The following is a 63,477-nucleotide window of genomic DNA, read 5'->3' as shown; positions in this document are numbered from 1 at the left end:
GAAAGATAATGACTCCAAAGCAATAAAGGAATCACAAGATTATCCTCATATAGTTGAGGTGGGTGCTCATGAATGTGAGACCAAAAGTAATGACCGTAGGAGGTCAAATACGGAAAAGGACACAAGTCCTTGAAATGGTAGCTGGAGCTACCTCTAATAAATGCTAGAACAACCCAAGGAGGTGGGGGTGTACTTAGAGGATGAGTTGGTATTCTCGTCACATGGACAAGTGGTCCTAAGGGGCAAAAGGTTGCCCCAAGAGAACAAATCAAGTGTCGGAGTAAGACTTGCAAAGATGGTACTTGTGAGTAGGACCTGAATACAAGAAGTTGTATTCCAGTGAGCTAGCACCTCAAAAATAGAACTTTATGGGCCGTTGGATTAACAAAGTCCAAAATGCTAGATGACTCAAGTGGAGTCAGGGAATGGTCTTAAGGGATTGGTTGAGGCATTTGGACTGAGGTGTATGGTGCCCCATGAGGTATGGGGAGGATCATAAGATCCAAGTATGAGAACAATAGGTATCTCATTGATGGCAGAATGTGCCATACTAAAGTTGTGGGGAAGATATTCCTAGAAGAAAGCAACTTTGGCCTAGATTTGGGTGCAAACTCTATGGTGTGGTGCTAACGGATAGTTAGCATGAGGAACAACTATATTGGTCTTGGCAAAGACTTAGACACAAAGAAGAAGTGTCATAGAGGTAGGCTCGTGGAGCTGATGGTGTGGAGACACCAAATGTGCCAAGGTGTGATATCTTGAGGTTATGATGGTGGGTTCATAAGAACCCCTTGCCAAGGGAATCCCAACGGAAGCGGGAAAGGCATGGCCTAAGCTGGAAGGCATGCGGTTGGAGTGTGGTGACCCAGATAATGATGGAGGTGTGGAAGCACCAAGCAATGAGTTGTAGGACTTAACAGCTATGGGGCAACTAAGCAAGAGGTGCAAGATAATTGGTTAAACGGGTAGAAGGTAGCTACCCAAGACTTCTTAATGGTATAAAGAAGTTAGATATACCCTTACGGGGGATAAATTGCTTATGATGCGATATAGTAAGTCAATGTCATAAACAGCAATGCTCATTGTCCAGAGGCCATCATTGGGACACCCAAACACTCTAGAACACCAGGAGGTGGTGTTTTGTGTCGCAAGGGCAATAGATAAGGCCCAAGGGTCTAAGTCCCTAACGAATGATGGATAGAAGGTGCTATCCAAATGTCCAATATTGTGGAGACAAGAGAAGACTGTTTACCCGAATTGGACAAAGCCAAAAATGGAATTTTGGCAAGGCTAGTGATGGGCATGTAAAGGCCCATAAGCAGCAACGTTAACCCCGGTATGTGGGATTACAAGGTGAGCATGCCCAAGATTAAGGAACCACTCCCTAGGCTATTGGGTAGGTTTATAACTAAGCACACTTGCTAAGGCATAGTAAAATGTGCAAAGCTATCCTCCTAGTTTGGAGAAGAATAACCAAAGGAAACATATGGGGCCAAAAGGTAAATAGTATTGGGATGGAACTAAACCATAGAAATTGAAGGGCATATCCAACAGTGGTTATGCAAGTTGGGAGTGGAGAATCAAGAGGGTGCTCGAGGATGTTGTTGCTAGCAACCGTGAGGCCATGGAGAGACTAAAATATGGAATTGTCCATGTTAGATTATATGGCAACTATAAAGCTTGAGAAGAGGGAGGCCTTAGCAAGCTAAGGGATAGAGTTCCTTCGAGGTTCCCAAAGATGATTCTAGGTAACTTAGTACCTAGAAAGGCCAAGTGTAAATGGTTCATGGAATGCGCGAAATCAGAGTGGCGCAGCAGAAGTGTGGTCTTGAAGCTTGCCATGAGGCAATGCTATCAAGGTTAGGGAAGTAGTTCCCGAGTGTTCAAAGAGAGGGCTTTGAACGAAAGTCGATGGTCAAGGACTTTCACGCTTATGCAGGAACCATGTTACAGCGGTCGGAGGACTTGCCAAACGAGATTGGCAAGTCAGGGGAACGAATACCCTAGTTGAAGGTGATTACTTCAAAAAGGGTGGGCCATGGGGCCAAGCATGGAGGAGTCCATGCATGATCATGGATTTGTCAAGTGAGAGGACTTGGTAGTGTGGAGGAACTAGGTTCCTAAGCTGTGATCTGTAGCGCACTTTAAGTATAAGTTGGTGTACCGGTGTGGGGAGTCACGCCAGGCATCTAGGGTGATACCGTCCGTAGATGCATATACAGAGGTTGGGTTCGAGTCCCGACCCTCTAGTGCTTGGGTTCGAGTCCCAAATCACTAGGGCGTGGTGATGGTTTGGAATATGAGGACACTCATATTTCGGTGGCCATGGACTCTCAGTGTGGAGACTGGTTTGGGCACACCGCCAAGCGAGGGATGCCTCGGAGTCGTGATGCACGGTTAGATTGCTTAGTGTGGCTCAGCATATCTAACTTGAACACTTTGGTGCCAGTGGCACCAAAGACGTGGTGAATGAGATGGGGACACCCAGTCTAAGTTGCTATCGACCCTTGGCTGGAAGGGCTGGCTTGGGCGCACGCCAAGTGTGGGGGATGCCCCCGGGGTCGTAGTTAACAAGTTAAAGGTCTGGAAGACCTAGTACCTATTGGCAAACCTGTTAAGGTGCCGAAGTGAGATCACTAGGTGATCTTGTGGCTAAATAAGGACAAGGTCCTTGTTTGGGCTAAGGAATAAGGTTCCTAGTTCAAAGTGTTGATTTGAACTATTGATGATGGTGTGGCTTGGTCAAGGTGACCAAGTGGGAAAAGCACATTAGGGAAATGAGCTATGTCATTGTGATGGCATAGTGTGTCCAAGGAAAGTAGTGTCTAAAGAGACCTATGGGAGGGTCACAAAGTTGAGTCGTGGATAGAGCCCACAGCAGAAGATGCTAAAGAGACTTACTAGGGGTGAACACCCTAGTCTTGGCAAAGCAGAGCCTTTGCTATGGAATTAAAAGAATACCTCAAGGAGGGAGGCAGAGATTCCGTGTTGCTTAGTGCAACAATCAACAGATAGGAGCAAAAGATGAGTGTCCAAGATAGGGCCGTGGAATCCCTTGGAAGGAATCCAAGTGACAAAGTTAGGCGAGAAACAATAATGTGTTGGACGCTAACAAATTGCGGGAAAGGAAGTGTGTTTCCAAGGATGGATTCCGAATTGCTCCGATTTGGCGAAAGTGGAAGCTCCATGGGAGGGAGCAGTAAGGTAGCCAAATGATAGGGCCATGGACAGCCCTAGCACAAAGTATGATAAATGGAACTTAGTGCCCAAGGTCGCACGAAATAGAAGAGAGGATGATGGTGCCCTCAACTAAAGAACTTCCTAGGATGGGAAGTGGAATTGCACAATATGTGCAATGCAAGGTGTTGGAGACACCTAGGAAAATTGACTTCAAGAAGTCAAAAGTAAACGTTCCAAAGTGCAAAGGTTATATCGATGAAAATTGAGACTACTCAAGATGGAGTAGTGGGATTGAGATAGAGACGGTGTCTCTAACAAGTTTAGCGAGAACTAAACCAATAAATGGAAAGAACCACCACAAGTGGTCCAATCAGTCTCTAAGTTAGAGAGACTATCCTCTTTAGAGGATGGACAAGGCATGGTGAGCCTTCGGGGTCAAACCATAGACACATATTGGCCGGGTGCCAAGGATGGGAATGGTAATATCTGCGGGTGTTACTTTATAAAAGGGTTTACTGTTCGATGAGGACATCGAACTTCGTATATGGGTGGTGGAGTTGTGAGACACAAAATCCCTAGGCCCCAAAGTGGAGCTGGAAAGGGTGCCACGTGGTAGTGGCCAAAGTGAAAGCCAAACGAGCGTAACACGTTTGGACTAAAAGCTCTGACTTGAAAGGTTGAGAGCGGGAGTGGAACTCCCAACAAAGTGCTCGAGGAACAACCACGAAGTGAGCAATAAGCGAGGAGTCCGAGATGGACCCGAGTTGGAGTCCGAGATGGAGTTCGAGGTGGAGTCCGAGGTGGAGCCCGAGATGGAGTCCGAGATGGAGTCCCAATTGGAGTCCGAAGTGGAGTCCGAGATGGACCGAGACGGAGCCTGAGATAGAGTCCGAGATGGAGTCCGAGATGGAGTCCGAGATGGACCGAGATGGAGTCCGAGATGGACCCGAGATGGAGTCCAAGGTTGAGACTGAGACCGGGACCGAGACCGGGACGAGACCTGGACCGAGACCGAGACCGAGGCCGAGGCCGAGGCCGAGGCCGAGACCGAGTCCGAGTCCGAGTCCGAGTCTGAGTTTGAGTCCGAGTCTGAGAGGGTGAAAGCCCAAAGCGTTCGTCTCCCAGACCCTGGGGGGTTTGGTGAGCTCCAAAAGTATAGTGAGGGGGAGGATTGCAGTGGAGCCAGTTTCGCCAAGAAAGGCCAGTTTGGCCCAGGAAGGCCAGACCCAGTGTTGGGTGATGAACTGACCACTGGGAAGTCCAAGACTAGAGTGAATACAGACCGACAAGTGGGGTAGCTTGGTGAAGTGTTCAAGAGCCAGCTCTAGTTCCCCCGGGAGATCGACTGGCCGATGCTCCCAATCCAAGTGTGGGTGGCACTACCTACTTGGATACCTGGCGTGGCTCAACGGAACCTCGCTCTAAGCCTATGACTAGAGCACCTAAAGGCGGAAGGCGGGGAGAGTACCCACGGGGCTCACGTAAGCCCACGGTGTTCCGAAATGTTGTCCTAGAGTCCCAAATGGGGGAAGGGAGGAAGAGTAGTCCTCTAGCGTAGTGACTATGGATATAATCACATGGTGAAGAAGTCCTAGAGGACCATAGGACTTAGTGGTCGGGCCTGTGGGCTTGGATCGAGTGGCAGTGTTGGCGAACATGGCCATGGGCAGAAAAGGGACTTGGTAGGAACTGACAAAGGGACTTTGGGGAAGGCTTTTCCCTAGGTCTGTGGGCATCCTAAGGATGCTAAGGAGTGGATCTAGGATGACCACTCGTGGATGGATGGCCCAATCTTGGAGAGACGGGATTGTGATGCAAGTGGTATTGGACCACTAGTGCGGCAAAGGTGAATGGGCATGGCCTTAGCGTAACAGGCTGATATGTTAGTGGTACCTTTGGGTGTCAGTCCTGGGACCGGACACGTGGAGCACTTGGACCCAGTGCAACTGTTGAGTGACATGGATGCCATTCTTGGGGATAGCAAGTCCCAAGTCCTAAATTGGACTTATGGAGGTTGTGAATGAGACTCCTCCAAGTGGTCAGAGGTGTGGTTAAGTGACTAAAGTAGAATGGAAAAAATTAATCGCTTACACCAAACTCTGCAGCCACAAAATTATCCGAAGCACCCGTGTCAATAAGGATCTTAATAAAGTTACCTCCAAGCTCCCTCGGAGGGCTAGTAGATGTCGCAAATGACTCTTTACCAAAGTTGCTCATGTAATGAGTAACTTTGAGTTAAGGATTGAATCATGTACCTCAATTTGGATTTCACCCAACTTAATGGCTATATTGGCTCTTGCCTTCTTCAGGTAGGGACATTCCCTTGAAAAGTGTCCCACTTCACCAGAATTGTAGTATATGTTGTTTCCCATGCTGCTAGCAAACTTGACCTTCTTATTTGTGAGTTTGTCTCTTTTTGCTTGACTCTCCCACATACTTACTCGCTAGCCACCAAATCTACCTTTCCAGAACCCTGAGGACTCATTCTTAGAGAAACTCTTCTTAAATTTCCCTTTGCCATATGTTCCCCTTGGTTTGGCCCCTTTACTAAATGTGAACCCTGACCTCGTCATGTTCCCCTTTTGTAAGTTATCATTGAAATGCACCTTGATAGCTGCATCCAATGTTTCCTTGGTTGGGTTCCAATGTTTTACCTCGCCGCGAGCCCAGGTTTGCAAGCCCGATATGAAGGCATGGAATGCATCCATATCACCCATATCCGTGACAAGTATCCTCTTTGCCATAAACCCATTCACATACACTTGAATGGTTCCAGTCTACTTTAGCCTACTCAGCTCATCCCTTAGGTGCAGAGTAGCATTTGGGGGAACATAAGTTGCATGAATCCTCGCCTTCATCATTTCTCAAGTGGCCACTAGTCCTTCGTTGGCCTCTGTCGTTCTCCACCAAGACTTTGCCAAGTATGGTTTTGCACATGGGACCGTCTCCAAGCTCGGTAATTGCAACACTCGGAAATAGTCTTCCACATCGTAAAACCAATTCTCCACCATCTTATAGTCATTCACTCCCTTGAAGACCAGTGGGGGCTTTGGTTTGTACTTGGGAACTTCTTGAGGGGTTGATTCCAGTTCAGTCTATTCGACCTTGTTTGGTTCTGGCTCAATCCCTACCAAAGGGTCCACACCTTCTGCACTGCCAGCATCCACAGTCTTTTGCTTTTTCTCCCGCTTTTCATCACGCTTTAACTTGCGTACAAGAGTCTCTAGCAAGGCATTAGTCTGTACCAATTGTCCTTCTAGAACATCCAATCAAGCTTTGGACGACTGAACCTCACTACCAAACTCTTGTTTGGACGTTTCCTCACTAGAGTCCTCCTCATGCAAGGATTCCTCATTGTTCGACCGGAGGCTCCAGCTCCAGAGGAGGTTTTGTCTCTGCCTTGGTTCGTTTATGCCCTACCTTTGGCATCTCCTAGCAATCTGCCTCTATCCTTCGCTAGAACTGAGGAAAAGGCTCTGATACCAAATTGTAAACCACGAATTTTTCTTTTCCAATTTGCCAACTTCCCTCGTCTATCTAACCAACACCGCTTTGGCCTTTTCTAAGTTCCCTTGCCAAGGTTCCTGCCTATTATACTAGCTCCTACTTGGTCCCACTTAGTTTCAACTACTCACTGCACGAGCAACAGAGCGTTAGCCATCCATCCACAGATTCCTAAATGTCTCCTAATTCCCCTCCCCAAGTTAGACTGGACTTAAGGTTCGTCTACACTCCCTGCAGGCACAAGCAGCTAAGCACACCAAGCCTCCAAGTTCCTAACATCCCTTGGTACAACAAAGCTTGATCATGGGACTCTCTAAATCCCAAGTCTTGGGTGCAACACTTGCTTCAGGACGCCAAGGGAAACACCGTGGCCTAACGGCCCGGTATAGGTACCTCTACCCCACCACTTCCATACTAATGGGAAGGCCCAAGCCCCTAGGAAGGGCGAGGACCAATGAGCCGCAAGGTACTCAAATGGGGCACCACTCCACATGAGTCAAGAGCACCACAATCGATTTCTCTTCCGGGAGTGGGAGCTGCTTTTGAGCACTTCCTTAGGTGGCCCTTTCGGCATCACCCAAGTCCACGCTCACTCCCACCCAAGGCCCCTAAATCCCAGTCTCAACCTCAAGTCAGTTTGGAAGCACCACTAGAGAGTTCCTTCAAGATTGGTTCCTAGACCTCACCATCCCTATTATACTTTTGGAACCCCCTACAGCCCACCCCCCCCGCCCCCCCGCCCCCCTAGGAGACACACACTTTGGGCTTTCACCCCTCGACCTATATTAGTACTTGACTTGGTCTTGGATTTAATCTCAGACCCAACCTCGGACTCGGTCTCGGACTCGATCTTGGACTTGACCTCAGATTTGATCTCAAACTTGACCTCGAATTTGACCTTGGACTCGGTCTTAGACCCAATCCAAGTCCGAGTCTGAATACTAATATATGCTGTTGGGTGAAAGCCCAAAGCGATCGTCCTATAGGGGGGGGAGCTGTAGGGGGTTCCAAAAGTATAATAGGGAGAGTGTAGGGGTTGAACCCCAATGGAGCCAATTTGGCCCAAGAAGGCTGTACCCAAGTGTTGGGTGATAAGATAACCACTAGGAAGTCCAAGGTTAAAGTGAATATAGACCGACAAGTGGAGTGGCTTGGGGAAGTGTTCAAGAGCCAGCTCTAGTTCCCTTGGGAGATGGAATGGTTGATGCTCCTAGTCCAAGTGTGGATGGCACTACCTACTTGGATACCTAGCATGGCTCAACGGAACCTCGCTCTAAGCTCATAGCTAAAGCACCCATAGGCAAAAAGCGGGGAGAGTGCCCACGAGGCTCACGTAGGGCCATAGTGTTTTGAAATGTTGTCCCAGAGTCCCAAATGGTGGAAAGGAAGAGGAGCAGTCCTTTAGTGTAAATGCAATCACATGACAAGGAAGTCCCAAAGAACAAGGGGACTTAGTGGTTGGGCCTATAGGCCTTGATCTAGTGGCAGTGTTGACAAACTCGGCCATGGGTAGAAAGGGACTTAGTGGGGACCAAAAAAGGGATATTGGGGAAGGCTATTCTCCATGTTTACAGGCATCCTAAGGAAGCTAAGGAGTGGATCTGGGATGACCACTTATGGACGGATGACCCAGTCTTTGAGAGATAGGACTGTGATGTAGGTGGTGTTGGATCACCAGTTTAACAAAGGTGAATAGACACGGCCCTAATATAACAAGCTAATATGTCAGTGGTACCTTTGGGTCTTGGTCATGGGACCAAACACGTGGAGCACTTGGATGAAGTGCAAAGGTTGAGTGGTATGGATGCTATTCTCGGGGCTAGCAAACCTCAAATCTTGAATTGGACTTATGGAGGTTATGAATGAGACTCTTCCAAGTGGTTGGAGGTGTGGTTAAGTGATTAAAGTAGAATGGAAAATTTATTTACTTACAACTTAGTGTCTCAACACCATCAGTTTTAGGAGCCTATCCTCACAACACATTCCATTTGTGTTTATATCTTCTACCAAAACCATATTTGTCATTTTTTATGCTAACTATTGGTTAATATTTCACCATCGTGTTCACACCCAACTCTTCTTAAAAGTTGTCTTTAATATAGCACCTCATCCTTAGTGAGATATTAATTATTCTTATACTTGGATCTCATGATCCTCTTAGTGCATGACTGAGCATAACACACTTCACTCCAAATACATTTCATCCAAGCTTTTGGGATGATCTCTTTACTCGACTAACTCGTCTAACTTTTGGACTTTGCAAGTCCAATGACCCATAAAGTCCTAGCCTTATGAATACTTTTGAGATGCCACCACAATTAAATACCTCTCATATGCAATTTCTAATCATTAGGACCGTCTTTGCAAGTGTTATACAAACACTTAATTATCCTTTGTTCCATGTGGGTTACCTTTGCCATTTAAAACTATCCTTCTATATTATGAAAATGATAATTCATCCTCTAAGTACACCCTCAACTCCTCATCCTATAGTCATTAACTCCAATCTTCAATTCTTGAACACCATCCTCACACCAAGCCTTACCTAGGTACAATAAGACTAGATCATAAGACCCTCTAAATCCCAAGTCTTGGATACAGACCCCATAAGAAACACCATGGTCTAACAGCCAAGTATGGATACCTTTACTCCCCCACTGTTAGGGCATGGCCACTTAGAAAGTGTAAGAGTGAAAGAGGGAATATTTTTATTCTTAGAATATTCTTTATCTTCCTTGTATAAACTCTTACCTCATAAAGGCAAAAGCGGGGGGCATTTGTGAACAGCATTAGAGCATTTTTCGTGTTTGAGCAAGCATTTGGGGAAGTGCCCCTCCTTTCCCCAACAAATGGTGAACTCGACGTGAGCTCACGTCCACCAGCATTATGACTAGCACATGTCCTCCACCTCCAATGTGTTGCTGAACAAAGTAAAGGCCAGTCCAGCGAGGAGAAAACTTCAAAGGTAGTGAAGGAGAGAATGTTGCTTTTGAACTCAAGGCATTTGTCCCTTGCTCTTTGATTGTTCCAACACCTAAGAAAGTTAGCAAATCACTCCCCTTCTGCAAAATATGGAGCTGGGGTTGAGCTAAAGGTGGCTGCACCATAGCTCATAAATCTAACTCACTGGAATTTACTGAGGATGAAGAAGACTCGGCTCAAGATGGTGCAATGTTGTACCTAGGCTGCCTCTAAATTCTAGATTCTAAAAGTTCACTCCATATCTTATGGCCTTGAGGTATGGTAAAATAGTGCCAATTTGTCACACATCTAGTCTGTACTAGCATCAAATACCTTGAACACTGCAAATGCCCAGTCAAGGCAACTGGGTTGACAGAAGTAATAAGACTGTAGACTTCTCTAAAGCATAGAAAGAAGAGTTTTTGGCCAAAATAAATGGCTTAGAACCTTTTACCTTGTCCACAAATTGCTTAAAGTTGCCCAAAATACTCATGACAAATATAAACAAGCTTGGAAATGGAAGGAGATATAGGCCAGTTGGTATACATACTTTAGTGCAGCTCCTTCAACATCCCAGAATACACTTTAAAGCACATATAACAACTGACTCTCAAGGTTAGAGTAACCACCAACCTCTTGCGGTAGCAAGTAATTAATAACCAGTAACCAACAACCGGTAACCAATAACCTCTCTACTCTCACTCCTACTCTAGAGCCTAGTCCAGCACCAACTCCTACTCTAGTGCCTACTCTAGCGCCATCTCCTACTCCTTTGAAGATTGCTTCTTTCTTAAGAAACCCTTACCCAAGTTTAGCCCAAAAGAAAAAAATAAGTATTCTAGTCTTGATCCTTCACCATTTTGCTTGTAAATAGGTTCATTGGAAAGAGCTCAGCCTTTTGTACCCTCTATTGCAAGAATTTATGAAGAAAATGCCTCAATATCCCGCAAGATCCAAGAAAAAATAGCCCAATATACTAATATCCTGGAAAAACATTTATATGTCACCAATCTAGATTGATACCAAAGTGCTATTGGTATTCTTGGAAAGCCTAGGACTAGGAGCACCTCCAAAAACAAATAGCATCCAAAACAAAACCCAGAAAAGCATAAACTCCTACTACAAACATGCCCCTATCTAGTAGGAAAAGAAAATTCTTTTGCATGCCACGAATTCACCAAAATATAGCACCAAAAATCACCACTACTTGTATATCTAGGCCAGATTTACAAACCTAAATACACTACTTTGAGAAATTAGGCCAAGAATCTAAGCGAGAAAGTAAAAACCCACATCAAACCGAGCCAAGAAACATTGTATCTCCTCAAATACTACATGGCTTGATGAGTGCTATACCTTGCTGGAAAGAGGAGCTCAAACCTATCTAACACATGTAATATCAAATAAAACGCTGCAAGATGAACAAAAAATCAGTCCTCAAAATTTGCTACCAAAAGAAACAGAAAGAAATTGTGCCATAGAAAGCAATGTGTAGTCACGCCAGGTTTGGTTTCCCTTTTAGGAGTAGGAGCTCGATCTTAGACTTGATCTTAGACTTGACCTCAAACTTGGTCTCAGACTAGCTCTTGGACTTGGTCTTAGACCTGATCTCGGATCTCAAAATTGGTTTAGAACTTAGTGTCCGACTTGATCTCAAACTTAGTCTCGAAATCAATCTCAAACTTGGTCTTATCCGATCTTTCCAATCATGATTTTAGGGATCCTTTAGCCTAGAACACCTTAGGGAGTTAATTCCTTACACATCCCCTAATATCCCTTCTTCGATCCCCACCAAATCCCCCTCCGTCTATGGCAGTGCTCACTAACACCACAATTAATCTAGGGTGTAAAAGCCCATCCCACTAAGTTCTATTAACCTTTGGGACTTCCTCACTATGTAACCATACCTTTGGTCACCAAGCAAAAGGACCACTCTTTTTTTCTATGGTTTAGGATTTTAGGATGACATTTCAAAACACTATAACCCAATACAAACCTCATAGGTACTCCCCCACCTTTTGCCACTAGGATGCCCTACCCATATAGCTAGAGTGAAGTTCTAATGAGCTACATAAGGTATTCAAGTAGATAGTGCCACCACATTTGAATTGGGAACATTAATCATTCAATCTCTCGAGGGAGCTAGAGTTAACTTTTGAACACTTCACACCAAATTACCCCACTTCTCTATCCATATTCACTCTATCCTTGGACTCCTTCATAGTTATATCATTATCCACCACATAGGTGTAACCTTCCTTGGGCACACTAACCTTTCTTAGCTAAATTGGTTCTATTGGAGTCTACCCCCTTATTATCTCATAAGGACTCACCAAATCACCTTGGGAGACAATTGCTTTAAATTTTCATCCTTAGGCTTAGACTCAGACTTGGACTTGGTCTTGGCCCCAATCTTGGTCTTAGACCTAGTCTCAGTCTCAATATCAGACACGGTCTTGGTCTTAGTCTTGGATATGGTCTTGAACTCCATCTTAGACTCTATCTTGGACTTTATCTCAGACTCCATCTCAAATTCTATCTTGACATTTCCATGTGTCATAACACTTGCCATGTGTCAATCCCTTGTGTATCCCTTTCTAAAGACTTGATTGTTAACCATTTTGTGTGCATTCTTCAAGCACTTCGTTGGGATTTTCACTCCCACTCTCAACTTTCTAAATCAAAGCTTTTAGTTCAAATGTGTTATACTTGTTAGACTTCCAATTTGGCCACTACCAAATAATACCCTTTCGGCCCCACTTTGGGGCTTAAGGATTTGTGTGTTACACCTACCTATTATCCCTATTATACATTTTGACCCCCCCCCCCCCCCCCCCGGCCTGTCCCTTCCATTTAAGAATTTTAGGAAAAATTTGAAAATTTATTAAATATGGAATGGTACTAGATGGCAAATTTAAAAGTGGAAATAATATTATTGGGTTAAAAAAATCTATACATTCTATAAATATTCATAACTAATATATCTAAATACTTTCTATAAATAGCTAAATAGAAAAAAATGGGAATAACATATAATGCATGATACAAAAGTGTTTAGGTAATGAATATTGAGGGATTAGGCTCAATGTCATGGGTTCTTAACACTAGGAAATGCAAACTAACAAACGAATTTTTCTAATTAGATCAAGTATGCTTAATTAATACTGCTTAGGAATTCTATCCTTATAGTCTTATAGTCAAGTGCATATATAAAGACTAGTTTCTTAACTAGTTTAGGAAAGACTGATCAAAAGACCCAATAATACTAATATACTAAATAAAATAAAACATTCAAAAGGACTTACTAATAAGTAAATTTCAATACCCATAGTCATATTTACAATAGTCTACTAGACACTCTATAGTCTTATTGACTATTTATGGAAAGTATCTAAATTTATTAGTGAAATATATAAAGATTATTCTGAATATAATAATGCTATTTTTGTGTTTAATCTTCAATCTACTAGCTTTTATATTTAATATTGTTCTGCATCTAACTTGGGTCTACCCCAAGTTCTATGCTATACTAATTGGCAGAATACCCACTTCTTTAGGTATGTTGAAATTGTGTTAAATTTCATCTTACACTATTTGCATATATAGGTTAAATATATAGGAAGTTGGTACTCCTAGGGTCATTAACACAATAGACTTAAAGTTTAGCTCTAAATTCAAATGCATTACATCCAAGGTTGCCATTGCTATCATGGTCCTTGTGGTCTTCCAAAGTGAGGGAGCCACAGTTGTAGCCACATTGTGGCCCAGTCTGGTCTCCCTTGATGTGCCAAGAACAAGTATTGCAGTTGAACCAAGGCCAATGACAATCTCCACTAAGTCAAAATGATCATACTTTTTGGCTTATCTTCAAAGTGATTCTTATTGTGTGCCTCCCATACCACTTGAACACCCAAGGCCCACCATAGGGACTAATGTTCCTCCCCAATCTGACTCCGACCAGGTTCTCCGATTTCAGGCTCTTGACAATCCCAACAGACCAAGTACCTCAACCATTTCAGCCCCAGTACCTGAAGGACCTTAAGAATGAACTTAGGCAAACAAAAACATAGTAAAACTGTAAACTCTCGAAATCTTTAGAAGAACAAGACCTAGATAGTTCTTTATCCACTGGAAACACCATTTCTTACAAAAACTCTGCATAAATAACACAAGAGTAGCACCTGTTTGAGAGCTCGCTTAACTTGTGCTTGCCTCATAGATACTATGCAAAAGCAACAGCAGGAAAGAATAAGAACAGCTAGAATACCCGCGAGACCAGCTAGGCTGCATTCTTTTGGTGAGAGAAGTCCATTTCATCATTCTCACCACACAATGCCGTATTCAATAATACATGGGATATTAGGCTGTCAATTAAGCCAACCGTTGGATAGAAAACTCGAGAGCTCATTAGTCATGCAGAAATTACTCAATTTTCTTTGAGCTGTGACTTTTCAAATAGGAACTTTCGAAAACAAGACTGGATCACAGCCGCTGCCTGGTTCTCTTTCTGGATCTTCAAGACTTGGTATCTCAAGCCAAGCACAACAATCACTGTGACCTTGCCAGACACTGACTTCTTGCTCGGATGCCAAACTCTGAAGCAGCCTGAAAACTTGACAATCCCGTGTCTTGAAGTTCGTTCCGTCCATGAGCCCAAAGAGTATGGGACCTTGAGCATTCCGAGCAAGCCCTCCAGTCCACCCTCTCCCAGCCCCTCATACGCTCGCAAGCTGTCCCATGCTTCCAAGAATATCAGGCATTCCTCGCTTGGGCTCGGTTGCAATACAGCATCCAAAAACTTCTGGCGGTACCTGTTCTTCCGTGACAACCTGATACTCGCGAAAGCAACTCTACAACCTGACTTGACAACCAAGAGCATGGTTTGGGATCTTGCGGATTGCACTCTGGTAAACTCCGCCCCCAAGTTGTGCAAGTTAAGATAAATCCAAGGTTCCTGAGCAAAGCAAAAGGAAATGAGCTCACCCAAACCAGACCTGAGATGGCTGACCTGTTCATCCCCTGCGTGGATGTAGCAACTCGTCTTCTTCGGAGCAGCACCTACGCTTGATTCACCGACGAGCACCATCCCAATGTCGACAGTTGCAATGGCTCTTCCTTCCAAGTCGATGTTGCTCTTGGAACTTCTAAGGCTCGTCACAGGCTCGACGGAACTAGCTTTGGTCTTGTACCGCGTTGGCTTGATTACAGCAGGATGCACATCATCTTTTATGCTTTTGCCAGCAGCTAGTACCAAGCTAGTCTGCAAACCTCCCACTTGTATGGCGTTGTTCAAGGACACATAGCCGTAACACTCTAATGCTTCACCGGATTGCCACCTGAGGTAAAGAGTTGTCTTGACGGGTTGAGCACACCACTCCTGTTGAACTCTCGTGGATGCCAGTTTCCAAAACAGCTGCGACCTGTAGTCAAAGAGTAGCATTCTCTTTTGGACTGTGACCGGGGTGACTGAAATTCGCTGCTCTGGGCAAAGCTTGAGACCCTGGGCGTCAAACACAGCAGGGAAGAAGAGCGTCAGGAGGCACGTACAAGATGATAGCATTGAAATTGTGCTGCCAAAGTGGCACAGGATGCTTGGCTTGATCTTGGTCAGGTCTTCCACTGTCTCGTCCAAGAGCACCACCTTTCCAATTGTCACGAGCAAGCACAGTCCATCGTTTCGGGGATCTATCTCAGTCGTCCCCGTCGTCGACCTTGTTGTTGCTGTCGTTGTTGTTGATTCTCTAGAAAAGAAGAGCTCCTGCAAAAGAGCTGCCTCCTCCTCAGCTTCTTTTTCGTCGTCATTCCCGAGACCGAGTAGTCGAGAATTATCATCGCCCGCACCAGCGCCAGCAAGAATAAGGTCCACCTCCAAGCTTGCATCCTTCTGGGAAGACCTCTCGATCGACTTAACGGACTCGCGATGCCGGCTGGAGGACTCGGCGAGCTTGTCACGGAAAGCTTGAGCCCGAAGGATGAGCTTGGTGAGCGGATCAGCATCGTCCCTGTGAGGATCTTGCGCGGGCATTGGGCTTCTTGCTGTGGCGTCTTCTTGCCCAAATATGTTAGGGCTCGATCAGCCGCAGTGATCTGCAACCAGATAAAATGCCGCGCTCAAACGTTTTAGGGCATGGCGTGGTGGAACCTGAGCAGCGACATTGCTGGGGCAGTCACCAAAATCAGCGAGGGCGTCAAGACCATCGAAAGGAATTTCGACTCGGCACTGGGATTGGAAGGTAGCGCTGGCAGCAACAAAGCAGAGGAGGTGACGCTGCCTGCTCCAGCCCCAGATCCGGAGCTGCCCAGATCGCCACGGACCAATGACGCGCTGGACCCAGGTGAGAGTGAGATCGTCCAGACGCAGGATGCAGCGGCGGCGGTGGCGGCGACGGCGGCGGTGGAGGAGGACGACAAGCAACCCAGCAGTGAGGCCCAGTTAACTCATGAGGAGGAGGTATGCGGACTCGGTGTGTGTGGTGCACCAGTTATACTCGGCTGTGTGTAGGTGCTCGACGAGGCCCACCAGATCTCACGGCTCATTGAGGAGAAGGAGCAGCTCAGGCGCTCCCTGGAGGAGGCCAGCAAGGTGAGAGTATCTCACTGCTTCGTCCTTGCACTCACGCCGCTCCTTTGTCACAGAAACGAAGCAGCCAAGTGGAACTGGAGGCGCTCAAGCAGGAGCTAGGCGCTGCCGAGCGCAAAGTCAGCACACCCTCTCTCTCTCTCTCTCTCGTTTAGATTTAGACGCTCTCTTCACTCATTTGGCAATGCGCGAGCAGGTGTACGCCCTGACCAAGGAACGTGACATGCTGCGTAGAGAAGTGAATCGAAAGTCCGACTCCACGGCCCTGCTCAAGGAGAAGGACGATATCATTAAACAGGTCATGGCCGAAGGTAACCAGTGCCCCCCCTCTCCTCTCCTAACACCCGCTGCTGTTTGTCAGGTGAAGAGCTCTCAAAGAAGCAAGCTTCTCAGGAGGCTGCAATCCGGAAGTTACGGTCCCAGGTGAAACATCAGAGTGTGCTGGTGTGTTAAACGTTTGAGATGGTGATGGCGGGCTTTACAGGTTCGGGAGCTGGAAGAAGAGAAGCAGCGGCTCCATTCCAAGCTACAGGTACGCCTGTTGTTCTCTCTTTTCGTTTCTCACCCTGCTACTGGACAGGTTGAAGAAGCCAAAGTAGAGAGCATGAGGAAAGATAAAGCCGCCACGGAGAAAGCCCTGCAGGAGACGCTTGACAAGGGGCATGCGGATCTCGCAGCCCAGAGGGAATTCTATACCAAGATGGTGAACGAAGCAAGGGAAAGTGAGGCACGCGCGGAATCTCGTGCGAGCAGCCAGGCAAAAGCGGACCTGGACCAGCGGCTGCATCAGGCTGCTCAGAGGGAGAGCGCTCTTGTGCAATCGCTCGAGGAGCTCCGTCAGGGCCTAAGTCGAGCAGAACAAGTGGTGAGGCTCCGGGACATGATGTGCTCCATCTACGTTACAACTTATAGCTGGCTCATTGTATAGGCAGCGTACCGGGAGGATGTGCTGAGGAAAGACATTGAAAGCCTCGAGAGGCGCTGCCAGGTTTGTCTGAAAGCTTTGGCGAGGGAGCACTTGCATACGTGCGTCAGGGGTGTATGTACAGGATGCAGAAACGCGGTATGATGATCTTGTTGCCCGGGTTCCCGAGTCCACGAGGCCTTTGCTCCGTCAAATAGAGGCAATGCAGGTGAGTGAGCCGTCTCTCTCCATATATATAGCCGCTGTCCATGTTCTCAAACTGCCTGCTCTCTGCTCAACAGGAGTCATCGGCTATGAGGGCGGAAGCTTGGAGTGGTGCAGAACGAGCTCTCAACTCTCGCTTGCAGGTGTGGCGCGTGTGTGTGTGCCTGATGATGAAGTTGTTCACTCACAATACATGCAGGAGGCTGACGCAAAGGCAGCAGCTGCAACGGAACGGGAGAGAGCTACAAACGAGCGCTTGTCACAGACGCTGTCACGGCTGGCGGTCATGGAAGCTCAGGTAGTGTTAATCTCCTTTGGTGTAGTTGCGGCAACTCAAGTACCTTGAGGCAACGCAGGTGTCGTGTGTCAAGGCCGAGCTGTCTCAAGTGACGCGCTCGCTTGAAGCGGAGCGGGCAAGAGCATCTGAGACCCGGCAGGAGTTGTTAGCTGCACTGGAGTCGGCTGCATCACACGAAGGGCGAGCCAAAGTTTTGCATGAGGAATTGAGTGATGTCAAGGAGAAGTATGCACAAGTCCTTGGCCAGGAGAGGTCCCGAAGGCTAGCACTGGAGCAGGCACGTAGTTGGCGTATCTCGTCCTTTTGACATCCGCTCTGTGAGTGCAGGAGCTCAGCAGAGAGCGAGAAATGCGCGGAGAGGCGGAGGAGCGGGTGCAGCGGGTTGCCGACGACAAGATAAACAGTCGGGCGGCAGCTTCAGGTACACAACAGTGGCGCTTGCCTAGCTTGACGAGCGTCAATGGCATGGAGGAGGGTCACTTCTTGCAGGCGTCGCTAGACTCTTACAAGGCCATGGTGGTGGAGCCGCCGCCTCCTTCGCCACCTCCTGTGAGCAAAGGCAATGTATCGGCGGAGCAGTTTGAGTCGGTGATGCGGCACAAGGAGGGGGAGTTGTCGTCGTACGCGACTCGCCTGGTAAGCAGCGAGGCATCAATCTGTTTGCTATCTAATGTTACAGGCGGAGCTGGAATCAACTCGAGCTGCGCTGGCCGAAGAGCTTGTGAGAAGCACGAGTGAGGTAGGCACAAGCTCGGTCTTGGCATTTCCCAGTCAACGTTGTGCTCTGACAGTGCGAGAAGCTACGGAGTGAAGCGTCAACTTTGCGTGGTCTGCGTGCCGAGTTGGAGGCGTTACGGCGGAGGCATGCTTCTGCCTTGGAGCTCATGGGGGAAAGGGACGAGCAGGTTGGTGTCCACCGGTTTGATCTCCTCGCTGTCTTGAATATGCCGTGGTCGCAGGTGGAGGAGCTTCGAGCGGATCTTGCGGACGTGAAGCAAATGTACAGAGAACAGATTGATATGCTTGTGAGCCAGGTCAAGGTTTCTTCGTCCGGCTTGTCTGTGTGACTTACTGTAAATGTGTGTGTAGATCGGGCTGTACCCGCGTAGCGAACGAGCGCTTGTCGTGTAAAACGCAAAGGGTTGGCGCCGTGAAAATAATATCTTGGGCATTAATAATACTTGCGGACCCTGAGATATTTTGTGTGCCTACCTAGGTTTATCAATCAAGCGGCCAAACAGTCGAGCATGGCGGCGGCGAGGGGCAAATTGTGTGCATCCATGCCCGGTATGGCCGCGGCCGCCTCTCGGCCCACCTTGGCATGGCTGCGCTCCTCCTCCTTTGTGTCGCCGTCGCACCAGCTGCTGCCCAAGGCGATGAGAGCTTCACCCTCGCCAGCTGCCGTGATGAGCCGGAGCCGCTCTTTTGCAACCCAGGCCGCTGTTGTAAGTCTTAGAATGCCGGCCATGGAGAGCTTGTGTAACGATTTGTGTCTTGGCAGAGCGTGGAGCCGTCGACGCTACAAGCTAAAGTCACCAGGAAGTGCTACTTTGACATGAAGATCGGCAACGAGCCGGTGGGTCGCATCGTGATTGGTTTGTACGGGGACGACGTCCCCAGGACCGTGGAGAACTTCCGAGCCTTGTGCGCAGGTGACAAGAGATCGAGGCGGCTTCTCTTCTGTTCTTGACCGCTCTCTTTGTTTCAGGTGACAAGGGGTATGGCTACAAGGGCTCTGCTTTCCACAGGGTGATTAAGAACTTTATGATCCAAGGCGGAGATTTCGATAGATGTGATGTAAGGAGGAGATCTACGTTGCTGGTTGTTAAGGCAAGAGCTTGTTTGTTTGCAGGGGACTGGTGGACGGAGCATCTATGGTGGGAAGTTTGAAGACGAGAATTTCAAGCGTAAGTACTGAAGCTGTGTACCTCTCGACTCACGCTTGCTCTTTTGCTTACAGTGACACACACTGGGCCAGGAGTTCTGAGCATGGCTAACGCCGGGCCCAATACCAACGGGAGCCAGTTCTTCCTCTGCACTGTCAAGGTGACTATCTGGTGCTCTTGTTCCATCTGTATTTGACTGAAAAGCGAGCTGCGCAGACGGACTGGCTGGACAAGAAGCACGTCGTTTTTGGTCATGTTCTCGAAGGCATGGACGTGGTCAAGATGATCGAAACCCAGCCCACGGACCGCGACGACCGCCCCAAAAAGGCATGCGTCATTGTCGATTGTGGAGAGCTGTGACTCTAGGTGTGCCAAGTTTTGGAATGAGTTAAGTTTTTGTCAACGACAAGGCTTTGCAAGAAACAATGTCTTTTGTTTTCTATGTGGGAACTTTGTCTCTCAACAAAATGGTGATCCTGTTGAATGCAAACAGAGCGCCGAAACAGAGCAAGAGGACTTGATCGAAGGCCAGCAAGCCTCGCCGCCAAACCTTGTCACGGTAGCGCAGCACCTCCTCCGACAGCTCGAGGTCTTTGACCTGTTTCTTAAGATTGGCAATGAAATCTTCACAGCTCCTAAGCTTGGTGGCTGCAGCATGTGGGTGTTGCTCCTGTTCCATTACCAGCATCCCCCCCTTGGCCTCCTCCAGTGTCAACATGGATGCCGTCAACTTGACACATTCATCACTAGCACCACTATTCCAGGTTGACGTTGACATACCGGCATCATCCGGGTCGCTCTGTCTCACACTCGGCACACAAGACACGCCCTTATCGTCCTCACACTCGTCCAGCCTCTTGGCAAAGCGCTCCAGTAACGCCGTCAGCTCCACCACCTTGTGCCCCTGGCAGGCCGACACCTGACACAGCTCATCGTCCCGTTGGTTGGCATTTGCAATCTCCACCTGCGCGTAGCTCAGCAGCGTAGCCAGCTCCCTGTTCCTGGCCTCGGCCTCGCCTCTCTCCCGCCTCTCGTGCGCCAGAGCCTCGGACTTCTCCCCGACCAGCAGCTCCAGCACAAAGACGTGCATGGCCTCAACCGGATCTTCTTCTTGCACCTGGACGCACACGTCCTGGCGCTCGACATCATGCTCGTCGAGTTGTTGCACGAGGTGCTGGATGTGGGTGGCGCTGCGGCTCTCGAGGTCGAACCTCAGGCTGCGCTCGTGCTTGAGATCCTTGGCCTTGTCCTCTGCCTGCCGCTTGTACTCGAGCAGCTGTATCTCTAGCAGCTTGATCCGGGCGAGGCTGCTGCTGCTGTTGTTCCTGCTGCTCTGTTGCTGCGGCTGATTCCACGACCTCTCGTGCTCCAGCTCTTTGCTAGTCTCGTCCGCCACTCGCCTGAGCCGTGACACGTGCTTCTTGAGCACCGCCACCCTCCCCTCCGCCGCTCGCAACTTCTTGCCCTGCAACTCACACACCCGCCCCAGCTGCGCCACCTGCTGCTCCGCCGTCGGGCCTTGCTGCTGCTCCCGCTGCTCCGCTTCGTCACCGCTATCCCTGTCCTGCAATTCGTCCCTCAGCAACCTCGCCAAGTCGCTCACTTTCTTCCTCATTCCAGACACCAACGCTTCGCGCTCGCCAGCGCTCTCGCCGCCGCCATGCTGCTGCTGCTGCTGCTGCTGCTGCTGCTCGTCATCCAGTCCTTTTGCAAGCTTGTCCAGCAAAAAGAGCAGCTTCTCTGACGTCTCAAGCTTGGAATCCTCTCCCATGGTGCCTGGGCCGTCCAGTCGGCTGAAACGTAAGTCGGGCATGTCGTGGTGACTACATGCGTGCCACTTGGCTTGTTCTCTCGGACGCTGTTGAGCCTCGAGCTCCGCCAATAAATCTTTTAGCTCTTCCAGCCTCTCGGCCGTAGTGGAGCACAAGACGTGGAGCCTGTGGCACTGACTGTCCGACGACAGCCTACACCCTTGCTCCTTTCTCCAGAAGTCATGCAGCTGCTCATACTTGTGCCTTGACTTCTTGAGGCTGAGCTGAAGCCGTCGGTTTTGCTTGTGCGAGATGGCATCGTAGCTCTGCTGCCGGCGATGATCCTGTTTAGCGTGATCTTCCATTTGACACCGGATATCCTTTAACTGGCTCTCAACTTTGCACCGCTGCTTTTTTTCAGCCTTCAACTCGGAAGCTCTCTCCATGGCCAGGTTCTTGTGCAACACAACCTACAACGTACACTTGTAAGTGCATTGTGACATTGGGGGAAGGCAACTACCAACCTCGATTTCCAGCCTCGCCACTGCCGCCGCCCTCTCTCCAGCTTCATCGCTTCGCTTACTTTGCTCAGCCTCGAGCTCCCTCGTCTTGTCAGCCAGCTGCTTCTTCAACTGCAGCAGCTGGGCCTGCAATCTGTCCACGTCGCTGCTCCCGCTCTCTCTCCTGTGTCGGCTGTGCTGCTGCTGTTCGTGTTGCAGCTCCCCGGCGAGCTTCTTGAGAGCATTAACTTGCCTCTTGAGGTTCTCAGCCTTGGCCTCGGCAATGCTCTTGAGCTTGAGTGCTTGCCTGAGCTGGGTGCCGTTGATGGCGATCTCCCTTCCGTAGAATCGGCTGCTACACGCGACAGGCCCGCTATTTACCGGGACCTGGCGGTTGACATTATCCGTATCCGTCTGGTCTTGCGTACTAGCAACGGGGACCTCGTCATCCTCTTGGACAGCCTCCACCACTGCATCAGGATCGTCAACGCCCTTGGCATCATCGGGCTGTTCCACCACAACCTCAATGTTGTTATCAGCATCAAGAGCGGCTTTGTGCTGCTCTTGTGCATGTTCCACCTCCACCACCCTTGGCCGCTCTAGCTTAGCTAACAGGTTGGAGATCTTGTTCTCCGCAAGGGCCTGTTCAAACTTGAACTGCCGTGTCCTATCCTCGGCTTCCATGAGAAACGCCCTTACCTCGACAGCATGCCTCTTCTCCAAGTCGTATCTCCAGCGCTGCTCTGCACACAGTTGCTGGTCCCTGTCCTCGACAATTTCCTTGAGCCGCAGAACCTCCCTTTGCAGGCTGTTGATGCAGCCCTGCACGCCAGCCGCCGTGCCATTCAGGATGCTCTTGTTGCTCTTCCTCAGCTGACCCGTGCGAAGGCCACCCTGAGGCCTCGTGGCGGCGGGAATACCAACCTTGAAAGGGAGCTTCACCTCTTGCACCTTCCTGCGCTTGGCCTCGTGCTTGGCAGCCCTGGCCACCCTCGCCCCCATTGCCTTGCGCTTCATCTCCAAGTCATTCCTGCTAATGCTCAGGCACGGGCTCTGATCCCGTCGCTGCTCCCGCTGCTGGACTAGATCCGACAGCTGGATCCTCACCGTTTGGCCGGCAGCCCTGTCCCTGGTAGCCTCCTGGATCACTGTGCGAGCCAACGAGGACAAGCGATTGTCATCGGTGGGATTTTCGGCCTCCTCCCACTGCCGCAACTCCTCAGAAAAGACATCTATCTGCTGGCCTAGCTCTTCAACCTTGACGGACTGGACGGCAAAGAATTTACCCAGGTCTTCCGCGTGCTCCTGGGCAGCCGCTCCCGACGACCGCCGCAAGCTTTCCTGCAGCCAGTTGATCCTCCCTTTCATCTCCTTGACTTGATCCGCGTAGGATGCAATCTGCGTGCCCACGTCCATGCTGCTACGGTGCTGCTGTTGCGTCGCCAACCGGTATCGTGTGGCGATGACTTGCTCGGCTGCATGCACAGGTATTGCAAATTGCAATCATGCCGTGGACAAGATTACCGTGCTCAAACAGTGGCACTGCAGGTATGTGCAGGTGGTAGTGTGCCGCCACGAGCGGGTGGCAGGAAGGGAAGTTAAGCTCGAGCGCGGGTGCCACGTCTCGACTCGGGCTTGGGCTTGATACGAGCGTGTTGCAGTCGTCGCCCATCTCCTCCACCGCTACAAGCACCATTCCTCCCGCCCGGAGTCAATCGACGCATAGCGCGTTTCCCCACATCGCCAGCTTGGCGCGTGGACAAGCAAGCTGCCATGTCATGTCATATTAATCGAAGTCTTATTCCTTCTAAAATCAAGATAAAATTCGTCCTGGGAACAACTACAGACTTATGGTAAATCCCCTCTGCACCCGCGGTGTTGCCTTGCATTCGTTGTCAGGAATTGCGAACTTGTACCAAAAAACGAAAGAAAAGAATCACAGGCCCACGCGAGTCTCTAACTTTTGTATCTGGTTGAGGAATATCCATGTCATCTGCAATGGTCGCCAGTGAATGAGTGAGAGGGAGAATAAATAGCATATGCCTACCATGACATGGGGCGCGATCCTCACGCAATACGTTCCAAAGCCCGTGTAAAACTTGAGAGGCCCGTGCTTTTTGAACGTCTGGACGGCGCAATCCAAAGAGCCCGAGAAGGGGTACTTGCCATCAGGCCCCGGCTGCATCTTTTGTATTTGCGTCTTAACGTAGTCGAAGGGTAGGCTGCATGCAGAAGCAAAGAAACCCGACACTGCACTCGCGCCTGCGGAAGCAAAAGCAGGTGTTAGAAAAAAGGTGGTGGTGGTGGTGGTGGCTGGCTGGAGCACCAACCTATCACTGTGGGAATCTCGGAGAAGTGGAACGCCTTGAACACTTCGACGCTCTGGTCGTAAGATGCCAGCATTCCCATGTTGAGCGCCATGGCCCTCACAACCGTGGGTCCGGCTCCCTTCCACAGCGCCAGCACGCCCTCGTCTTTGCCAATCCGCGTCAGCGCGTGGAACGCGTTCTTGTAGTGGCGCCGCTGCGCTTCCGGCAGGGTGGAGTCCGCCTGCATCCGTATGAGGGCCAAGTCTGCGGGGCTCCCGACGCACGCACCAATGGCGCCCGCCGTCAACCCGCAAAAGGCCTTTTGGTAGAGCGGCAGGGGCTTGCCGTCGTTGGCGGCGGTGGCCTTGTTCGTCAGCACTCTGCGGGATCGATCACGCATGAGACACCAAGTGCAGCAACGAACTGAGCCTCACCTGAAGGATCCCAGCCGCGCCGTCGTGTATGTCGCCTGCCGCAGCAAGCCCGCCGACAGGCCCTGCAAGATAAAAGGCAAAAAGGAAAAGACCATCGTTTGCATTGTTTGCTGCATGGCCAAGACTCCATACCTTGTAAAACGCACCCAGCCCCTCCCGGGCATACAAGCTCTTGGCAACCTGCATCGCACTGCCGTCGCCCAGCTGAATTCTGACCTGCGACAAGGACAAAGACGCGGGTTGATCCATGGATCCATCCAGATCCGGGCTACCTTGATCATGTCAATGGGCTGGATAACGCAAGTGGCACCCATGCCGGCCAGGCCCCCATTCACAAACGGCTTCACGGTCGTCCACACCGCCGACTGGGGCTTCTTCTGCACCGCCATGTCCACCGCCGCTGCCATTGTTCGCCCCTAAACCCTAACACCACGCCCCGATTTTATTTGGCATATGCCCCCCTCCCCCCTTTCTTAGGTAACAGGATGACCTCCTCCGCCTCCTCGTAGAAAGCCATGGGCGACGTCAGGCCGGTGGCTTCCCCGGTGCACAGGGACCCGTACGAGGTGCTGGGCGTCCCCCGCGATGCAACGGCGCAGCAGATCAAGAGTGCGTACCGGAAGCTGGCCCTCAGGTACTCTCCTTTCTGGTCTACTTCTTCGAGATCGAGCGAGATCCCCCCCAACGCAGATACCATCCCGACAAGAATGCCAACAATCCCCAGGCACCCGATTTGTTCAAGGAGGTTGCGTATGCGTATGGAATTCTGGGCGATCCCGAGAAGCGGAGGAGCTACGACATCGGAGGGTTCCAGGTCCGTAACGCGCTACGCTCGTCTGCCGTTTTGATCTCGTCTCCCTCGTAGGCAGTTGATCTCGATGGCCTGGATATGGAGCTGGACCTCTCCAACCTGGGGACAGTCAACACCATGTTCGTTGCATTGTTCAGGTGAGGATAGCAAGCAAGACACCCGTTCCCTCTTTTATGCATCTGGTTTCTTCAGCAAGCTGGGCGTGCCGATCAAGACTACCATCTCCGCTCAAGTTTTAGAGGACGCGTTGAATGGGACCGTGACGATCAGGCCTTTGCCTCTCGGCCGGCCTTTCAACGACAAGGTTTGTCTCGCTGTTCGACCGCCTGTGCCTCATCCCGGGCTTGTACCGTGAAAGCAGGTGGAGAAGCAAGGGGCGCATTTCTACGGCGTAACAATCTCGCCGGACCAAGCAGCCGCTGGGGTCGTGGTGCGGGCTACGTCTGTTGCCCAGAGCAAATTCAAGGCAAGCTTAATTCCATCTCTAGTCTCCACCACCCGGCTCTCGTTCTTGTTCTGGCCAGCTACTCTACTTTGAGCAGGAGGAGAATGGAGGCTTGGGTCTGGCAATCCAGGTGAGCCTGACGGCGTGGCCCTCCAGCATAAGCATTGACTGCAGTTGCGTGCCTGTTCGGTTGTAGGAGGACAGCATCAAAACTGGAAAGGTGACATCCGCAGGGCTTTACTTCCTCCACTTCCAAGTGTATCGCCTTGATCCGGCAGTCAACGCGGTGTGTTAAGCAGGCACGGTTTTGGCATTGCACTAAACTCGTCCCTCTTCCTCCTCGCAGCTAGCTATGGCAAAAGATCCGGATGCTGCGTTCTTTAAAAAGCTCGAGGGACTCCAGCCTTGTGAGATGTCGGAGCTGAAACCTGGAACACACATTTTTGCCGTCTATGGTATGCCTTTAGCTTTGCTCTTGTGGGTGACGGCAATGCTCTCTCGATCTAGGTGACAATTTTTTCAAGGCCGCGTCATATACCATTGAGGCGTGCTGCGTGGACGCCTGCCAAAAGAGTGCCGAGAGGCTGAGAGACGTCGAGGGACAAATACTAGCCAAGCGTGCGGAACTGAAGCAGTTTGAAACCGAGTACCGCGAGGTAATTAATCCGGTTTCTCCTCTCGCTCTCTCACTCTCTCCCCAGGTGCTTGCCCGTTTTGCTGCAGTGACGAAGAAGTATTCCGAGGAGAAAGTGGCTGTAAGTTGGCATATTTTTACTGGGCTGTGTGGGCTTGACTGACGCGGCTGATTGATCAAGGTTGACGAGCTATTGAAGCTGAGGGAGTCGATCCAAGATTCTTTTGGCACAGCCAAGAAGGCAGAGGACGAGGAGCAAGCAGCGGCAGCAGCGGCGGCGGAGGATGGGCACGACAAGTCGAGCAAGAAGAGATGGTTCAACTTCCGAGCAGACACGCGCATGTAAAGATTCTATTATAACTCGCTCTATAACACTTGAAGGGAATATTAAAACCGGTTCACGGTTAGTAGTTTGTGGCAGAGAGAGTGAGTGGAAATGGGACCCAAGAAGAAGGGGGATGGCAAGAAGAAGAAGGGTGGCAAAGGCAAGGGAGGGAAGAAGTCCAAGGATGGCGCTGGGCCGTCGGGGCCAACACCCGAGCAGCTCAAGGCGCAGGTGGCAACGCTTACTGCGGACAAGGCCAAGGAAGAAAATGAGCGCAACCGCATGCAGATTGATCGGGTGAGTGTTCCTGGCCCCGAGCAGCTCATTTGAAACGTTCAACGTGCTCGTGGCCTGGCCGCGCAGGACAAGGTGGCGTCCTTCTGGGACATCAAGAAGAAGGAGCACGAGCATGCTCTGGCACTGGTGCGGAACAAAGACGTCGAGCGGGAGCAGCTCCAGGAGAGGCAGCAGGCGGAGATCAAGGTGAGCATTTGCCTTTAGTCGACTGCAAACTCGTGCGCGTGCATGCAGGTGTACAACCAGCGGATGAAGCACCTCTTATATGAGCAGCAGAACATTGTGGGCAGCGTCAAGGCCGAGAACGAGGTGGCTCTCAAGCTGCAGCGCCAGCAGGCAGCCCAGCGTGAATCTCAACTCTTGTACGTGGCTCTGCTTGGATCATGTCATGATATGTACTGATAAACACCTTGTCCCTCCTGCTGATGCAGCTGTGCGCTGCAGGAATGATCTGCGTACACTCAAGGACAACAAGAAAGAAATGGAGCTCAACTATGAGGACACGATCAAGCAGATGAAGCTCGTATGCCATGTCTGTATCCCTGGCTCATGATATCGTTTCTGGCAGGACCATGCCAAGGAGATAACAAAGATGAGGCAACAGTTTGACCTGGATGCCCAAGATCTGATTGCCAAGACTGACAAGAAGGTTTAGTTGCTCAATGGCTCAAACTTTGCTGCTTTCTCCAATGGCGTGACACGCACAGATCAAACAAACCAGAGACAATGACGAGTTCCAGCGGAAGCAGGAGATACACGAGATTGAGGAGCGTAAAAACATGCACATCACGGACCTCATGAAGAAGCACGAGAAGGCATTCTCGGAGATCAAGTGCTATTACAACGACATCACCCAGAACAATCTCGACCTTATCAAGACGCTCAAGGTGACACAAACAAGTTCCATTGGAGTAGGGCAGCAGACTGACACTGCCGCCAGTGTAACCTTTTTAGGAGGACGTGACTGACATGAAAAAGAGGGAGGCTGCAAACGAGAAGCTCATGTACGAGATTGCGCAGGAGAACAGAAGGCTGACCGAGCCACTGACACGGGCTCTAAAGGAAGTGGAGAACCTGAGGAAACAGATGGCTCAGTATGACAAGGTAACGAATTCCTCTTTCAGAACTGCCTGCTGATCAAAGTAAAACCAATACAGGATAAGCACTCCCTTCAGCAGTTGCGTTTGCAACACGTGGACGCTCTCAAGCACGTCCAGAACCTGGAATGGGAGTACAGGCTGCTCCAGGAGAAGCTCGAAAAGGTATTGCATGCATGCGCATGCATCCCTGGGGACGCGATATCACGTAGTACAAGGCTGTGTGTCTCCAGGTCCAAGCGGAGCGCGATGACTTGTACGCTCGGTTTGAGTCGTGCATTTTTGACGTGCAGCAGAAATGCGGGGTCAAGAGCTTGCTGCTGGAGAAGCGCGTGCAAGTCTTGTTGGAGCAGCTGGAGAAGAAGGTGCGCGTGCGGCGGGGCAGAGTTTTGTGTTTGATTCATCACCTGGTGGTTGCAGGACACTCAGCTGGGCGAGGCCATGGGCGCATCCAAACTCCTGGACGCCACCAGTGGAGCCAAGTTTGGAATTGACAAGGTTATAGACACCAAGAACCAGAAGATCAAGCGGCTTTATTACGAGCTCGGGAGGGTCACCAAAGTAAAGATTCGCAGTTCAGACTGGCGCTCTCTGATCATTTTCGTCGTACATATCTGTGCCTTCAGGCCCACAACAGCGTTGTCAAAGCTTTTCAATCCAAGCTGGCCGAGTTCGGCGTTCCTCTGGAGCAAATGGGACTGCCAGAATACATCGCCAAGCTGCCTGTCTAGTTTCCTCAAACAGCTGAACCTCGTATAGCTTCAAAACACAGCACCTTGCATCTGTGAAAGAAGCTTGCAGCATCACAGCCAAGCGGCCCAACCAGGAAACAAAAGGCACAGGTTCTCTGGATCTTGTGCATCTTGGACCAGCTGCTGGACCTGTAATGGGACAGTTCTTAAAGAAAGAAAAAGAGAGCAATGCCAATCCTTTATTACCTGACCCTCGACTGTACGGTTCTCGCCATCACGATAGCCATCAAGCTTTTGTTTAACGCGCATTAGTGCCCGTGTCGCATCTTTGTTTCCCTCCACTTTATCAGGGTCCTCCACATCCGCATACTCGGCTCCCTGAATGGAAATTAGAGAAGCATTATAAAGATGATGTATACCTCTTGTCTCTGCAGCGCCTTGAGGGGTGACAAGGCCCATCTGTACAAAGGATCGTGTATGAACACCTGCATAGCAACCTTAGCAAACTTTCTTCCGCCTTACTTCGTAGCACTTACCTCGATAATGGTGAGCAACGCTTCCTTGTTCGCTCGCAAGACGGAAAGCGTCGCTTCACAACATCTCCTGAACACTCCCTCCACACCCGTGACACCCATACCATCGATAACGTCCCGTGTGAGTCTAAACGGAATCTGGAGGTATCCCAAGTCAGCTACGGCACAGCAAGCAATCAGCTACCGTTTCTGGTGTCTTAAGCATCAATCCTTGGTCAAACGCCACCCCTAGATCGATATGGACGACATCAGCATTAGCCTGATCAATCAAAATGTTCATCGAATGGCGGTCTCCCAGTCCCACAACGTAGCCAACCTGAAATTAAAGACGTGATCAGCAGAGAACAAGCACAACAAATGAGAAATTTCTCACCATTGAAGAAGCTGCCACACTTCGCGTATAGTTCAGCCGCTTTTCAAACCAGTCTGCAGCTCGAGAGAAGTTCTCTCGGAAGAAGTAGCGGAAAACAGGCCTAGCAGACACAACTTACAACCACCTGGCAGAATAAATCTCATAGTCTCACCTAAAGTTTTTGCACACGGTCTGGAAGGCCGCGCTTTTGTTGGATTCCTAACCAACAAACGGTGAACAATGGATAGCTCGCCGGGCGTCACACATACCTTGACTATATGCTCTCGGCACTCCGCAAACGTCCAATCTGCAACGCTGTAGCGAGTGTGTGCTCCTGGTACTTTAGAACTAAACAATTTTCCTTCTCTGAGCAAACCAGAAGATCTCATACTAATTCTTACCTTCCCAGCAAATACTGTCCGAGTGGAATGGTCCCATTCACCCATTCCAGAGCACCAGCACTCGGAGTGAACGGAACAACCTGAGTTTTCGAAAGTAAGAAACGGGATCATATGAAAACTGCTAGTTGTACCTTGTATGTTCGTATTTGAAGACATCTGATACGAGTTTCTGAATGATCCTTTAAGAGTGTGTTGACAAGACCAAAAAGTTGCTCCATCACCTGAAAATCGATGTTATTATCTCTCCAAGGTCTTAGAGACTACAGACCGCATCTTGACGGAGATCATCACCCCCAGATTTGGCTAACTGGCGATACTTTTGGCCGTCCGATCCGCGGCACAGCACAACTTTTGGAACATTAACGCCTCTCATTACACTGAAATGTTTTGCGCTTTTAGTTAGTATGAAAGCAAGACCAAGTTAATCTTACGTAATGCTTCCCTCGAATCCATCGAAATATGGGAGATTTTTACCAGAGTAGTCACAATTGCGATCTACTGGAATGTTCGCAGTCAAAACGGGGACCTGTATAAATTTCAATTGAAGGAAATATTGAAGGATAACTTCTAGTATTTACCAGATTAAGTCGTCGCACACTACGAATATCCCTTGGATAGGGTACTGGCTTAAGGCAGTCCTGCAAAAAAACAAAGTAAAGAAAAATTAGCTACAAAGTAGGCCAACGCTGCACACGGCAATTACTTGCTGTGAGACCTCCAGCTCGGCCAGTTTGATATACACCTCAACCATATCTCGCACCTAAATAACAAAGGAACCACGTCCTGAATTGTGATGTAATAATTAATTACCTGCATGATCAAATTAGAATGGCGATTAGTTAGCTCCTTCAGTAGCTCCTCTGCTGCACGTTTTTTCTCTAGGTCAATAACGAAAGCGTTTTTCCTCTTCTGGTTTTCCTTGATTCGATCCCCATTGGCCAGCGCCAGTAACTAAAGTTGTAAATCCACATTAGAAGGCACATAGCTTGGTAGAAGCACAGTACCTGGTAGAGTGAGTGGTACGGATGCTCAATCGCCATCTTCTTCACAAGTGAGGCCACAGCAAACTGCGAAACGACAAGTCACAGTCTCAAGATTCAGGACTGAAAAACATACCTGAAAATCGTTTGCCGTTTTTATGGCACCCATTCTGGATGCTATTTGATAAACCAGCGGAAGGAACTTAAACGACGGTACCTGCCAATGTGATGTGTGCCAACTAGAAGTCCCCCTAATTTGCAGCACAACTGAACTTACCTTATGCACAGTCTCGATCATGTCATTTATAACAGTTTTGTTCTCGACGTTCCCAAACCAAAGAGAAACCAACCGAAAGACCTATCGAAGTAGATTAAAACTAGGCCAATATTACGAGTTTAGCTTACCACTCTCATATCATACTTGTCACTTGAGAGTAAGCAACTCCTGTAGGACTTGAGGCAAGTTCTAAGCACACGTGCCATGTCGCCCTGCAGACATCATTGTCAGGCAGGAGCAAGTGTATTGAGCTATAACTCACATGCATCTTGGTCCACTCTACACTTTCCAGTTTAAGCTCCTTCTGAACTTCCAGCGCCTTAAGAGAGTAACCATGCGTATCATCCTTTCAAAAACCAAAAAGTTATTACAGCCAAATAAAAGAGTGCTTACTTTTGATTCTTTGGCTTTTCTCACCAGTGCCTCATACTCCTTCATCTAAAGAACACAGATGATGTGACAAAAAGTCTTTGCAAGTTCATCATACCTTCATATTTCTCAGCTGTAATTCAGTTTGCCACTCGGTAGAGCCAAGTCGATCTTCATAACTTCGATGAAGAGCATTAGCAAAATGGGCCAGGTGGAAATGTGTTTTACTTCTCCGTTTCATGAAATCGCTACTACCAGAACTCGTAGATCTAGTCTCAGCAATGATGACAGCTTTCTCAAGATAAGACTCAAGGATTACATGAGAGCTGCAACGAAAATTTGTTATGGACAAAATAATTTCGGGCACGTTGGTACCTTGCGGATCTTGTTTGTGCAAGCCACTTTCCAGCAAGACAATACAAAGCCATGGAGTCCGTCGAACCAATATACGTTAACAAGTACTTCACAAGACTTACTGCCAATTCACGCTGACCTTGCGCCCATAGGACTTTAGCTTCTTCAATCTGAAAGACCATATACATTAGTATACTTAGTCGACATGAATTAGAGATAAAACAGACCCGTCCGGCTCTTAAAATCTCGCTGCGCTTATTGTCTCCTTGGCAAAGGCCTTTGAGCTCTTGAATTGCACCTGCTGCTTGATTGAGTCTTCCAGCCTAAAAACTTATTGGTAAGCGTCAAATGAGAAAGAGTTTGGAACCTTTCTGGCAAGTGCTGCGTATTCAACAAGATAACAAGGAAGACAGTCCTCCCGCTGAAGAACCCGAAGAAGTACTTTCATAAAGCTCCCAAATGGTTCCAAGAGGTTGTAGTTTCCCGTCGTTTGTTTCGTAATGCCTTTCCACCTCGTAAATAGCATTTGTATCTGCAGAACCGAATGAAAGATTTTTTTTCCAGGGAAAAATTAGAAACATATAAAATATAACACGTAAATCCCTTACATACCTCGCTGTCGGGAGGGGTGCTAGGTCCACTAGATCCCAATGATGGCCAGCGGAGACTCCAAGCGAACGGGAGACAATCAACAATCTGAAGAGAGACAGTATCAGGATCACAAACGTAAAAGGTGTAACGAGCCTGGAGTTTGACGATAGATGGATAAACATTTTGAGTGCTTTCAAGGCTGGTGTGCGCAACATGAGAAACAGTGTCCTGATAAACTTGTTAGACTTGAGAGAAAACGATACATAAGAACCTTACCTCTTTCATCCGTTTGACAGAAGTGTCAAATCTGCTGAAATCTCCTTCAACGAGACATTGAAAGGAGCTGCTAATGAAGATAGCAAAACTTATACTACATAAACAACAATAACATTACCTGAGTAAATTTCCATGAAAGCCCAGCTTAAGAGAATCATCACCGGTGGGGTTCATATCGAAACTCAGGTCCCACTTTCCAGACTTCCAGGCACCTTCGTACTGCACACAAGAAAGATCATGTGATGATCTCAAAGGCTGGATGTACCTGTAATTCTTTGAACTCCTTGTCGTTTAATAGTTCCATCTTGATGTTTCTAAGACCTGTGCTGTAAACGTCCCTCACCTGAGAGCATCCTGAGTGTTGCAGCGCCCGTACAACACCTTTGTAGTAACCCTTTAGGACGTCAGTGTTATTTGAGCTACTTAGCAGCAAATCATATGTTTCCAAAGCCTTTCCCCAGTTGCCTTCATGCTCGTACAGCCTGACTTGTGATATGGGCTGAGAAACATATTCTTGGCATCAGATAGACAACGTTCAAGTAATTGATCTTACATTGTGAGTGTAAATTATGCCATAGATGCTGTCTGGTTCATTCACCTTCGTATACACAGACAGAAGACGTTCCAGATGTTCGGGTAGCTGGCAATCACGTTAAGACACGATTACAGTCAAGAATGATGCAAGATTTTACCTCGTCCTCATCTCCCGAAAGTTCTCGTTCTCCCAGCACAGCCTTTCCGAAATTTTCTTCACACCAATGTTCAACATAGAGAACAGAAGTGAAGTACGCCGCACATTTCTGAACAGTTTCCAAGTTAAATGTCATAGAACCCAAATCAAACACAAAATAAGCCGACCTGTGCTGTCTTGGCCGTAAGAAGGTAATCCACATCCAGCCAATAAACCTGAGGAAGAAGAAACCTGAAAGATTATAATGAAATTCAACTACCTTAGGCCACTTTAGAGGCTCCAGCGTATTTGTTCCTTGCGACAAGCCTTTGGCTGCTGCCTTTACGTGACAAGCTCGTAGACTATTAAAAGCTTCGAGAAAAACTTGCATCGACCTTGTATTTTTGTTGACATCGGAAAAGATATGGTCTTGAACCTACATGTGAAGCTGTAAGCTTTCTGATGAAATAAACAGACCAGCACTTGCATGTGTAACAATAGTAGTGTACAGAGCAGAATGAATTGGGATCACTTTAGCCAACGACCCAAGCGCATAAGGGAGCAGAAACTCAGCTAGTGCAGCCTTAACCTCAACCAGACTCTGACAAAGCCTGCAAGCATTTTCATCCTAAGTCCAAAATATAACAAAGAATAAAGTCACCTTAAAAGAGTATCTTCGGTGTAGCTTATCAAGGCATGAACCAACGAACAAATCCAAGTCTCGTAACTTTTGTCGCTAGTGCTCCAAACTGATGAATCTTCAAGCTTCCCAGATTTTGCTGCATGAAAACGATGAAAAGATGTCTATTTCCAAGCTCACTTACGAGCATTACACCCAAGAACTAGGTTCACCAACATTTTGTTAGGACCATCGGTATGCGTCTGAAAACAGTAGCATGTGTCAATACACATTGCCTGCTTTGCATGTTTTACCTCCAAGTACGCTCGCTCTTGTTCATTGAGTCTATTTAAAACGTCATAACCATTTTTGGTTGCCAACAAGCCCTGCACAAATCCGTGACTTGTTTTACAGATTACCAAAGTAGATTCAGACCTTTGCTGTTTGATACGCCAGATCAATTATAAAAACATCTTTATCTAGTAAATAGCTGCACAGCTGAGTCAGTACTACTTCCAAAATATCCTCAGACGGCCCAGCCACGTCGATAGTTTTTGAACGATATGAGGGACGCAAGAAATTTCTGTTAGCGTCTGGCAAATGGAAAACCACCGCTTCACAATTTCCAATTCCAACCTGCAATGGTAAGTGGATGACACATAGCTTTACAAACAAAACTGTCTTACCGCAGCTAGAAGTTCCGCAGTCAGATTCTTGATGTCATAATCATGATCGTCATTGCATGAGAGAACAAGTTCCCAAACGGCAATCACTAATTCATCAGAAGTGAAGAGACTCCGAGATTCCGGTGCATCTCGCAATTGGTTGCAAAAGCTTCGAAGACTGAAAAAAGAAAGCAAAAAGATTGAAAAAAAGATAGAAATAAGAAGTAAACCTCCATAGTCGTAATTGAGAGGGAAGAGAAGGAGCCTTCTGCACAAACTGAAGGCACTCATGAGTGTTATATGTTGCATACTCCGTTCTTACCTTTACAAACTCTTTTGAAAATGCATCGGCAGAACGCAATTGAGCTTGGAATTCTCTTATCGTGTTGAAGCAAGGAAAGTCCGGAAGTTGGTTAAGTTCCTGAAAAGAACAGGTTCAAACTGAAAAGCTTATCAAGCCAGTATGCAGTACCTTCACATAGGGGGATAAAGATGATTCGCCTTTCAGAGTCACACGATGAAGTAGCTGAAGCACAGATGAGCACAATAGATCACCGTTAAAAGTACATGACACCAGTCCAGAAACAAGAGCCTGTAATACCAAAGATATTTGAGATGCCACCATTAACTTCACAATAACAAATATAACCTGTAGATGCTCTCCCAGAATCCACATAGACGACTGCGGTTTGCGCTCCAGTTTATCAATCATTGCATTTATCAATAAACAGCACTTCGGTTGCAAGTCAACCATTTCAATTGATTGCAAAATTATGTGCATCATGTACCTGCCATGCCATTGTAAGCTGTATGACCTTAGTAGACAAAAAGTTACCGGAATGTGCTCGGAATCACAATTCCGTCCTCGATAACGTTCAAGAATGCGTCCAGTTTTTCCAGAGAGTGCCGTGTGTGGCGCCAGTGAGAAGAACTGGAAGCCTCCTTGTGAATTTCTAGCAAAATCTGTTCTTCACGTCAAGTGAGAATCAACATCCCAGGCGCATGCACTAACCTGGAATACGAGCTCCTTCACTTCTTGGCGTCTACTACTGAGTAAATTCCAGTGTTATCAGTTAGAAATATTTGAATGTACGATACATACTCTTCAAATAACCCCTTCGCAACTGCCCTTACGGCAGCCATGGCCGCATCCTTCGAAACTGATGGCAACACAGCGTCCGCCTTCACTAGCAGAATGATATTTTTTGCAATAGAAAACTGTCGTGCTGTATGTAAGCACTTCAGCCGCACAAGAAAAGAAACTCAGCACCTACCACGTGTTGTTTTATAAGCTTCTCCCGCTGAATTTGAGTTTCAAATAGAGGGCTTTGAAGAACCAACGAGGCTTTATCATATCCACCCCAATCCAGAGCGGCAAGGAAGGCAAAAATAGAGGCAAAGTTCTCCTCGACCAATGAACTGACAGACATTGTTCTCTCCTAAACAAAAGTAAGACTCAAATGGGCAAATACCTGCTATGCATACCTGTGCTATCTGCTGAATTTCGGCATGTTGTCCATGTAGGAACGAAGAAGGTAGTATGAACGGAAGACAATACTCAAGGAACCCGTATGCATTTGAAGGTTGGATAAGTATGTCGCTCACCTGGTTACATATAAACAATCAAATAAAGTTAGAACTTCAAGATTTGCATACCTTCAGGAGTTCACTTATATGAAATGAAGCGGCAACCCAGCAGTCCAATATCGATCTGAGCAGCTGCTTGAAGAACTTCAAAACAAATATACACGAACTAGTAAACAGCGCATATTACAGCTATCACAACCTTAAATCTGTCTGTATAGCCCAGTTGTTTGGCAATTTTATTAAGCACTGCAACGACTAAACTCCTGCAACAATCAAATCTCAATTGTGTTATTAGAAACATGCTAACATTACCTATGCATGGGCTGTAGAGCAGCTTGGGCAAGAATAATGCACACAGCCTGAAAAGGTAAAATGAGCATGACAATGAGAATATAAATAGCAGTGGTCGTACATCAGCTTCCACTTGTTCGCTTGCAGCTGCTACTTCACCGATAGCTATTATTGCCGTTTTATACAGAAGAGCTTCCGTTGTATCACCTAGGTGGGAAGTTGATAGTTTCACTCCAAGACTAGCTCTAGCACATGCACTAACTTGTCAGAGATCTTATCATCATCGCAAAAACAAACTTACTGGACATCCTGTAGAAGTTGGGGATGTCCGCTCCACGTCTCAAACAAGATATGTATTCGGCTAGCATGACCGGCCCTGACACGAAAGTCAGGATCTTGCAGAAGTTCCAAAAACATTAAATCCTACAATCAGAAGCCGTTGTCAAAGGGATTGATTACGTAACAAGCTACGGGATACCTGGGCAAGGGTCGCATCCAGTATCATCAAGTCTGCAACAGCTTCGCCAATTTTCAAACGCGTTGTATATTGTAGAGCATTCACCTTCGAAACGTATTCTATAATCTTTTGAAACCTTGGAAGTACCTGAAAGAAAGCTCAAAGCTATAAACAAGGAAATCTGGGGACGACGGACCTGTGCCAGTTTGGCTTTATCTTTCTCGGCTTTCAACTTTGACAGCAGCAGTTGGGAAGAAGCCAGAGTATTGAAACAGGTAGAGTCACAAACTTGACCTTTTTGTAGGGAATTCATCAATTCTTCGACCTGTCCTTACGCGTCAAAGCACTGGCAAAACTAACGCAGCTTACCAGTTCCTCAAGTCTCGGTAGCATCTCAGGAATCGTAAAAATACTGCACATAGAAAATATGAGCTTTTCACGAACCTGCGAAAACCTTTATGGTCAAATGCCATCCAAACATTCATTAAAGTGAAAACAACTACCTTAAAGTCCTCTGAAGCAAGCAGTAGATCTCGCAAAATATGAAACGCAGCCTCTGGAATTTGCCGGCCGAGGCTGCAAATCATGGATATGCATATGACTTTCCAGTTTTCTCGTTTAGGTGCATCCAGCTCCGCATCGTTCAGTACAGAATTAGAAGTTGTGGATTCACATACTCTGCCGTCCTCTAATAAACTCCGCAAGACTTTCAATAATCCTTCAAAGGAGCACCGGGAAACAAGCTTTGTCTGGCCGGCGCTTTCTGCAGAAACAAGCTCATCTAATGCAAGAAGTGATTTCACAGTGAGTTGTCTAGATGCCTCCCCAGTTTCTCCAACACTTTCCAGTCGCAAAATGCAGCACCCCATAAGAACTGCAGGTGAGGTAAAGATTTCTCCATCGCGACTCCAAAGAAGGACTGTGTGACCTCTGGAAAAAAAAATCTCAGAATCATTTCATTTAGCAATAGGCTTACCTCGTTTTCCTTGAAACCTCGACTCCCACAAAACAGTAGGACACAAGTACGGCCACCCGAAGGAGAGATTCCAGTCGCTGGCATTTTACTTCTTGAATAAGTTGCAAAATACCTTCACCAAGGATTTGAAGTAAATCGTCGCTTTGAGAAAGACTCACTAAACTGTTTCGTTGGAATTCAACCTGAAGAAACCAGCTTCTAAAAGAATATCCACGAATGCAAATGTGCTTACGTTGATTGCGGACAATCCTTCAACTCCACAGTTGGCTAAAACTTCGTCTGCAAGGTCAAGTTCACGCAACTCCGCTTCTAGAACCTTGCCTTGTTCCGTTTGCTGAGAAATTTAGGCGAGTAACTCGGCACGGAGATTTTATCACAAATAGTTAAGAATCTAATTACCTCCGACCAGCTCTGTAAGAAAGTAGCGGCATCCTTTACTTGAAATTCCAGCGCACCAACCGAGAGAGAAAGGAGCGTCCAGCTTATAAGCTTGAGGGGTACCTGACATTCCGAAGATCCGGCCTAAAAGACGAGAAGTTACAACAGAAAAAGAACAAAAGAAAAAGAACGAGAAGGTTGGACACCTGAAACTTCAATGCCTTCAGAGCCCAAACAAGAAGAGATTTTCGAAGAACAAAGTCCTGGAAGAGCAAATCGAATGTCATTCCAGGTATCTGATCAACCTATTAATTACCTGACAGGGAGCAGTCGAAAACAACACAGAAACAAAAAAGAGAGCACTTCTGCGGGTGCGATAACTGTTAGCAAAACCTGCGGAAGAGCTCAAGGAGATGACGATACCTTGTTGGTTGATCTCTGAATACGTGGAGCTCCCAAATTTCGTTCGGAGCAACAAAAGCAGGCGAGTTATTCTGCATCGCAGAAACAACAAAGTCAGAGGTCAAAGTCTCATAATACCCGGAAAAGCTACCATAAGCAATATGTTGCTCAGTAGCTTCAAAGCCTCGTCCACCTGCAAGCATCATGAGAAGACAATGGGGAGGAGTACGACATCACCCATACAAGAACCAGCACAGTGCTCATCAACAATATCCATTTGATTGTCGCCTCCCACACACACTGCCAAAGGCTTGCGTTCTGCAAGACTAGCGGACGTAAATAACAGAAGAGTGCAGAAGAGTGGAAAAATTACAATCTACCACACCTGCCAGGTTCCATGGTCCCCAATATCACAAATCTCGTTGACGCATCTGGATTGTTCTGAATAATGTCAGATATAAGAGCAGTGGAAGACAAACCTTATAAGCCATAAAGGTACTTCAAAGGACATGACGTTGATCGCTTCAATAGGCAACCTTCAAAAAGCACATACATATGTTTATCATACAGCATTGTAGTCGAGACGTACCTCTGCACCAAAGCTTGAAAGACATCAGATAAGAACTGCTGCGGAAGCTTAGAACCATAGTGCCTCAGCAGAAGGCAAATGGCGCCAGCCCTGATTATTGCAGGAATGTGACGATGTCGCACACCAACATGACTCTTACCACAACGGTTTCAAATCACGTATTCTGTCTGTGATGAGCGCAGTGACGCTCTCCTTTTTTCTACGTTTAGAGCTGTTGGTAGCATGACCTCTGTCCCTGCCGAGGAACTGAAAGAGAGAAGTCAGAACGGGAGAGTATAGCAAACGCTGAATGCACCTCAAAAATGACTTGGGCAGCAAGCATTAGAAACGAGTGTGTCGAGCTCGCAAGTGGTACAGCCTTGGTGTCCCTGGGTAAAAAGAATAATGCGCTGTAAGCTTCTTGGCATTACGAAAGGTTCGGCTTACCAACACTTCCCGTCCAGTTCCTTAACCACGAAGTCAAACAACTCCTCGAGGTGATCGGTTTCGTCGTCCCTCACAATGCTGCTTAGTTTCAGTTGCATCCTCAGATACAGAACAAACAAGTCCTGTAACAGTAAAGGAAATGAGCATATAAAGACCGCAGGGTAGCATCTAACCTTGGTAGCAGTGTCGGTAATTGTAGCCCATGACCGGAAAAGGCATTTCTTAGCACCGCAATGAATTTCAAGTAGGTGACTGCCTAGATTTGGTCCATCATGCCTCAACAAGCTGGTGACTGCCTCTAGAGCCTTTTTCAGACCCGCTTTGATATCACTGGTTTAAGAACCCGCGTGTCATGTCCGTAAACTCCCAGAATTACGAACACACCTGATGTGCAGAAAGATGTTGGAGAGCTTGGCCGCGACGTCCGGCCTTAAAGACGGAGGGATACCCCCTGGTGGATTTTTGACGATGGACAGAAAGGCATCGTCGTGCGGCTGCGTCTGAGTTTGCAGAAGGAACTGGACAAGTTCTAGAGCAGGCAACCAAGACTGTGTGAGGTCGTTTATAACGCGAGAGTTACCTGCATATGTTTCCTCCTTCATGCGCAAGCGGTATTCGTGCTCGCTAAGAAGATCGGACACAATAGCGCAGTAATCAGCTTGGAAGCTGGGAACAGTGACGACGGTATCCACCAAATGCTGGTACAGGTGACTGAGCTTGCGCACCAGGACCCCTCTCTTGTCTGCGATCAAAGGATATTCAGTTGACAACACGTCGTGCTTTTGAGCAAGATTGCGCGCAGCTTACCGGAGGCACAAGCCCTCCTCACCAGACTCCTGAGTACCTTGGCATACTCGAAACTGGGCGCCTTCTTCTTGGGCGTTTTCAGGTATGACGAAGTGCCCTCGCACAAGGCATGCACCACACCCGGCCATGTCGATGCTGCAGCACAAAAACAGGACAGGGCGAGATGAGAAAAGAAAGCGAGCGAGCAAAAGCTTTGTTACGCGGAATCTGGCCCTGGCGCTGGAGCCTTTCCGTCTGCTCGTCCAGCAGCCTCGAGAAATCCCGCATGTTGACATACTCCTTGAGCAGCTTGAGGCCGGCCTGGTTTGGGGCATGCCAATCCGACTTGACACATGAAAGAGGCGCGCTTACCTCGCGCTCCCTGTGGCGATCCGACCTCAGCTTGGCGACCATTTCCTCCACAACACGGACATTGACGGCCATAGCTCGCCCTAGGCTATAGCCCTCCTTCCCCCGCGCTGGGATTTTAAAACCCAGGCGGCCCAGGTTTAGGGTTTTCACTTTATATAAACTGTCCCCCAGAGTTAGGTTGCTGCATTTTTGCTGGTTAGTCTAGGCGTAAGCTAGGCTACCGTACTCTAGGCGGAGAGAGGAGGAGCAGGGAGGAGCTTTGTGCTAGTGGTGGACGTGGAAGCGGCGCCGCCCCTGGCAGCGGGTGTGTCGTGGTCGTGCTTGCCTTCGTACGAGGTGATGACTGCCTTTGGATCGTCCGCTGCTCTCTCCACATGCTTCCTCACGGGGCACCCCGGGTTTGTGCACCTGTAGTAGCTCCTGGACACACGGCGAGAGTTTAAACCAATCAAAACCAAGATCTCCTTAGCTAGAAACGAGCTCACCTTGGGTTGGGATTGCCTTTGACAACCTTCTGCCCGTATTTTCTCCAGCGGTAGCCGTCGTCGAGCACGTCCACTTCGCTGTTGGTGTGCACCACAACGGGTGCCTCGCGGCTGCCGCTGCCGCTGCTTCTGCTCGAGGCATTCATCCCGTCCCGTCTCCTGCACAAGCAGCATGGCGACTCAGGTGAGTCAAGTGTCTCAAGCTTGTCTCAAAGGCATTCTTTGTTACCTGCGCTTGGCATCCGGCTCCTCCCCGTCCTCCGCCTCTTGCTCCTCCTCCTCCTCCTCCACGTCGCTGCTGTTGCTGTTGCTGGCATGGCGCTGGGCAGGCGTGGGGGTGGCGCCGCCGGGCACAAGCACCAGAGTCCTCTTGCTGCCGTCGTCCGGTTGCACGCGGGTCACCGCCAGCCTCCGGATCATCTGCGGCTTGGAGTGGCTGTGGTCGCCTTTGTACACAATCTGCGTCGTTTCTCCAGACACGGAGCGCTCCACCAGCTTCTTGGCGGAGCAGTCCGGGTGCGTGCAGCGGTAGTAGCTCCGCGGATTGTCACACCCCTTGACCTGCTTCTGCCCATACTTGCGCCAGTTGTAGCCGTCGTGCTCTGGAGCGGGTGTTGATGCGCTTGCGCTTGCTCTTGTCACCGCAGGAGCAGCAGGCACCAGAGCAACGCTCGTGTCCTCGTCTTGCTGCTCCCCGTGCTCGTCATCCTCCTCCTGCTTGTTGCTGTCCGCTGGCTTCTGCTGCTGCTGCTGCTGCTGCTGCAACACTTGCGCGTGCGACTGGACTTGTGCCAGAAGTTGGCCGTGAGACACCCCTCCCAAAGGAGACTGGAAACAAGCAGGGCATTAGTAGATTTCCCTGGAGAAGAGCAACAGCATACCAGTGGCAGTGGAGACGGCGGAGGATGCCATGCCAAGGGATTGACGACATGGAAACCCGTGGTAGGAGATGGCTCTGCCTGAGGCACCAGGCCGTTAATGCAAGGTTAGACGGCAGCACGAGAAACGAAAACAAAGACAGGCTTACCAGCGCCGAAGAAGAGAGCAGCAGCGGCGAGTCGAGTGGCGACGACTTGAAGCGCGAGAGGATCTTGGGCGATGGCGAGGCGAGCGCCCCTTGCAGGAGGCTGGTGAAGGAAATGGAGCTGGAGTCGGGGTCCTGCTCAGCTAGGAAATTGGCCACCACGCCCATGGGGCTGCGGCTCAAATCGCTGCTCCGCAAGAGCGCTTCCACGGAGGGCCGGGGCGGCAGGACTGCCAGGTGAGGTCTGACCGGCTTTGACACGACGAGACCACCGCGCCCGCTCCCTTCTCCTCGTTCCATCCTGGGCGCTCCCTAGGGTACTGCTATCTCCTCACCTCCTTCCTCTTCCCGGGGGGCCTGAGCTTATTTATTAGTTACCTTCCTCGCGGCCACTTCCCACTGCGGATGAATTGCTCCCTCCCTCCTCTCTCGCTCCCTCTTTCTCTCTCTCTCTCTCTCTCTCTCTCTCTCTTTCCTCTTGCTTCTCGTCAATGGCCTGGGCCGCCCATCGTCAACAAAATGCTGACGTGGTTGAATTGACCAGCGAGCACACGTCGCGGGTTCGAGTCTCGTCCAGAGCACACGTCGGGGGCCATTCCGTCGGGGGCCATTCACAAGAAAGAGTGAGGAGTTGCGGCCAATGGTAACACTTGCTCGATCTCGCTTTTTAACTGTTGTGACACAAGATTTGGTGCGCGCGCAGAACTTCCTTGTGGGAGCCTTCAGCCCGCTGGCCAGCGTCTCCATCGAGCTCGCGGACGAGGACACGCGCAAGCATGTAAGTCGATCCAAAGCTCTCAAGATCGATCCGCCAATCAATCACGTGGACCACGAATTCCCAGGTTACCCTCAAGAAGGAGAATGGGCAAATGGCGTCCGTGCCATTGTTCCGGAGCCAGGACAGCGTCGCCGGCCAGGTTTGGTTGATCGCTTGGAGCCGCATTCGTTGCTAATAGTGCCTGTCACAGGTGAGGATCGACCCCCTCCCGGGGAAGCGGATCGAGCATCAGGGCGTCAAGATCGAGCTCCTGGGTCAGATAGGTGAGGAATTACACTTAACACCCATGGATGTATTATCTTCTTCTTTGGCAGAGCTGTACGTGGACCGTGGCCACTTTTACGATTTCACATCTCTTGGTAACCTGTTCTCTACTACCTACTAGCTTGGCTTCTTACCATCTCATCCGTGAGCACTGGCAAAAGTCAGGGAACTGGACGTGCCAGGAGTGATCCACGACCGCAAGATCTATCCGTTTGAGTTCTCCACCGTGGAGATGCAGTATGAATCCTACAACGGTGTCAATGTTAGGCTCCGGTAAGGAAAGCTGCCCCCGGCCCCCACTGTCCTTGACACCTTGGTTGTTGCCTTGCAGCTATGTGCTCAAGGTCACAGTGAGCAGGAGCTATGTTGCGGCCAACATTGTGGAGCACAAGGAGTTCTGGGTAAGCACATTCGTTTGTGTCTTAGAGAGTGCCATGATGAAAAGCTTTGTTGTTTTGAAGGTCCGCAACTTCAATCCCCATCCAGAGATCAACACCAGCATCAAGGTATGTCTGCCCCTGTCACTCACTCTCTTGGAGCCTGAAGTAAGCTGGTTTGCAACGCACAGATGGAGGTGGGCATCGAGGACTGCTTGCACATTGAGTTTGAGTACACCAAGAGCAAGTACCAGTGTTTCTCTACCTATTGTGTGCTGGGAGTTGACTACGTTGACATCGCTCGCAGGTACCATCTCAAGGACGTGATAATTGGGAAGATTTACTTTTTGCTGGTGCGCATCAAGATCAAGCACATGGAACTGGAGATCCGGCGTAGAGAGTCAACCGGCTCCGGGCCCAACACTCTGAACGAGAGCGAGACGCTGGCCAAGTACGAGATCATGGACGGGGCACCAGTCCGGGGTAACTCCATTCACTCTCACTCGCACGACAAATGACATGCATCCGCTGCGCTGCGCAGGTGAATCCATCCCGGTCCGCCTCTTCCTCAGCCCCTACGATCTGACGCCCACGTACCGCAACATCAACAACAAGTTCAGTGTGAGGTACTACCTCAACCTGGTGCTAGTGGACCAAGAGGAGAGGAGATACTTCAAGCAGCAGGAGATGCTCCTCTTCCGAGCCACGTAAGTACTTGCTTTTCTGCTGCCATATGCTATATAGCTAGGTAATGCATGTTTCATCTGCGGGAGCCATGGCCGGCCTCTTGGCACCTCGCTGCTGCACTTGGCAATGGGCGATGGACGAGGATGTGTGTCCAATGCGGCAGCAGCAGCAGCGATAGCAGCGGCGGAAGCAGCAGGAGCGTGCGGCCCAGCCGCTTGCAATGGCGGGAGACGAGGCAGGACAAGCGGTCGGCCAGGGAGGCCATGACGGTGGCAAACCGGGTCATGGCGTCCGAGGAGGCGAGCTTGCGCAAGAGTATGGCCAGAAAGGCGAGCAAGCTGCTGCCCAGCTCGCTGCTCGACATACTGTCGGACAGGATCCAGCGGGGCCAGTGGGAGGCGGCGCTCAAAGTGTTTGAGCTCCTCCGCTCGCAGCAATGGTACCAGCCATACGCCGGCACCTACATCCGCATGCTGGAGATGCTGGGCAAATGCAAGCGGCCGGACGAGGCCGCCTCCCTCTTCCAGACCATGCTCGCCGACGGCTGCGGCCCCAGCCGGGAGGCATTCACGGCCCTCATGTCCGCCTACACGCGCAGCAACCTGATGAGCACCGCCATGGAAGTGCTCCAAGCCATGAACGCCACCCCGCACTGCTCGCCTGACGTCTTCACCTACAGCCTCCTCATCAAGTCGTGCTGCGACTGCGGCCAGCTGAGCCGTGCCGCGGACCTCCTGGCCGACATGACCGCCCGAGGCATCCAGCCCAACCGCGTCACCTACAACATCATCCTCGACGCCTATGCCAAGTGCGGCTCCCTCGACAAGCTCCACGACCTGGCGCTCCAGATGCTCCAGTCGCCCTCGCCCTCGTGCAGGCCCGACCACTGGAGCCGCAACGCCATCGTCAAAGGCTTTGGCAACCGCGGCGACATCCGGCGAATGGAGGAGTGGTTCCAGAGGCTGACCACGCCCAGCGACGGCCCCGACTCGCTCACGCTCCACTCGCTCATGGCCGCCTACGCTAAGGCCGAGATGTTCGACAAGATGCACGCGGTTGTGCGCTACATCCACAGGTACCACTACCAGGTTGACGCCGTCACCTACAACATCCTCATCAACGCCTATGGCCGTGCCGGCCGCAAGACGCAGATGCTCAAGACCTTCACCAGCATGAAGTGTGGGGGCGTCCGGCCCGACTCCGTCACCTACTGCACGCTCATCAACTTCTACGGCAAGTTTGGGATGCAGCGCAAGCTCCCCAGGCTGCTGGAGCAGATGAGCATGCACAAGGTCCAGCCCGACACCGCGCTCTACAACTCGGTGCTCGACGCCTACAGGAGGGCCTCCGACATCAGCAGCATCGACCGCTACTTCGCCGCCATGCAGGAGCAGGGATGCAAGCCCGACCACCTCACCTACAACATCCTCATCCAGGCCTACCGCTCTCAGGGCCTCACGGACAAGGCCGACGTCATGGCTGTAGAACAGGAGAAGCTGAAGCAGCGGGACTCGATCAACAGGTTGTTTGTTTCGTCGCTTGAGCCCCCAAAGACTAGATCCAGGCTCGACGCAAACGAGCTGAGAAGTTCTTCCCCAGCCATTTGTTTCAATGCGGACAGAGAGGGCACCCAGGTCATACGTACACACAAAAGGCCATAGTAATCTTGTCACGAGCTCGGCACTCGACATGGAAGACGCAGTGTTCATAGTCGTTATAAAAACTATATAGATTTGGCGGTTGAAAAGCCTCGTCACTTTCTTAAGAGGAGTCCCCAATCCGACTGCCTGCTGAGCCCTTCCTACCCAATGATCAAAGTTTCACAACATCTCGCTGCCATAAGGGTCGTTGTCATTTTTGTGAACGTTGCTCTCAAGTCTTGGGCATGCCTGGACGACACTCTGACAATGCATTTCTTGGTCAGCCACCAAGGAGATAAGGTGCTTGCTGACGATCGAAGACGTTAGGTGTTTCTATTATTTCACAGGTGCCAAAATTGTGTTCCTCAAAAGCTTTTCGTTTGCTTTACCATTTGTCACCTGAAAGTGAAATGACGAGGAAATATATGACAAAGCCCGTAAGCAATATCACCCCGTAAATCAGGGCCTGGGAGCTCTGGACTGGTATCGAATGCTCCACATGACAACACCTCATCCGGTCTCTCTCCGTTTCCAGGACATGCTCCACATAGCTGCAGCATGGGAAACCAATCAGCACAATGCGAGGTTCCTTTCTGAATCCACTTACGCTTTGGCAAATGTCGTGTATTGCAGCAGGTGTGTGGAGTTTTCATGTGCCTCCAGCAGTTCATGATTGTACAAACGAGACGACACTTCCACCAGCTGCGTCTCCAGTTCCTGAGTCCACAAACAGTTACCAACAGCCAACACAAGATAGAGAGACGATCTTACATCCAGGTAAGTTTCCAGTTGCTGGACCAGCTCGTGCGGAATTGGCATGGGAAGGTTCGTAGTCTTCTTGTAGAATTTGTCGAGCCACAGTCCCGCAACAGACTGTGGCTTCTTACCCTTCACAGGCTCTCCAAGCGGAGTTTTCAGGAACTCATTTGTGAATGATTGGATGCTCTGGTAAAGGCCACGGTCAGGAAAAACAAACATCTGCTTTTGCAACCACACCTCTGTGGATTGTCTTATAGCTCGAAGAGCTTGGTCCACGCGTGCATAAATCGAATTCCGCTGTTTGAGAGAATCAGATTAAGGAAAATCTAACAAAGACCACACCACGTACCAACGCCGTGTCAGTTTGTAAGCTGCTAATCTTTGCTGCGTTAGAGAAGGGACCAAACGGATGATGACCGGAGCCCCAGAGCCAGTTTACCAGGGGACGCTGATGAACATGCGATGCTCTTTCATATGGTGCCACCAAGCCTCCCACCACGGCAGCCAGGCCAGCAATGATGTGTCTTTGAGGATTCTTTGGAACTGCTTGTATCCTCGCCGTCTCCGAAACATAGCTACCACATAGCCACATTATTAGTCACAAGAGAGCATATAAGATAAACGTAGCAGACCTTAAATTGAAGGGATCGCTTTCGTGCTGTACAACAAAAACAGCGTCGTTACTTGTCCAGACAGCACTCTCTCCTTGCATGAGAAGTTCCTCATCGAGTCCAGCCAGTGACAACACAAATCTGCAAGAAAATACATTTTAGAATGGTGCAGGAGCCCTGAGAAGAAAAACTTACACGGGGACAACTCTGGTTCCGTAGGCTTTCTTCACATTTGGAGGATTTTGCAATCTGGATTCCGCTCTCTTATTTTCCTTGTCTTGCTTGCTGCCGTACCTCCAATCCTGTCGAGAAGAGGATTTGATCACTGGGTCGCGTTTGAACTGCTCCTCATCTGGCTCCCCCTCCTGCAACATAAATCGTTCAGAAAATTTCATTGCATTCAAAAAGAGCAACCATGTAATTGAAGAACTTATTTGAGAGGGACGGCTCCGCAAGTTCAAGAAGCCCCGACGCTAGAAGATCGGCAGAAAGTTTGAACTCCTGCATCAAACTGTACCAGTAAGATGATTATTTGCGACATCGATAACAAGTGTACCTCTCTTAGAACAGAACCATCAAGGTAAGGTTTGATCCGAACTTGATACCGTCCGTCCTTCGTAGTCTCATGAGTTGACAAACTGCGATATGCTTTCCTAACAGCAATTGCCAGCTTCTCGTGGTCATGCAAGTTATGTGTTCCTCCAACGACAACTACCTCCTGCCCCGGCTCGGCCAGTTTCTTGACCTGACAAAAGTCCGGTAAAGAATGAGCAATACATGTCTCAATGATGCAGATACCTCTCTCTCGATTGCATCCATGTCTATTGTATCGTTTCCCCCGGAATGAAGTAGAGTATTTTGTTGATGGTTTCTCAAGATTATGACAGAAACCAGAAGCCTCTGCGCAACGTCCACTGTTTCATACCTGCTCGAACCACTCGTTAGCCGATCGTAACGTAACAATAGATGCTCACCTGACATCTGGTGATATCAAGTACTCAACAGCAGATGCGACAAGCGCAACAAGTTGGCCGGAGAAAACACTGTGTGCTTTTGTGTCTTGGATCGGAGACCGTCCTCGAGGAAAGAAGACGCTTTGCAACCTCGGAACCGTGTTGTATCCTACACTGCCTTCGTTCGAGTCCACTTTTCCATATGCACAAGGCCCAGCCGCAATATCAATCACGGCATACCTGAAAGAGAGAAGTAAGCTGGACATATGCATTCTACAGTAAGCACTAGCACCTTCCAGAGCTCAGCCAAAGCTGCGTCGACGCACCTTCGTTGTAGCGATACTTGTAAATATAGCCACCTTCTTGTTCCCTCAGCTGTTCAGGTGTGAGCCCTTCAATTTTCGAGGACAGTGTTGCATTGTTGACGTCGACAGGAATTCGAGGGTCCATACGCACCTGCCAAACCATGTCAGGATTCAACAGCTATAAGTAGCAAATGGCCAGACCTTGTCGAGGTTAAGGATAAAAATCGCAACCGGCAAGTGTTTGTGCGTGCTCGTGTTGGCATCCGGTTCTACACCAAACAGGTAGCTGTACAAGCGGTCGAAAAGCGGCTCAACTTTGGTGGCCTCCACCTCGTACAACGGAAGCACTTTGCCAAACTCTGTCTAAACCCCAGACATAAGTTGAGAGGACAAAGATGCCAGTAAGAACAACCTCTCTTGCAGTCGAATTGGTAGCCACCATGGCCCCCTTGAGATGGCTCTCGACAGTCAGAAGTTCGATCTGGCCGGCCTGTAACACACGAAGAATTGGCCCAAAAGGAAAGTTTTGATGCTCGGCTTTACCGGCATGACGTTGTAGTAGAGCTTGTGCTCAATGTCGAGACGCTGGCCAGTCTCCAAGCAGGCAGGCCTGTGGCGGGGAATGCTCTGGTTGAGCACATTCTTGAGCTTGACCGCATCCAGCGTGTAGCGGTAGCCACCATCGCCATTAAATCCCAGGAGCACCACATTTACTTCCAGAGGGACCTCGAAAGGGACCTGGCGCCATGAATCAGCCCGTCTGATCGATCGAATCAGGGCGTAGCTAGCTCACCTCGGCACGAGAATGCAGGAAGCGATGAACATCGAATCGGATGCTGTCGCTGATGTCCTGGAAGGCACCGTGGTGGAATTGAGGCGCGGAAGCGTGGCGGAACACATCGCTGTAAGCTGCCAGCGCCTGGATTACTCCGGTGAGCGCCAGGAGGAGCAGCAGGACGAGCCCCATTTTCCCGGATCGATAAACCCTAGGCCCTTATTTAGGGTAACCAGGAAGGGAGGAGGAGACCTAGATCTAGGCTCATGGCTGCCGGAGGGGACGAGCACTGGGAGAGAGACGCCGTGTTCAGGCGGCTCAAGGCCAAGGCGGACAACAAGGTACTAAGAGCGCCATACCCCTAGCTTAGCTTTGTTTCCTTTGTTTTAATGCAGGTGTGCTTCGATTGCTCCACGAAGAACCCAACCTGGGCATCAATCCCCTATGGAGTCTTCATCTGCCTCGACTGCTCGGCTCTCCACCGCAGCCTGGGCGTTCACATAAGCTTCGTGAGGTGAGCGATCGAGTGAGAGAGTGACTTGGTCTCGATTCTTGTGACGAATGAGAATGGCTCTTCACAGGTCCACCAATCTCGACTCGTGGACACAAGATCAGCTCAAGCTGATGCTTGTTGGTGGGAATGGTCGTGCGCATGCCTTTTTCAAGCAGCACGGCTGGACCGACGGTGGCAAGATCGAGTCCAAGTATACGTCCAGAGCGGCCGAGCTTTACAGGCAAGTTCTCGCCAAGGATTCCGCCAAACTTGACACAGTTGCGAGCCCCAAGCTCGGGCCTGCCTCACCGCACTTTGACGACGAGCACGTCGAGAACGATGCCGCGCTGCTACCCCCTGTTGTCACTCCTGCTGTCGCCCTTCCCAAAAAGGCCTCCGCTGTTGGCTTGAGAAAGATTGGAGGTGGAAAGTCGGGTGGAGGCCTGGGTGTGAAGAAGCTCACCACCAAGGTTGTGTTTTTCAACTTCCCTTGGCCGCTCGCTCGTATACTGAAAACTCTCATTCCTGTTTGCAGACTAGTGACAACCTGTATGATCAGAAGCCGGCAGAGACAGAGACAGCAGCAGCAGCAGCGGGGGCGGCGCCTTCTCCTGCGGTTGTGCAAGCTGCTCCTGCTCCTAGATCTCGTTTCGTCTATGCCGACGATGACGATCCACCTGCCGTGTCTACAAACTCCGGGCACGTGGTGGCACCGTCCAGTAAAACCGACTTTTTCTCCGACTTCAGTTCCGAGGCGAAGAGTTCCTCCCGTTCCAGTCGATCTAAGACCCAGGTACCGATCTGAGTAGCAGCGCCATAGTAGATTGATCTTATCACACTCCTCGTTTACAGGTTGAAGAAAGTGACGAGGCTCAACGAAAGTTTTCAAATGCCAAGTCTATATCCTCTGCGCAGTTTTTCAACGATCCCAGCAAGGTTGCGGATGTAGATAACAACGTGCGCCTGCAAAAATTCGCGGTAAGCTTGTTTTTGACACGGACTAGTTATCCCTTGAACACTGGCTTGCAGAACTCGTCGTCCATATCAAGTGCCGACTTCTTCGACCGAAACGAAGGCAACTCCGTTGCATCGTCCGCAGATCTGACCGCATCGGAACTCGTGACAAGATTATCAATGCAGGTGCGTGAGAGAGGCTTGGTTGTGTATATATATATATATATAAGTGACCTGGGTGATTTTTCAGGCCTCTCAGGACATGTCCGCGTTGAAACAAATGGCTGGCCAGACTGGGAAGAAGCTCAGCTCGTTTGCGTCGAGCCTTCTTGCAGACATACAAGACCGGATCCGGTAAGAACTGTGTGTAGCAGATGAATAGAAACGGAGAGAATAATTGTCTGTTGTCTGTCACTCTGTTTTAAAGGTTCCCGAGTGAAGTCTCTCCGGGGTTGCCTGGATAGTGCATCTAGACTTAGGGGTACCGTTGCCGCCTCAGCCGACAGCCAAGCGTCGAGTTGAGTCAACCTTGTGCATGCTCATGCGCTGCATGCAAACTCGTAAAAGTCGACGAGCGTGGTGTTTGTTGTAACCTGTGGCACGATGTCGTGTGTCTTGTGCCGTTGCCGGGCGTGGTCAGCCTTTGGAGCGATGCTAAAGCCTTGGAGGAGCCATGAGGAAATCAACTAGTCCAGAAGGCTCCAACTGTCACCTGAGCAGGATACCAACTGTGAAACGAACAAGAGAGTGAACCTTAGGCCAACCTCCCAACCCTTAAGGCGCTATGGCCTTAAATCCCACAGGCCATGGAATATTCTTGGAATATTCTTGTGGTTCTTGTTATTATCCCCTCCCTCATGACCCAGCCACATACACTAGTTTCGAGAAGTTAAATGAGCCTCACATGAAAGGAGTCCAAGGCAAGATGGCCATGGAGAAAAGATGTGCAAACAGCAACACCAATGTCACGACAAATGGCCACGAAAGAAAGAAAGCAATATGGCTTTCTCACATGACAATACGGTCATAGAAACAAGAGAATGAGAATAGAACAAATAGCTCAAATCATATAGTAATATGGTTATAAAACTCAATTCTCCCCTTTCTCAGGAATGTCATCCAAATTATAACCAAAACTCGGAAACACTCTTTTCACGTCATCCTCATGTGAGACACAAAATCCCTAGGCCCCAAAGTGGAGCCGGAAGGGTGCCATGTGGTAGTGGCTGAAGTGAGAGCCAAACGAGCGTAACACGTTTGGACCAAAAGCTCCGACTTAAAAAGTCAAGAGCGGGAGTGGAACTCCCAAAGAAGTGCTCGAGGAACGAGCACGAAGCGAGCAAAAAGCAAGGCTCCAAAAAGGGACCCAAAAGGACCAACACATGACACGTGGAAGTGTCCGAGATGGACTCGAGTTGGAGTCCGAAGTGGAGTCCGAGATGGACTTGAGTTGGAGTCCGAAGTGGAGTCCGAGATGGACCCGAGTTGGAGTCCGAAATGGAGTCCGAGATGGACCCGAGATGGACCCGAAATGGAGTCCGAGATGGAGTCTGAGGTGGACCCGAGATGGACCCGAAATGGAGTCCGAGATGGAGTCCGAGGTGGACCCGAGATGGACCCGAAATGGAGTCCGAGATGGAGTCCGAGATGGACCCGAGATGGAGTCCGAGATGTACCCGAAATGGAGTCCGAGGTGGACCCGAGATGGACCCGAAATGGAGTCCGAGATGGACCCGAGATGGACCCGAGATGGAGTCCGAGATGGACCCGAGATGGAGTCCGAGATGGAGTCCGAGATGGAGTCCGAGATGGAGTCCGAAGTCGAGACCGAGACCGGGACCGAGATCGGGACCGAAGTCGAGACCGAGACCGGGACCGAGATCGGGACCGAGATCGGGACCGAGAACGAGACCGAGGCCGAGGCCGAGACCGAGCCCGAGCCCGAGTCCGAGTCCGAGTCCGAGTCCGAGTCCGAGTTCGAGTCTGAGAGGGTGAAAGCCCAAAGCGTTCGTCTCTTAGACCCTGGGGGGTTTGGTGAGCTCCAAAAGTATAGTAGGGGGAGGACTGCAGTGGAGCCAGTTTGGCCAGGAAAGGCCAGTTTGGCCCAGGAAGGCCAGACCCAGTGTTGGGTGATGAACTGACCACTGGGAAGTCCAAGACTAGAGTGAATACGGACCGACAAGAGGGGTAGCTTAGTGAAGTGTTCAAGAGCCGGCTCTAGTTCCCCCGGGAGATCGATTGGCCGATGCTCCCAGTCCAAGTGTGGGTGGCACTACCTACTTGGATACCAGGCGTGGCTCAACAGAACCTCGCTCTAAGCCCATGGCTAGAGCACCTAAAGGCGATAGGTGGGGAGAGTACCCAGGTGGCTCGCGTAAGGCCACGGTGTTCCGAAATGTCGTCCCAAAGGCCCAGACTATGGAAAGGAAGAGGAGCAGTCCTCTGGGGTAGTGACCAAGGACACAGTCGTGTGGTGAGGAAGTCCCAAAGGACCATGGGACTTAGTGGTCGGGCTTGTGGGCCTCGATTCAGTGGCAGTGTTGGTAAACACGGCCAGGGGCAGAAAGGGACTTGGTAGGAACTGACAAAGGGACTTTGGGGAAGGCGATTTCCCAGGTCTGTGGGCATCCTAAGGATGCTAAGGAGTGGATCTAGGATGACCACTCGTGAACAGATGGCCCAGTCTTGGAGAGACGGGATGATGATGCAAGTGGTATTGAACCACTAGTGCAGCAAAGGTGAATGGGCATGGCCTTAGCGTAACGGGCCGAGATGTCAGTGGTACCTTGGGTGTCGGTCTTCGGACCGGACACGTGGAGCACTTGGACCAGGTGCAAGTGTTGAGTGGCATGGATGCCATTCTTGGGGCTAGCAAGTCCCAAGTCCTGAATTGGACTAATGGAGGTTGCGAATGAGACTCCTCCAAATGGTCGGAGGTGTGGTTAAGTGACTAAAGTAGAATGGAAAATTTAGTCGCTTACAACTTGGTATCGGAGCTGTTCCTTAGTCCGACTTTTATTGGTGCTCAAGTATATCACCACTAGTGTTGGCATCGGAAGGTCCAAGGAGTGGGCCTATCCTTGAGGAGCAGCAAGTCGGGAAGACATGGCTCTCCATTACAGTTCATGTGTGAACTTGTAGACGAGGTGGTGGATAGAAAAGGGCCAATAATGGAACGACTTTGGGATCTTGGGAACAGTGCAAGGTTTTCCTCATTGAGTTGAGGATGTGATCCGGATGAGCATTTGTCTCAGCAAATTGGCCAAGGTTGTTGTGGTAAACAACTAAAGTTGGGATCACGGGAAAGATAGAGACTCCAAAACAATAAAGGAGTCACAAGATTATCCTCATATAGTTGAGGTTGGTGCTCATGAATGTGAGACCAAAGGTAATGACCGTGGAAGGTCAAATACGGAAGAGGACTCAAGTCCTTGAAATGGTAGCCGGGGCTACCTTTAATAAATGATGGAACAACCTAAGGAGTTGGGGGGTGTACTTAGAGATGAGTGGTATTCTCATCACATGAACAAGTAGTCCTAAGGGGCAAAAGTTGCCCCCAGAGAACAAAATCAAGTGTCGGAGTAACACTTGTGAAAATAGTCCTTTTGAGTAGGACAGGAATGCAAGAAGTGTATTCCAGTGAGCTAGTGCCTCACAAGTAGGACCTTACGGGTCTGTGGATTAACCAAGTCCAAAACTGCTGGATGACTCAAGTAGAGTCAAGGGATGGTCCTAAAAGGACTGATGGAAGCATTTGGACTAAGGTGTGTTGTACCCCACAAAGGATGGGGGGGGGGGAATCATAGGATCCAAGAATGAGAACAGAGGGTATCTCATCGATGGCAAAATGTGCCATGCTAAAGTTATGGGAAAGGTGTTCCCAGAAGAAAACAACTTTGACATAAAGTTGTGTGTGACCTCTATGGTGCAGTGCTAATGGATGGTTGGCATGAGAAAGAGCGGTGTTGGTCTTGGCAAAGACTTAGACACGAAGGGGAAATGTCATAGAGGTAGGCTCGTGGAGCCGATGGTGTGGAGACACCAAATGTGCCAAGGTGTGATACCTTGAGGCTATGTTGGTAGGTTCATAAGAACCCCTTGCCAAAGGAATCCCAATGGAAATGGGAATAGCATAGCCTAAGTTGCAGAGGATGCAGTTGGGGTGTGGTGACCCAGATAATGATGGAGGTGTGAAAGCACCAAGCAATGAGTTGTAGGACTTGACAACTATGAGGCAACTAAGCAAGAGGTGCAAAATAACTAGTTAAACGGGTAGAAGGTAGCTACCCAAGACGTCTTAATAGCATAAGGAAGTTGGATATACCCTTACGGGGGATAAGTTGCTTGTGTTGCGATATAGTAAGTCAATGTCATAAAAGGAAATACTCATTGTCAAGAAAGCCATCATTGGGACACCCGAACACTCTAGAACACCAGAAGGTGGTGTTTGATGTCGCGAGGGCAATGGATAAAGCCCAAGGGACTAAGTCCCTAGCGAATGATGGATAGAAGGTGCTATCCAAATGTCCAAGGTTGCGGAGACAGGAGAGGACTGTCTACCTGAGTTGGACAAAGCCAAAAATGGAATTTTGGCAAGGCTAGTGATGGGCATGTAAAGGCCCATAAGCAACAATGTAATCCCAGTGTGTGGGATTATAAGGTGAGCATACCCGGATCGAGGAACCACTCCCTAGGCTATTGGGTAGGTTCATCCCTAAGAATACTTGCTAAAGCGTGATAGAAAGTGCAAAGCTATCCTCCTGGTCTGGAGGAGAATGACCAAAGGAAAGGTGTGAAGCCAAAAAGCAAGAAGTAAGGGGATAGAACCGAACTATAGGAATCAAAGGGCATAACCAAGGTTGGTTATGCCAGCTGGGAGTGGAGAATCAAGTGGGGGCTTGAGGGTGTTGCCGCTAGCAACTGTGATGCCATGGAGAGTTTAAAATATGGAATTGTCCATGATAGACTATGTGGCATTTTGAAGGCTTGCAAAAAGGGAGGCCTTAGCAAGCTGAGGGACAGAGTTCCTTCAAGGTTCCCAAAGACGATTCTAGGTAGCTTAGTACCTAGAAAGGCCAAGTGTAAATGGTTCATGGAACGCGCGAAATCAGAGTGGCGCAGCAGAAGCGTGGTCTTGAAGCTTGCCATGAGGCAAGGCTATCAAGGTTAGGGAAGTAGTTCCCGAGTGTTCAAAGAGGGGGCTTTGAACGAAAGTCGATGGTCAAGGACTTTCACGCTTATGCAGGAACCATGTTACAGTGGTCGGAGGACTTGCCAAGCGAGATTGGCACGTCGGGGGAACAAATACCCTAGTTGAAGGTGATAACTTCAAAAAGGGTGGGCCATGGGGCCGAGCATGGAGGAGTCCATGCATGATCACAGACGTGTCAAGTGAGAGGACTTGGCAGTGTGGAGGAACTAGGTTCCTAAGTTGTGATCTGTAGCGCGCTTTAAAAATAAGTTGGTGCACCGGCGTGGGAGTCACGCCAGGCATCTTGTGTGATGCCATCCGTAGATGCATATACGGAGGTTGGGTTCGAGTCCTGACCCTCTAGTGCTTGGGTTCGAGTCCCAAATCACTAGGGCGTGGTGATGGTTTGGAATATGAGGACACTCATATTTCGGTGGTCATGGACTCTCAGTGGGGAGACTGGTTTGGGCACACCGCCAAGCGAGGGATGCCTCGGAGTCGTGATGCACGGTTAGATTGCTTAGTGTGAAAGCTCGGCATATCTAACTTGAACGCTTTGGTGCAAGTGGCACCAAGGACGTGGTGAGTGAGATGGGGACACCTAATCTCAGTTGCTATGGACCCTTGGCCGGAAGGGCTGGCTTGGGCGCACCGCCGAGTGTGGGGGATGCCCCCGGGGTCGTAGTTAACAAGTTAAAGGTCTGGAAGACCTAGTACCTATTAGCAAACCTGTTAAGGTGCCGAGGTGAGATCACTAGGTGATCTTGTGGCTAAATAAGGACAAGGTCCTTGTTTGGGTTAAGGAATAAGGTTCCTAGTTCAAAGTGTTGATTTGAACTATTGATGATGGTGTGGCTTGGTCAAGGTGACCAAGTGGGAAAAGCACCTTAGGGAAATGAGCTATGTCATCGCGATGGCATAGTGTGTCCAAGGAAAGTAGTCTCTAAAGAGACCCATGAGAGGGTCACAAAGTTGGGCCGAGGATAGAGCCCACAGCAGAAGATGCTAAAAGAGACTTACTAGGGGTGAACACCCTAGTCTTGGCAAAGCAGAGCCTTTGCTATGGAATCAAAAGAATACCTCAAGGAGGGAGGTAGAGATTCGATGTTGTTTGATGCAACAATCAACGGATAGGAGCAAAAGATGAGTGGCCAAGATAGGGCCGTGGAATCCCTGGGAAGGAATCCAAGTGAGAAAGTTAGGCGAGGAACACTAATGTGTTGGACGCTAACAAATTGCGGGAAAGGAAGTGTGTTTCCAAGGATGGATTCCGAATTGCTCCGATTTGGTGAAAGTGGAAGCTCCAAGGGAGGGAGCGGTAAGGTAGCCAAATGATAGGGCCATGAACAGCCCTAGCACAAAGTATGATAACTGGAACTTTGGCACGAAATAGAAGAGAGGATGATGGTGCCCTCGAGTAGAGAACTTCTTAGGATGGGAAGTGGAGTTGCACAAAAGGTGCAAGGCAAGGTGTCGGAGACACCTAGGAAATTGACTCCAAGGAGTCAAAATTCAAAAGTTCCAAAGTGCAGAGGTTATATCGATGGAAATTGAGACTACTCGAGAAGGAGTAGTGGGATTGACTTAGAGAAGGGTCTCTAAGAGGTTTAGCGAGAACTAAACCAATAAAAGGAGAGAACCATTACATGTGGTCCAATCAGTCTCTAAGTTGGAGAGACTACGCTCCTTAAAGGATGGACAAGGCATGGTGAGCCTTTGGTGTCAAACCATAGACAAAGATTGGCTAGGTGCCAAGGATGGAAATGGTAACACGTGTGGGTGTTACTTTATGAAAGGGTTTACCGTTCGATGAGGACATCGAACTTCCTCTATGGGTGGTGGAGTTGTGAGACACAAAATCCCTAGGCCCCAAAGTGGAGCCGGAAGGGTGCCATGTGGTAGTGGCTGAAGTGAGAGCCAAACGAGCGTAACACGTTTGGACCAAAAGCTCCGACTTGAAAAGTCAAGAGCGGGAGTGGAACTCCCAAAGAAGTGCTCGAGGAACGAGCACGAAGCGAGCAAAAAGCAAGGCTCCAAAAAGGGACCCAAAAGGACCAACACATGACACGTGGAAGTGTCCGAGATGGACTCGAGTTGGAGTCCGAAGTGGAGTCCGAGATGGACTTGAGTTGGAGTCCGAAGTGGAGTCCGAGATGGACCCGAGTTGGAGTCCGAAATGGAGTCCGAGATTGTCGCGCATGTGACTTCGGGTATCGAAAGTTACCTGTCGGCTAGTCCTTACGGACACTCTTACCTTACTGCCACGATGGCAGGAGGTCGGTATTGCTGGACCCGTTATCAGTTTCCACCTAAGCTAGTTGAGAAACTGGTCATCACATGTGCACTTAGACCGGAAGGGCACTAAGGAAGGAAATCCTAAGTTGTCATTTAGTCAAGCAGACTTGACACGGTGATGAGAAACTCATGATGTTGGCTTGCACTTGCTAGTGTTAGGAACCCCCGCGATATTGAGATTGGTCCCTCAATATTTGCTAGATGATAGCTTACCGTGTCTGTCAAACACCCTCGCTATCATGCCCTTTGTGTTAGTCTCATTTCGGTCCCAAATGCTATTTATGGAAAGTGTCCAGATTTGCTCATTTGGCATATCTACGGAATGTAGAGATCGGCCTGAACACAATGGTGTTCGTCCCGTGTCCAAATTCACAATCTAAGGACATTCCATATTTAGTAAGTTTTGAGTTTGTCCCAGAGACTAACTCCTGATACTAAGGGAGGCTTGGGGTGAAAGCCCAAAGCGTGTGTTCCTCAAGGGGGGGGGGGGCTATGGGGGGTTCCAAATGTATAGTAGGGATAGTGGGTAGGTCGGGCATGGCCGACCAACCTGAGGCATAGTCTAGCTCCCGCTTGCGTGCCTGTCCTTGTTCTGCGTCCGGCTTGGGTCTAAGCCCAAGTTCCATTCCATGCTAGCTGGTGGAGTACCCATATCCTCACGTTAGGCCACCGGTATGCCGAAATAGCGCCAGACTCCGTTTGGCTCCATTTTACGTGCTGGTCCTGGCATTGGTATGCTGGTTGCTCCAGGACTGTTCCAAGTCGCTTCGGGCTCCTGTCCCTTCGCTCCTTGGGTTATATGCTCGGGAGTTGCTCCGTGGTCCGGTTCCATCACTCCTTGGCGTCATGCTTGGGAGTTTGGTACCGTTCCTTCGTTCAGTGGCCCAAGGCCCTGAACCTCGGGTTCCTATGGACACGTGGCATGGACACGTGGCATGGACACGTGGCATGTGACACGTGGCATCTGTCACGTGGCACAAAGAGGGTTTAGGTTCCGCTTCGTGGTGTTATCCTATGGTAAATCACCATAGGATAAAGGGTCAAAACCACGTGCGCTACATTTGGTATCAGAGGGGATGAGTCTCAGCGAGTACTATTCAATGAGATTGGGGAACTAGTCTCGTTGCATATGCAGAGATGAAAACGATGATCCGAGTGGGTACACGTTTGGGTGCAAAGGCTTCGCAATTGGTTCCTTGGGTATGGATATGGTTACCTTGTTGTACCTTATGATGTGAGCTTGCGCTTGGGCTCATAGGATGGTTTGGAGATGTTCTGTTTGCACGAGTTTGAGCTTGAGCTCGTGAGTGAGGCACATTAGCAACTCGAGGTTACACTTTGAGTTGGCAGGATTAATGTTAGCCTATTGTTGGTTCCATGAGTTGTTCCATGTACCATGGGTGAAAGCAAACCTCCCTGGGTTTGCTATGAGTGGCAAATAGGCTGGTCCGTAGCTGTTTAGCACGGCACTAGTGGATCCTTCCTAGGTATGATTATAAGTGGATCAATCAAGACTGTAGGGAATAGTCTATTGGTTCAAGTAATCATTGCCGTGCTCTCTCATAAACTTTTCTTGGATTGAACTGAAGGCAGTGCGAAAGCAAGCTTGAGGTTTGGTCAAAGATGAGACCGAAAAGAGAGGCATCGGGGACGGAGGATCAAAGACGTAAATCATGTTCTCTTCTTGAAGAGATGATTTGCAACGAGGTGTGACTCATTGCTCGTGTTCACATTATGCAATCAAGAGTCCCTACCTTGATGCATGTTGGAGATGGTGGTCTTACAAGTGGTGAGTTATGGGATGGATAGTGGTGAAACACTAAACCATTTTGTCTAGGCTCGCTATTGGAAGACTTGGGCTGCAATGCTCAATTCTTTCCCGGGGAACCTTGTTATTGCTCCTTGAGTAGCTTGGTGTTGGATTAGTGTTGAGTTTGGTCGGAAAGAGAGTGGCATGAGCTTGTCCGTGTGGTGAACAAAAGTTAGTGATGTTGGGTGTTGTAAATCTCTATCGGTGGAGTGTGGCATTTATGTTGCATTTTGTCGAATTGAGTTGGCATTTGATACTCACATAAACGTTTGAAGTAATGACATAAGCCTTACTCATTGCGTTACTCAATTGATGGTCAAGTCATTGTGATTTATATCATATCCATGTGATAATGAGCAATGTGTTTACGAAGTTGCTTGGGTAAATGATGATCAACCCCAAAGTGGTTGATGGAGAAGCTAGTCTACTTGCACGAAGTAGCATTGTAGTAGCCTTGACTGGATTCTCAATGGTGGTCCATTATGCTAAGCTTATGTTGGTACCTTGTTTCCTTAAGTTTGCCCACTAAGGTGTTGGAAAAGGGTTGTAGCATTCATTTGCTATAGCTTGTCGGTTGATCCGTTAGCACTTGGAATAGATTGTTGGATGGAGAAAGATGTGGAGTTGGGGCATTGACGTCACTAGCACTTGTGTTAGTGGAAGTGGCATTGTTATTTCAAGTGATGAGGAATTTTCCTTGGACCTTGATTTTTCCATGTCATTTTTCTTGTTAGTGTTTTGGCTTCACATTGGATCTTGAAGATGATTGAAGAAGAGTGTTAGTGCAATATGGATATCCGAAGATGTGGTATTCGTGATCAAGCCTTGGATGTTCATTTTGCACTTTGCGGATGTCAGTATTGGATGTCGGTTATATGGGCAAAGATGTTCGATGCTTAAGCATGTTGTTCGATCATGAGAATTTATGTTGAGGTGAGCCTATGTGAAGTTGTTGGTAGGAGGAAGTTGGTTGAGTCTTGAAAGTTTGCAATCCTGGACTGAGAGTCATTCTTTCTCTAGGATGGAAATTTTCCACAAATTTTCTTAGACTTTTCCAATGGCTGATCTATTGATCATTTTGTCCGGAAACCATTCCATTTTCGAAAGCCAGTACAAACTAGTGAAGGGGTTGGAGTTGACTTCGGTTGGCTTAGATCTTAGTAGGTAGTTTGTATGATGCGACCCGAAAGGGATGCTAACTTTTGGGGTTAAGGCAATTGAGTTGGATAGAGTCTGGAGTTAGTGTAGAAAAGTGGCCGCTGCACTTTTCTAAGAAAGGTGACTCTTATGCCTTTCTTTTGTAGCATTATGCTCGGTGGCAGGTTGCACCTTGCATTTTGCTAAGACTCTATGAGAGTAGTGAGCTCTCACTGATCTTGACTTAGTCTTGGTAGCCCTGCGCCTTGGCTGAGGATGGTGATGTCCAAACTTAGTTGTTCGAGGTTGAGATGTTGGTACCCGTACTATAGCTTTGTCTATGAGGAGGTTGTTTACCGATATGAGTCCATCTTATGGTCTTCACTTTAGTTTCGACTGAGTGTTGATCATGCATAGCTAGCCTCTTCAAGGCATGCTCAGAGCTAGTGGCTAAATGTTTTAGTGAGCTTATTACAGTTGAGTTGGATTCGAGTGGTCATTTAGTTTGTGCTTGTCCATGAACTTTTATCTCATGTTTGAGGTATTATGTTTATGCTAGATAAGTATATAACTTGATGACAAGAGTTGGTGTTTGGGTCTTGTGAAGGCAAGTTGAGGAGTGATTGTTAGTTGCTTTGTGACTAGTGATTACTTGTAGACTTCATCAAGGATAATTGACACTTGCTTTGCTCGATGATGATTTAGCAGTGATGGGCTTGCTTTACCGGATGGTGTTGCGGAGGATCGTGTCGTTAGACTTGCATAGCTTTCCTATGTTAGTATATCGATTCTATCTCTGTCGATATCATTTGGTTACGTTTAGTCCGTGGTGTTGGATTTCATTGAGTCTTGGATGTGGTGATTCACTCCTTGATGATGTGTTATCTGTCACTAAGTTTTGCTGAAGGATTGGTCTCGGATACTAAGTATAGTATCTTTGACTTTGGTTAGCTTGGTTGCTGGAAAGCTCCGAGTGGTGATTCACTCTTGCTTTCTTCTAGCTTTGTCCTGATGTTCATGGCATTGAAGTGATGCTTTGTCATTGATATTGTTGATATTGAGATCTGAGTGAAATGAGATATCCTTCCAAGGATTGATATTGAGTTTCATTAGTCTTGATGAATATAGTGTTGATGATTTGGCTATAGCTTTGTGTTGTTGGCATTTGTGCATTTGCTAGTTAGCAACTGTGTTGACGTTCAAATGAACTGAGTGGCAAGTTGAGTTAGTTGTGTTCTAGACGAGATTATTTAGTAGAGGGTTGAGCTTTAGCTTTTCCTTGAAAAGTGATTTAGTCATGGACTATACTAACTCTACAAGTGGGAGAGTGTAAGCGACTAAATTTTCCATTCTACTTTAGTCACTTAACCACACCTCCGACCATTTGGAGGAGTCTCATTCACAACCTCCATTAGTCCAATTCAGGACTTGGGACTTGCTAGCCCCAAGAATGGCATCCATGCCACTCCACACTTGCACCTGGTCCAAGTGCTCCACGTGTCCAGTCCTGAGACCGACACCCAAAGGTACCACTGACATCTCGGCCCGTTACGCTAAGGCCATGCCCATTCACCTTTGCTGCACTAGTGGTTCAACACCACTTGCATCACCACCTCGTCTCTCCAAGACTGGGCCATGTGTCCACGAGGGGTCATCCTAGATCCACTCCTTAGCATCCTTAGGATGCCCACAGACCTGGGGAATTGCCTTCCCCAAAGTCCCTTTGTCAATTCCTACCAAGTCCCTTTCTGCCCC

At 49.1% G+C, this 63,477-nt stretch overlaps 13 protein-coding genes and 1 pseudogene across 18 annotated transcripts; 7 read left to right on the top strand and 7 right to left on the bottom strand.

Moving 5' to 3' along the window:
* Positions 1-14,060: 14,060 nt before the first annotated feature.
* On the bottom strand, positions 14,061-15,689 carry LOC9642876. The gene is made up of 2 exons (XM_002986827.2): positions 14,654-15,689; positions 14,061-14,599 (listed from the first exon to the last, which is right to left on the bottom strand). Exons 1-2 carry the CDS (start codon positions 15,668-15,670, stop codon positions 14,072-14,074), a joined length of 1,545 nt encoding a protein of 514 aa, XP_002986873.2. The 5' UTR covers positions 15,671-15,689; the 3' UTR covers positions 14,061-14,071.
* Positions 15,690-15,731: 42 nt separating this feature from the next.
* Positions 15,732-18,846, top strand: LOC9642875 (golgin candidate 5). The gene is made up of 17 exons (XM_024660715.1): positions 15,732-16,096; positions 16,148-16,228; positions 16,282-16,344; positions 16,422-16,536; positions 16,587-16,648; positions 16,710-16,757; positions 16,806-17,090; positions 17,154-17,213; positions 17,275-17,358; positions 17,432-17,497; positions 17,554-17,652; positions 17,711-17,929; positions 17,980-18,288; positions 18,332-18,391; positions 18,444-18,557; positions 18,612-18,686; positions 18,742-18,846. The coding sequence occupies exons 1-17, from the start codon at positions 15,773-15,775 to the stop codon at positions 18,781-18,783; spliced, it is 2,106 nt and encodes a 701-aa protein (XP_024516483.1). The 5' UTR covers positions 15,732-15,772; the 3' UTR covers positions 18,784-18,846.
* A 4-nt stretch (positions 18,847-18,850) lies between these two features.
* On the top strand, positions 18,851-19,980 carry LOC9642441 (peptidyl-prolyl cis-trans isomerase). Its single transcript, XM_002986884.2, has 6 exons — positions 18,851-19,097; positions 19,154-19,304; positions 19,361-19,449; positions 19,505-19,559; positions 19,613-19,698; positions 19,755-19,980. The coding sequence occupies exons 1-6, from the start codon at positions 18,900-18,902 to the stop codon at positions 19,896-19,898; spliced, it is 723 nt and encodes a 240-aa protein (XP_002986930.2). The 5' UTR covers positions 18,851-18,899; the 3' UTR covers positions 19,899-19,980.
* LOC112341137 (centrosome-associated protein CEP250-like) lies at positions 19,978-21,735 on the bottom strand. The gene has a single exon (XM_024660739.1). The coding sequence runs from the start codon at positions 21,733-21,735 to the stop codon at positions 19,978-19,980; it is 1,758 nt and encodes a 585-aa protein (XP_024516507.1).
* A 24-nt stretch (positions 21,736-21,759) lies between these two features.
* On the bottom strand, positions 21,760-23,564 carry LOC9642440. The gene is made up of 2 exons (XM_024660738.1): positions 23,411-23,564; positions 21,760-23,264 (listed from the first exon to the last, which is right to left on the bottom strand). Exons 1-2 carry the CDS (start codon positions 23,562-23,564, stop codon positions 21,760-21,762), a joined length of 1,659 nt encoding a protein of 552 aa, XP_024516506.1.
* A 4-nt stretch (positions 23,565-23,568) lies between these two features.
* Positions 23,569-24,984, bottom strand: LOC9642874 (mitochondrial dicarboxylate/tricarboxylate transporter DTC). Its single transcript, XM_002986825.2, has 6 exons — positions 24,805-24,984; positions 24,665-24,748; positions 24,533-24,594; positions 24,120-24,478; positions 23,837-24,051; positions 23,569-23,782 (listed from the first exon to the last, which is right to left on the bottom strand). Exons 1-6 carry the CDS (start codon positions 24,937-24,939, stop codon positions 23,726-23,728), a joined length of 912 nt encoding a protein of 303 aa, XP_002986871.2. The 5' UTR covers positions 24,940-24,984; the 3' UTR covers positions 23,569-23,725.
* A 3-nt stretch (positions 24,985-24,987) lies between these two features.
* LOC9642497 (chaperone protein dnaJ 15) lies at positions 24,988-26,842 on the top strand. Its single transcript, XM_002986883.2, has 11 exons — positions 24,988-25,166; positions 25,223-25,346; positions 25,398-25,480; positions 25,536-25,647; positions 25,705-25,809; positions 25,868-25,918; positions 25,985-26,074; positions 26,135-26,243; positions 26,296-26,444; positions 26,490-26,543; positions 26,604-26,842. Exons 1-11 carry the CDS (start codon positions 25,048-25,050, stop codon positions 26,766-26,768), a joined length of 1,161 nt encoding a protein of 386 aa, XP_002986929.1. The 5' UTR covers positions 24,988-25,047; the 3' UTR covers positions 26,769-26,842.
* A 16-nt stretch (positions 26,843-26,858) lies between these two features.
* On the top strand, positions 26,859-28,899 carry LOC9642063 (annotated as a pseudogene).
* Positions 28,655-41,269, bottom strand: LOC9642062 (serine/threonine-protein kinase ATM). Of its 6 annotated transcripts, none has more exons than XM_024660713.1 (77): positions 41,185-41,269; positions 41,034-41,133; positions 40,834-40,968; positions 40,607-40,768; positions 40,411-40,555; positions 40,200-40,356; positions 40,027-40,148; positions 39,896-39,968; positions 39,740-39,846; positions 39,601-39,690; positions 39,491-39,547; positions 39,397-39,442; positions 39,255-39,329; positions 39,163-39,204; positions 39,033-39,103; positions 38,926-38,974; positions 38,816-38,872; positions 38,631-38,753; positions 38,464-38,565; positions 38,232-38,413; positions 37,759-38,185; positions 37,625-37,699; positions 37,452-37,580; positions 37,277-37,402; positions 37,100-37,221; positions 36,920-37,043; positions 36,820-36,866; positions 36,707-36,770; positions 36,577-36,651; positions 36,406-36,525; positions 36,195-36,359; positions 36,023-36,138; positions 35,933-35,969; positions 35,756-35,883; positions 35,570-35,708; positions 35,393-35,512; positions 35,243-35,341; positions 35,151-35,197; positions 34,942-35,098; positions 34,691-34,891; positions 34,570-34,641; positions 34,461-34,518; positions 34,298-34,415; positions 34,124-34,247; positions 33,917-34,072; positions 33,825-33,872; positions 33,659-33,766; positions 33,520-33,606; positions 33,232-33,465; positions 33,085-33,185; positions 32,967-33,033; positions 32,712-32,918; positions 32,467-32,631; positions 32,327-32,422; positions 32,121-32,269; positions 31,864-32,071; positions 31,770-31,814; positions 31,639-31,722; positions 31,505-31,588; positions 31,377-31,457; positions 31,236-31,316; positions 31,124-31,186; positions 30,930-31,070; positions 30,823-30,879; positions 30,698-30,757; positions 30,551-30,645; positions 30,388-30,496; positions 30,251-30,340; positions 30,120-30,199; positions 29,988-30,066; positions 29,891-29,937; positions 29,740-29,839; positions 29,551-29,682; positions 29,370-29,504; positions 29,253-29,318; positions 29,080-29,211; positions 28,655-29,022 (listed from the first exon to the last, which is right to left on the bottom strand). In XM_024660713.1, exons 1-77 carry the CDS (start codon positions 41,254-41,256, stop codon positions 28,945-28,947), a joined length of 8,322 nt encoding a protein of 2,773 aa, XP_024516481.1. In that variant the 5' UTR covers positions 41,257-41,269; the 3' UTR covers positions 28,655-28,944. The 6 variants fall into 6 exon arrangements, with proteins under 6 accessions (XP_024516481.1, XP_024516480.1, XP_024516476.1 ...); XM_024660712.1 differs by having other exon boundaries at positions 32,121-32,422; positions 32,712-32,795; positions 32,844-32,918; XM_024660708.1 differs by having other exon boundaries at positions 32,121-32,422.
* A 28-nt stretch (positions 41,270-41,297) lies between these two features.
* Positions 41,298-43,130, bottom strand: LOC9642496 (WRKY transcription factor WRKY24). The gene is made up of 5 exons (XM_024660716.1): positions 42,697-43,130; positions 42,551-42,628; positions 41,899-42,497; positions 41,670-41,828; positions 41,298-41,604 (listed from the first exon to the last, which is right to left on the bottom strand). The coding sequence occupies exons 1-5, from the start codon at positions 42,991-42,993 to the stop codon at positions 41,412-41,414; spliced, it is 1,326 nt and encodes a 441-aa protein (XP_024516484.1). The 5' UTR covers positions 42,994-43,130; the 3' UTR covers positions 41,298-41,411.
* Positions 43,131-43,240: 110 nt separating this feature from the next.
* Positions 43,241-44,937, top strand: LOC9642495 (vacuolar protein sorting-associated protein 26B). The gene is made up of 12 exons (XM_002986881.2): positions 43,241-43,336; positions 43,397-43,471; positions 43,536-43,610; positions 43,662-43,734; positions 43,786-43,830; positions 43,897-44,008; positions 44,067-44,136; positions 44,197-44,241; positions 44,304-44,359; positions 44,420-44,595; positions 44,654-44,819; positions 44,857-44,937. The coding sequence occupies exons 1-12, from the start codon at positions 43,334-43,336 to the stop codon at positions 44,858-44,860; spliced, it is 900 nt and encodes a 299-aa protein (XP_002986927.1). The 5' UTR covers positions 43,241-43,333; the 3' UTR covers positions 44,861-44,937.
* LOC9642060 (pentatricopeptide repeat-containing protein At3g53170) lies at positions 44,868-46,766 on the top strand. The gene is made up of 2 exons (XM_002986880.2): positions 44,868-46,440; positions 46,531-46,766. Exons 1-2 carry the CDS (start codon positions 44,868-44,870, stop codon positions 46,764-46,766), a joined length of 1,809 nt encoding a protein of 602 aa, XP_002986926.2.
* LOC9642494 lies at positions 46,748-50,048 on the bottom strand. Its single transcript, XM_024660714.1, has 16 exons — positions 49,861-50,048; positions 49,611-49,805; positions 49,480-49,557; positions 49,269-49,430; positions 49,055-49,218; positions 48,784-49,002; positions 48,608-48,734; positions 48,366-48,554; positions 48,224-48,310; positions 48,005-48,174; positions 47,831-47,950; positions 47,548-47,773; positions 47,436-47,495; positions 47,211-47,384; positions 47,047-47,156; positions 46,748-46,990 (listed from the first exon to the last, which is right to left on the bottom strand). Exons 1-16 carry the CDS (start codon positions 50,032-50,034, stop codon positions 46,825-46,827), a joined length of 2,421 nt encoding a protein of 806 aa, XP_024516482.1. The 5' UTR covers positions 50,035-50,048; the 3' UTR covers positions 46,748-46,824.
* A 33-nt stretch (positions 50,049-50,081) lies between these two features.
* Positions 50,082-51,750, top strand: LOC9642493 (probable ADP-ribosylation factor GTPase-activating protein AGD8). Its single transcript, XM_002986879.2, has 7 exons — positions 50,082-50,183; positions 50,238-50,356; positions 50,424-50,805; positions 50,871-51,128; positions 51,188-51,313; positions 51,365-51,475; positions 51,540-51,750. The coding sequence occupies exons 1-7, from the start codon at positions 50,109-50,111 to the stop codon at positions 51,645-51,647; spliced, it is 1,179 nt and encodes a 392-aa protein (XP_002986925.2). The 5' UTR covers positions 50,082-50,108; the 3' UTR covers positions 51,648-51,750.
* The last annotated feature ends 11,727 nt before the right edge of the window (positions 51,751-63,477 follow it).

Source organism: Selaginella moellendorffii, unplaced genomic scaffold (assembly GCF_000143415.4).
Source record: "Selaginella moellendorffii unplaced genomic scaffold, v1.0 SELMOscaffold_77, whole genome shotgun sequence".
NCBI lineage: Eukaryota > Viridiplantae > Streptophyta > Lycopodiopsida > Selaginellales > Selaginellaceae > Selaginella > Selaginella moellendorffii.
Note: the sequence above shows the minus strand (reverse complement) of the source record. Positions and strands in the feature narration are given on the sequence as shown.

Coding starts and splice junctions, on each gene's coding strand:
- LOC9642876 (XM_002986827.2), bottom strand. CDS start 15,670: ATGCCCGCGCAAGATCCTCACAGGGACGATGCTGATCCGCTCACCAAG. Junction 14,600..14,653: donor TCCACGCAGGGGATGAACAG/GTCAGCCATCTC, acceptor TGCTTTGCTCAG/GAACCTTGGATTTATCTTAA.
- LOC9642875 (XM_024660715.1), top strand. CDS start 15,773: ATGGCGTGGTGGAACCTGAGCAGCGACATTGCTGGGGCAGTCACCAAA. Junction 17,930..17,979: donor GAAGGCTAGCACTGGAGCAG/GCACGTAGTTGG, acceptor CTGTGAGTGCAG/GAGCTCAGCAGAGAGCGAGA. Junction 18,687..18,741: donor TTGATATGCTTGTGAGCCAG/GTCAAGGTTTCT, acceptor ATGTGTGTGTAG/ATCGGGCTGTACCCGCGTAG.
- LOC9642441 (XM_002986884.2), top strand. CDS start 18,900: ATGGCGGCGGCGAGGGGCAAATTGTGTGCATCCATGCCCGGTATGGCC. Junction 19,305..19,360: donor CTTCCGAGCCTTGTGCGCAG/GTGACAAGAGAT, acceptor TCTTTGTTTCAG/GTGACAAGGGGTATGGCTAC. Junction 19,560..19,612: donor TGAAGACGAGAATTTCAAGC/GTAAGTACTGAA, acceptor TTTTGCTTACAG/TGACACACACTGGGCCAGGA.
- LOC112341137 (XM_024660739.1), bottom strand. CDS start 21,735: ATGGAGAGAGCTTCCGAGTTGAAGGCTGAAAAAAAGCAGCGGTGCAAA.
- LOC9642440 (XM_024660738.1), bottom strand. CDS start 23,564: ATGGCAGCTTGCTTGTCCACGCGCCAAGCTGGCGATGTGGGGAAACGC. Junction 23,265..23,410: donor GCCCAAGCCCGAGTCGAGAC/GTGGCACCCGCG, acceptor CTGTGCATGCAG/CCGAGCAAGTCATCGCCACA.
- LOC9642874 (XM_002986825.2), bottom strand. CDS start 24,939: ATGGCAGCGGCGGTGGACATGGCGGTGCAGAAGAAGCCCCAGTCGGCG. Junction 24,595..24,664: donor GGCTGGGTGCGTTTTACAAG/GTATGGAGTCTT, acceptor TTTATCTTGCAG/GGCCTGTCGGCGGGCTTGCT. Junction 24,479..24,532: donor GCGCGGCTGGGATCCTTCAG/GTGAGGCTCAGT, acceptor TCGATCCCGCAG/AGTGCTGACGAACAAGGCCA.
- LOC9642497 (XM_002986883.2), top strand. CDS start 25,048: ATGGGCGACGTCAGGCCGGTGGCTTCCCCGGTGCACAGGGACCCGTAC. Junction 26,075..26,134: donor TTGATCCGGCAGTCAACGCG/GTGTGTTAAGCA, acceptor TCCTCCTCGCAG/CTAGCTATGGCAAAAGATCC. Junction 26,544..26,603: donor ATTCCGAGGAGAAAGTGGCT/GTAAGTTGGCAT, acceptor TGATTGATCAAG/GTTGACGAGCTATTGAAGCT.
- LOC9642062 (XM_024660708.1), bottom strand. CDS start 41,256: ATGGCCGTCAATGTCCGTGTTGTGGAGGAAATGGTCGCCAAGCTGAGG. Junction 30,341..30,387: donor ATGATCTCCGTCAAGATGCG/GTCTGTAGTCTC, acceptor ATCGATTTTCAG/GTGATGGAGCAACTTTTTGG. Junction 29,840..29,890: donor ACCGTGTGCAAAAACTTTAG/GTGAGACTATGA, acceptor TGTGTCTGCTAG/GCCTGTTTTCCGCTACTTCT.
- LOC9642496 (XM_024660716.1), bottom strand. CDS start 42,993: ATGGAACGAGGAGAAGGGAGCGGGCGCGGTGGTCTCGTCGTGTCAAAG. Junction 42,629..42,696: donor TGCTCTCTTCTTCGGCGCTG/GTAAGCCTGTCT, acceptor CTGGTGCCTCAG/GCAGAGCCATCTCCTACCAC. Junction 41,605..41,669: donor AAAGGCAATCCCAACCCAAG/GTGAGCTCGTTT, acceptor CCGTGTGTCCAG/GAGCTACTACAGGTGCACAA.
- LOC9642495 (XM_002986881.2), top strand. Junction 43,735..43,785: donor CGAGCTCCTGGGTCAGATAG/GTGAGGAATTAC, acceptor CTTCTTTGGCAG/AGCTGTACGTGGACCGTGGC. Junction 43,831..43,896: donor TTACGATTTCACATCTCTTG/GTAACCTGTTCT, acceptor CACTGGCAAAAG/TCAGGGAACTGGACGTGCCA.
- LOC9642060 (XM_002986880.2), top strand. CDS start 44,868: ATGTTTCATCTGCGGGAGCCATGGCCGGCCTCTTGGCACCTCGCTGCT. Junction 46,441..46,530: donor AGAGGGCACCCAGGTCATAC/GTACACACAAAA, acceptor AAAACTATATAG/ATTTGGCGGTTGAAAAGCCT.
- LOC9642494 (XM_024660714.1), bottom strand. CDS start 50,034: ATGGGGCTCGTCCTGCTGCTCCTCCTGGCGCTCACCGGAGTAATCCAG. Junction 49,431..49,479: donor CCAATTCGACTGCAAGAGAG/GTTGTTCTTACT, acceptor TCTGGGGTTTAG/ACAGAGTTTGGCAAAGTGCT. Junction 48,311..48,365: donor ATGGTTCTGTTCTAAGAGAG/GTACACTTGTTA, acceptor AGTTTGATGCAG/GAGTTCAAACTTTCTGCCGA.
- LOC9642493 (XM_002986879.2), top strand. CDS start 50,109: ATGGCTGCCGGAGGGGACGAGCACTGGGAGAGAGACGCCGTGTTCAGG. Junction 50,806..50,870: donor TGAAGAAGCTCACCACCAAG/GTTGTGTTTTTC, acceptor TCCTGTTTGCAG/ACTAGTGACAACCTGTATGA. Junction 51,314..51,364: donor TGCGCCTGCAAAAATTCGCG/GTAAGCTTGTTT, acceptor ACTGGCTTGCAG/AACTCGTCGTCCATATCAAG.